The sequence below is a fragment of the Lactuca virosa genome, chromosome 8, assembly GCF_052849685.1.
Source record: "Lactuca virosa cultivar CGN04683 chromosome 8, Lactuca_virosa_CGN04683_v6, whole genome shotgun sequence".
In the NCBI taxonomy this organism is placed as follows: domain Eukaryota; kingdom Viridiplantae; phylum Streptophyta; class Magnoliopsida; order Asterales; family Asteraceae; genus Lactuca; species Lactuca virosa.
In genome coordinates, this window is record NC_136433.1 from 215,650,959 (window position 1) to 215,715,244 (window position 64,286).

General features: G+C 38.2%; 2 protein-coding genes, 1 long non-coding RNA gene and 1 pseudogene across 4 annotated transcripts; 2 read left to right on the forward strand and 2 right to left on the reverse strand.

Moving 5' to 3' along the window:
• Positions 1-41,071: 41,071 nt before the first annotated feature.
• LOC145134041 (protein RETICULATA-RELATED 3, chloroplastic pseudogene) lies at positions 41,072-43,176 on the reverse strand (annotated as a pseudogene). Its single transcript, XR_013718875.1, has 3 exons — positions 42,940-43,176; positions 41,537-42,674; positions 41,072-41,398 (listed from the first exon to the last, which is right to left on the reverse strand). The product of XR_013718875.1 is annotated as a protein RETICULATA-RELATED 3, chloroplastic pseudogene (transcript).
• Positions 43,177-45,278: 2,102 nt separating this feature from the next.
• LOC145134067 (thioredoxin H-type-like) lies at positions 45,279-47,854 on the forward strand. Its single transcript, XM_079068990.1, has 5 exons — positions 45,279-45,433; positions 45,890-45,946; positions 46,638-46,760; positions 47,146-47,268; positions 47,414-47,854. The coding sequence occupies exons 2-5, from the start codon at positions 45,926-45,928 to the stop codon at positions 47,567-47,569; spliced, it is 423 nt and encodes a 140-aa protein (XP_078925116.1). The 5' UTR covers positions 45,279-45,433; positions 45,890-45,925; the 3' UTR covers positions 47,570-47,854.
• Positions 47,855-48,563: 709 nt separating this feature from the next.
• On the reverse strand, positions 48,564-49,816 carry LOC145129003 (uncharacterized). The gene is made up of 2 exons (XR_013717237.1): positions 49,380-49,816; positions 48,564-49,244 (listed from the first exon to the last, which is right to left on the reverse strand). It is a non-coding gene; the product is annotated as an uncharacterized LOC145129003 (long non-coding RNA).
• Positions 49,817-50,585: 769 nt separating this feature from the next.
• On the forward strand, positions 50,586-56,737 carry LOC145131249 (uncharacterized). The gene is made up of 13 exons (XM_079065967.1): positions 50,586-50,721; positions 50,917-51,158; positions 51,411-51,561; positions 51,690-51,857; positions 51,940-52,089; positions 52,225-52,660; positions 52,755-53,497; positions 53,815-54,256; positions 54,377-54,515; positions 54,626-55,034; positions 55,159-55,467; positions 55,646-55,957; positions 56,016-56,737. Exons 1-13 carry the CDS (start codon positions 50,586-50,588, stop codon positions 56,735-56,737), a joined length of 4,359 nt encoding a protein of 1,452 aa, XP_078922093.1.
• The last annotated feature ends 7,549 nt before the right edge of the window (positions 56,738-64,286 follow it).

A 64,286-nucleotide genomic window follows, 5' to 3' on the forward strand; every position in this document is an offset into this window, starting at 1 on the left:
GGGGCTTTCTCTATATATACACTCTCGGTTTAACGACTACTACAACTTTCGTTTAGATTACTAAGGCTAATAATCAGCCTAAATCCGATTTGCTATTTACGATATTGTATCTGCGCTGGTTTGAACGAGAAACTTCAACGGGTTCAGATTGGGGCGTTCTCTATATATACGCTCTCGGTTTAACGACTACTGCAAATTCCGATTTGCTAATCTTTAATCTATTTAGACGCGAATTCTAGCTCTAATTTATTACGTAGCTACAAACACACAATTTATACAAATACCACATAATAATCAAATAACCCTCTTTTATTAACCTTAAAAGATTACAATTATTGACCCTAACCACTTCATCATCATTATTAATGTCTAGTGGGAAACGCGGGCGTTACATCGGCCTTGACTTTCCTGCAAGTCATGCACCTCTCCACATACCAGGCCGCATCCCGCTTTGTGGAGGGCCACCAAAAATCAAGTCGGAAGTCGTTGTACATCTTTGTCGCACCCTAATGAATAAAAAACTTCGACCTATGTGCCTCCTCTATCAAAATCTGTCGCGTACCGCCGAAATATGGAACCCAATGTAACAACCTGTTTCAAGTTGTTTCATAATTTGGGGCCATGACCCAAAGATCAGTTATCATAAGGCTTCGGCTTTGGGGAAAGAGAATTTTAGACCCTTTCGGATGAGGGTAATGTAGATTATGTGATCCAAGAGTTCGGTTTGTGCTTTGGAGCCCAATGGTATAATGGTAAAAGTGATAGTTCGGGCCTTTCATGAATTAAGGATTTTAGCTCGATGTTTTTTAATTCAAAAGTAAATATATAGGGTTGTAAAGATCCTCAATACATTTTCGTGGATATAAAGAACGCCAAAAACAAATTTGGGATGCGGTAGTCATGACCTTCGAAAGTTTGAGTGGTAAGGGGTTTGCCCAGTATGTTGGGCGCACAAGGAATGTACGTTGGTCGTACTTCGCCTTTTGATCCGGGGACCTAATCCCAGTATGTTGGGTGTACCTGGAGTACGATGGACATACTTCAGTCAGATGCAAACCCTAATTTGGGGTCGTGGACCCTATTTAAAGCCATTAACTCATTTCCAACCCTCCTTATCTTCAGCCTCCATCCCCTCTAACCCAAAATTCGAAACCCTAGCCCCATTTGGAATAATTTTAAGCCTTGGAGTGATTTTGGGTGGATTTTTGGTGCATTTGGAAGAAGAAGAACTCATTGGAGAAGTGTTAGTTGTCTTGGAGCTTGTAGATCCAGACCTTGTTCATCTTGATGTAGCTTCTGGAGGTATAAAGTTTTGATCTTGATGGATTTCTCATGTAGATCTAGTTTGGGTTATGATTTTTCATGTTTTGGTCCCATGGTTGTGGTTCTTATGAGTAGAAGTTACTCCAGAAACTTTGAGCCTCATATTTGGTATTTGTTGAGGTCATTAAGTTATAAAATTGGATCTTGATGATTATAATCCTACCATGCATGAGTTTGTGGTCTTTTGATGAAGTTTGAGACTTATGGATTTGGTTTGGGCACCATTAAGCCATGCAAAGTCATAAAGTTAGGAACTTTATGACTTAGGATGCCCCAAAAGTCTAGAAGATTAACATTTTTTTTCTTAAAGCATTAAGAACAAAAAGTGGAATTTGGGCTTGTGCACCATACGCCAGGCGTACTGAGGTGGTATGTGGGGCGTACGCACCAAGGTGCCTTATTGGGTCTTTTGGGCCTTGGGACTTTTGGGAAGTTGGGACATGAGTTGTTGGGTCAGTTATGGGAAGGGTAAAATGGTCTTTTACCCATTGGAATGACAGAATATGAATTAGACCTTGGATTTTGGGAATTTGCATTAATTATTAATTATGGATAATTTGGTTGTGTTCAATGTAAGGAGCCCGGTAGCAGCAATGTGTGTGTATTGGTTATCTCTAGATTGAGGTGAGTCTCCTCACTGTACTGTGGGTCGAAGGCACCAATGTCGGTGTTGGGTTATTAATGTGCTGTGTCAAATTGTTATGTACATATTTTGTCTTTTGTTAACGGATTGGGCATGTCCATCCATCATTATTTTGCTAGGGTTAGACTATTTAATGTGCATGCATGTATCGTCTTAGGGTTAATCGTTGTATTGCCCTAGTTAGCTTTTACAGAAAAGTTCACATTGAACTCTTCTAAATCTTTGATAATATTTAGCATTCGGCACATCTTTGATCATTATTCTTGTTATTTGATTCACTTTACTCTTTAGAATATTCTATCGATCTTAAGGTCTATTGTTCCTATAATTTGTATCAGAGCAGGAGATTGTGTAACTCATACGCTAATCTTCTGTCGAGTTCTGTTAGGGTTTGCATTTTTATAGGATCTGTTTGTTAGGTTTTTGTATACTACAACATCCTATGGTGCACATACAACCCTAATGATTTGCAATATTGTTTCCAAAGCATTAAGCCAACAACTAGCATACAATAGACATAAACAACATAAAATTCTAGTTAGGAGTTTACCTTTTTATGTAGCTTGTAGAAATTATTGTATTTGGCCTTTAAGAACATAGCACCCCAAGTGTGATGCCTCAAACAGTTCACAACACACCTAGGACAAAGGAGAACTTGAGAGAGATGTTGCTAGCTCCAAAATCGGCTCTAATGAACTCCAAGAACTCTAGTTAAAACTTGTGCAACCAATTTTAGGCTATAGGGTGTCATATATATAGTGTAGGAATCCAAGAGTCATGGGTAAACCCTAATCCATACACTTGGGCTTATTATCCATGATCCATGATTCAAGTGGGCTAACTCTTTATGGATTCATCTATAAACTTAGTCCATCATGTATCATAAGCCCAAACCATATATATATATATATATATATATATATATATATATATATATATATATATATATATATATATATAACTAGTTTACATAATTAGTCCCTATAAATTTAATTAGTCTCTTTTGATCACTAAATTAATTCCAAATTAATTCTTGATCAATACTAATTAAATCATATGATTTCATATTAATATATTAGAACTTATAATATATTAATAAATCATAAATAACCTCTTCTCAAAAGTCCATCCTATCAAATTGTTGTGGTGATATGCAACCCAAATGGACCATGCTACTCTCGGGTCAAGTACATACCAATTATAGTTATGGGCTTAGACACCTAATCCAACAGTCTCCCACTTGGATAAGTCTAATAACTATTATTGTAAGGACGACTCTACAATTTCGACTAGCAATCGTAGCTCTTAAAAGTCGTTGTCGAACTCTGACCTAGTCAATGACGCGTCCATTAGATAAGGGGTCATATATTCCTCCATTCTACAAGATATCATATGGACTGAGACATGGATTATAATCATTATCTCTGTCCATCTGTTGTTTCCTGATTTCCGATTTATGACGACCGACTAATTGAACAAATCAAATCAGTCCAGGCTTGGCCAAGCGCTTACGGTTGTCATCACTAAATCATCGAGGGGCCCACAAATATCGCTTTTATCCCTCCAAGGGTAAAAGGAATGGATAAACTTCGACTGAAATGCTTGCTTGTACTTACTCATCAAATCACACACAACAATATGTTTTATAACAACAAGTTACTGGTGCGTTTTCATATGACAATGTGTAACCGACTCGCAACTACAACTCACATGTCTCTGTTTCAAGAATATAAGATATTATCATCTCATGATCACTCGTGATAAAATCCATGAAGTGATACAAATGAGCGTGGGTTTAATCCAATACTCAAATCTTATTCCAGGAGTACTCATGAACACTGCAGCAAACTTCTGTTATGTCTAAAACACCTAGACAATCTACAGTCAGATTCATGACAGTCTTGCCTCAATACCTACTTCCAAAGTATGATCGACTATGGATAGTTTGAATAACCTAGTTATTCAGGAAGTCAATACATGCAAAGTGAAACACAAGAATAATCGAATCCAATATGGTCATAGAACTTATGAATATAAATAGAACACCTTTTATTTAATCACAATCTTGATTACACATTATTCATTGTATAATGTTTCGATTAATCAACTTAATACTTGAATTAAAACAATAGTTATCCCATGCTCCAAGCATGCACACTATGTTTGCCTACGGTCCTTTCTTTGTGAAATAGATTAATTGAACACATCTTCAATGAAACTCAATTCACAATTCCAAATCCTTACCGTAAATGTAAGAATACCAAATTCTTTCCATTTACTGTAATCTGTTAGATTCTAAACTTATATGCAATGATCCTCTTGTAATGACTATGCACAAAAGTCACAGAGACTTGGCAACAGACATTACAAAGTATTTCAATGGAGAGCAATTCCATGGAAACGAAGTCTCACATTCAAAGTACATTCCTTTGAACATCCTTCTTGCATTAAGTTTTCTAATCTTACACAGATTTAAAGAATAACTTCCACTTATGTAAACATTTCCATATTCCTATTTTGACTATCACTTCTGAACAAGAGTTACCTCTTCTCAGAGTATCCCAACATGGTCCTCCCAAAATTTACACTATACTTCCAACTGTCCATAAGCAACTAATCTTTGGTAAACCTCAGATTGTCCTCAACAATTGCTTAACTATTTTAGTCATATCCATTTCTGGTCCATTTTCCCTCTTAATCCCAAAGGCATTTGGACAATTCAGAACACATAAATATATAGCATATGCAATCGACCCTGTACCCGAAACATATGGGATACGATCCATAATGTCTCACATAAAGACGTGATACTTTACCAGGCTCTTGCTATAATATTTCAATATATAGAATTTCCTTATGTCGAATCTTTTCAACATAACATCCATATATATTTTTTTGACTAAACTTGATTAAAATCTCAATCTAAGCTTTTAGAATTGAAATGAAGTATGAATTCCTCTCCCTTAATTATAGCAAAACAACTTTTCAAACCGTACAACTTTTCGAGTTGAAATTTATCGTTTTCTATAATTAACATTGCTAACTTGCAACACTTACCATAATAATTATGCTCCCACTAGCATAATAATTACATTCTTATTAGCATAACACTTATGCTCACACTAGCTTTGACATGTACCCAGAAATCAGTTGAACTTCTAGAAATCAATAGTTATTGACTTCCTTACCAAAGTTCAGATTACTGACACGAGATGCTTCGATAAGACTTTATCTAGGCTTCTCAAACTCATACACCTTTCCTTATATAGCTCACATGTGTGTCTAAACAATTTTAGAACTTACAACAATAAGTCTCAACTGTTTAAACCTTTTGCCATTTCTTGCAATTCGAACTATGATGAGGGATGCCGTAATCATAATCGAATTTGACAATGAAAATATCACAATTGCTATATCTTTAAAATCTACTTAGTGAAAGCGTTTCCTCACAATCATTTTCATGAATTGGAGAGAAACCTTATGACACTTAGATTTTATGGTGTATGTGTTCCTATCCATGTGAATTTGTCATAACTATAAACACAATACAAGGTTAGTGACAAATCCAAACTCATATGGACTGAACTTGTTCAATCTTAATTTCTTGCCACCTAGCAGCACAAGGGCCTACCATTGCTTCCAAGTTGTTATGCAAACAATTGAGCACTCATAGAACTGACATGCATAGTCAACTTCAACTGGAATGGGCACAGAAACAAGAATATGTCAACACGATAGGTTACAAACCTCAAGTCGTGTTCTAGTGATTAACAATAGGTTTACTCTTGATTAGTTCTTGAAACTTTCCAAGATCTTTAAGACTCCCACTGTTCTCTTGACATATAAGATTACGTGTCAAGAAAAACACTCCTTGACAAACAAATATTCAAGAGTTAGTGTGGTTTCTTATCAAGACGAACACTTCACACAATTGGTCTTAATTAGTCTTTGTCTTATCCAAAACATCACAACTTACCAATTTCAAATGTACAAGAGTAGAAAACATTTTACTCTACATTTGATAAGTGTTATAAACCTTTCTTTAGATTATGTCACTCAAGGCTCAATCTTGGAGTGTGACTCTAAGATTTGATTTCGGAACGAAGTATTATTCACCTTTTGGTTTTACCATTTCAACAATTCACGATTCCTCTTCTTAGCCATACAAATGCACTAAGATGTCCTTAGAGAATCAATTGTGATATGGTTTCATAATCACTAATATAATCATAAAATACGATACTCAAGTACTCTCCCTTCTTCTCAGATTGGAGAAAATTTTATCTTTCTGCCTAATTTGATTCTTCTTATTCGCTCTGCCATACATTGAAACTTTTCCAACGATTCAGAATTATACTTAATCTTGTAAGCATAACCATATTTACTAAACTTTAGTAAATCATAACGAATAGGCTTCATGGTGGACCTGACCAGCACACAACCAAGTGTACCCGATCCCCTAGTCCTTCACTTGACTCACATATACATGTGAACAAGGAATTAGTCTTAATTTCCTAAAGATGAAGTTCTCATTCATCACACAATACAAGTTGCATGATTCCAAGTTTCTATCCAACTGAAACTTGGGTGATGAGAATCTTTCCTTATTTGGTAAATTTTGACTCTACCACAAACGAAAGAATCAAATCCATTTTCAAATATTGCTATCAATGGAAACATATAAACAATAATTTTCACAAATGCCATTGTAAGGAAACTTAAAATAAGACAAAAATCAAAATTTTTTCTTTATTTAAAAAATGTGGAAAACTAGTCCTTACAATGCAAATACAAATGAAAACTATATTGTTATCTATTCCTAAGCAATCTATCATAACTCTTAAGAAGCAGCTCAAAATTCTGATCATCGAACCATGCGATCGAAATCCATATCTTCACGATCAGAATCAACTTACTCTTCCTTTAAGCTTCCTTTCTTTAGTTGGGTTTATTTTCTTAAACAGAAATCAGATGCCACTTCAATGCTAAAGGATTTTATCAAGCAGATCGAGTTTCAATTGCGAAAGCCCGTTCAAAATGTTCGCAGTGATAACGGTTCTGAATTCAAAAACCATGTGTTTGAAGAATTCTTGACTGAAAAAGGGGTTTCTCACAACATCTCTGCTCCTTACACTCCTCAGTAGAATGGTGTTGTTGAAAGACGAAACTGTTCTCTCTGCGAAGCTGCAAGGTTAATGTTATCCTTTGCGAATCTTCCACTTTACTTCTGGGCTGATGCTATCGGAACTGCCTGTTTCACTCAGAATCGCTCTCTAATCAACAAAAGATTCTTAATCACACCTTATGAGATTCTGAATAAACGAAAACCTAACGTTAAGTTCTTTCATGTCTTTGGTTCCAGGTGTTTCACATTCAATTCCAAAGGGCAACGGAACAAATTCGATGTGAAAGCAGACGAAGGAATCTTTTTGGGGTACTCTCTTACTTCGAAGGCATATAGGGTTCTGAACAAAAAGTCCAAAAAGATAGAAGAAACCAATTATGCCACCTTTGACGATAATTATCTAAAGAAGTATCAAAAACCTGATTCTCCATCTGAGGAGATTTTTCCTTCGAAAAATCCAATGACCGTTCCTCTTGCAATTCTTTACGAGGAATTCATGAACTTGTTTGATGAGCCCGAAAAGGCTATTTCTTCAGAATCAAAAGCAGCAGATAATAAGGAGGATAAACTGAAGAAAATCATTGATGATGCTGCCAAAGATCTTGGAAATGAGCCACCCATTCCGAAGGTTCTGAAATTCCACCTCAGCCGCAAGCTTCTAATGCTCCTGTTTAGGGGGAGAATTTAAATCCCGAAGTCAACACTGATATTCCAATCCTGGGGGAGAATCCAATTCCGAACGTAGAGTCACATGCAAACTTCCAAGGGAGAACGAGAATGAAAATAATGATTCTGACGCTCAATCGGAATTCGAAGACGTGAATGCATAATTGGATCCAACTTATGATCCGCACTATCCTCCATTAGCGAAATGGACCAAAGATCATCCTAAATCTTAAGTTATCGGAGCAGCTTCGTCAGGAGTTCTCATAAGAGCACAACAAAAAGCGAATCAAACTGCAATATTTTCGAAAATGGAATTTTGCATGTTTAATTCGTTCATCTCCAAAATTGAGCCTAAAACTGTAAAGATTGCTTTTGATCATTTCGATTGGGTGAAAGCTATGCAGGAAGAGCTTAATGAGTTTGTGTGTAACAAAGTATGTAGATTGATCCCAACTCCGAAGGATGTATCTGTGGTCGGATTAAAATGGGTATTTCAGAATAAGCTTGACAAAGAAGGAAACGTAATTCAGAACAAGGCACGATTAGTTGTGAAGGAATATTGCCAGGAGGAAGGCATAGACTATGAATAAACATTCGCACCAGTTGTAAGGCTAGAATTTGTTCGGATTTTCCTTGCCTATGCAACTCATAAAAATTTTGAAGTCTATCAAATGGACGTCAAATGTGCCTTTCTGAATGGTGAATTAGAAGAGACAATTTATGTGGAAAATCTACTGAGGTTCGTAAACGAGAAATATCCAAATCATTGCTACATCTTGGATAAGGTTGTGTATGGTCTAAAACAAGTGCCTCGTGCATGGTATGAAACCCTGACTTGATTCTTAAAACAATCCAAATTTAAACAACGATCGGTCGACACAACCTTCTTTCGCAAGAAAGATGGTAACCTTTAATGATTGTCCAAATTTATGTTGGTGATATCATTTTCGGATCTACTAAACCTAGATTAACAGCTGAATTTCGAAAACTGATGGAAACTAAATTTGAGATGAGCTTAATGGGTCCTATTAACTTTTTCCTTGGTTTAAACATAGGACAGAGGTTAGAGGGCATTTTCATAAACCAGGAGGCCTACACGAAGACCTTACTTGCAAAATTCGGAATGGTGGGAGATTCAAAGGTCAAGGTTCCAATGGTGTTCGTAACGAAGCTCACTCCATCTTTGCACAAGCCTGCAGCTGATATAACTATTTATCGACAAATGATTGGTTCTTTAATGTATCTAACAACTAGTCGTCCAGATATTATGTTTTCTGTTTGCTATTGTGCCAGGTTTCGGGCGAATCCTCGTGAACCCCATATGACTGCTATGAAGAACATCTTCCGATACTAAAAAAGAACGACCTCTATCGTAATCTGGTACCCTTCCAACTTAGTGTTCTTTGGGAAAGCATTCTCCGATGCGGATCTTGGTGGATGTGGTCTCGATCATAAAAGCACTTTTGGGGGATTTCAGCTTCTAGATGTCAAACTTGTAAGTTGGCAATAAAAGAAGCAAACGTGTGTATCCCTATCTACTGCAGAAGCTGAATACATCACAGCTGCATCATCCACTTCTCAAATCATTTGGGTTCAAAATCAGCTAAGGGACTATGGGATAAACATGAAGAGGAGCCCTCTATACTGCGATTCATAAAGCGCAATTCAGATATACCATAATTTAGTGCAACATTCTAAGACAAAACACATTGCACTGAGATATCACTTCATAAAGGATCACGTTGAGAATGGAAATGTTGAAGTGCATTTTGTTCGATCCTCTGATCAATTGGTTGATATCTTCACGAAGGACTTACCTGAAGCAACATTCAATCATATTTTGCATGGTCTCGGAATGATAGAAGCTGAATCGGTTCCGAAATCACATTCATAACCATAAGTTATTGTTCACTGCCGAGCGTTCGCAATCATTCGGATTTTACTGTTCATATTCCGAGCTTCGAAACGATTCGGAGCACACTGTTCATCTGGGTTTCGGAACGCTTCTGTATACTTTGTATATTCACTGTCTTCCGATTGATTTCGTGCTTCTGAATGCTTCAGAAGGCACTGTTCATTTGTGCTTCTAAATTTATTTTTCTTAATAATTTTATTTTATTTCTGTTTCAAAAAATCAAAAATCACAAAAATTATTTTATTTTATTTATGTTTTATCTTTTTCAGAAAAATCAAAAATCACAAAAGTATTTTCTTTACTTCTGTTTTATCTTTTTCAGAAAACCCAAAATTACAAAAATATTTTTCTTTCTTTGTGTGTTATTTTCTGAAGACATCTTTGCTTTAGGTACAAATTCTTGTTACCTCAATTTATAACAATGGGGCAGGTATATAACTCAGAATCTTTATACTAGCTAAGTGACCCTAGAAGCATGTTGCTGCATGTTGTCCTAAGCCTATGCGACTCTATGTTTGAAGCCTTAATGAAACTTTCACTCCGATTGTTTCTTCCCAACCAGGCTGATATTCACATAAGTCATTGAGCTACTTTACTCTTTTCATAATGAGTTAAGAAGTGACTGCCTAGTCACTTTTTATAACAGAGGTACACTTTTCTCTTCGGAGCCATCTTTAACATTTATCCATCAACCTCACTTTCATACAATGTAACCCTTGTGACTCTTAGAAATTACCACTGAGGTTTATGGTTGCACAACTTTTGTGTTCATGATCTTTAAATCGTTATCACCACGATTTAAGTGAAACCCAAAATCCAAAACCTATCTCTGATTTGACGGTGAACAATTAAAATGTTCTAGATTTATCACAAAGGAATTAACGCAGATGCTCTTTTTGGTTGGTACCTTAAAAGTTTGAAATCTCATATTTTTTATTTTTGAGTGATCCTAATGAAAAGCTCTTGACCCAAGACTTTTCTTCCCAAAGGATCCAGTTGTTTTTTTTTTTGAGATTTTGAGAAATATCTTGCCACTTAAAATAGATTCCAAGCTTACTTGTTATTATGGCTATACTAGTCAGACAAGTACTTCTTCTAGACTCTCGGACTTATGTTGAGTCTCGGAATTTGGTTGAAGCTAAAACCACACTTGCAGCCTACTCAAAAGAAGCCTTTCACTATTTCTTGACAAATAGATGATCGTAATCTAATGGGAAGTCACACAAGCACTTCCGAGTCTCTCTTGACTGTGAAGGAAGAGATCGTTGCCCGGGATCCAATTGCTTTTGTGTTGATTTTTAATTAACATCACATAATCCCATTGATATGAAATTGCTTTATTTCTTTGTCTTTGGCACTCTCTTGCACAAAAATCTTTATGATTTTTCAAAGTCTTGTTATGATTCTGATTAGTTACTGATTATTCCGAGACATGTTATGGTGATTGGTGATTGATTCCGAAAGAGAACAATTGAAACGACTGTTTATTAGGGATAAGATTTCAATGAGGCGCGTCAAATTTTCAAATAACTGACATCACGCGTGTCAGTTCAAACGTCGCCTGACACACAACAGCTGTCACTGTAACATCCATAAAAGTCATGCCAATTTAAAACTTTTTAAAGCATTCAAAAACCAATAGTTATTACAAATTGTTTTCAAAATAGTTTCATATCAGATTATCCCAGAAATCAAAATCATAAAATATGAGGAGGTGCACGATCACGCCCTCGCCTTCGCGCGAGAATCTGAAGTACCTGAAACAAATTGAACAACTGTAAGCCCGATGCTTAGTGAGTTCCCCTAAAATACCAACGCCATACAAAACATAACAATATCATACAAATAGAATGCATATATAGAGTCTACAGTACGATTGGTCCGCTCTCACCGGGCCTTCAGTCTACCTGGTCCACTCTTAGAGCCTTCAGTATGACTGGACCGCCCTCACCTGGCCTTCAGTCTATCTGGCCCACTCTCAGAACCTTCAGCATGTCTGGTCCGCCCTTCCGGGCCTTCAGCCTGTCTGGACCGTTCTCCGGGCCTTCGGCCTGACTAGTACTCCCCACCGGGTCTGCAGTCTATCCGGTTCGCCCTGGGTATGCTCGGCTAGAGCACAAACCAGGACCGCCTCAACCCACCCCCAATCACATAATCAACACATAGATATCATACGCTAGCTAGCATGTACAAATAATCATACAGATCTAACATATCACTAACCATATCATCATGCTATATACCATGATACCGATCTAACAGATCACTAAACATAGCATCATCCTATAACCAGGATATAGATCTAACATATCACTAACATAGCATCATCCTATAACCATGATACAGATCTAACAGATCACTAACATAGCATCATCCTATAACCAGGATACAGATCTAATAGACCACTAACATAGCATCATCCTATAACCAGGATACATATCTAAAAGATCACTAACATAGCATCATTCTATTACCAGGATACAACCATAAAGGGTCGGCCTTGGTGCCTTAGACCATGTTGATATAGTGAGAAGAACTCACCTCACAAGTAGCACTAGATGATAATGTCAAACTTCCAAACACATCTCCAAACTCAAACACCTACAATCATCATAGGACCAATTCCATCAAGACCCAAATTACCAAAGTACCATCAGAAGTTAAACTTGGTTAACCATTGGTCAAAGTGAAAGTCAACTGTCAAGGTCAACAGTCCATGTTGACCCAACTCGTCGAGTTCATCTACTGACTCATCAAGTTCCTTTAGAACTCAAAGACCGAAAACACGAGTCAACTCGCCAAGTTACCGAACAACTCGTCGAGTCCATGCAGTGTCCAGAGGGTTTGGGAAAACCCTAACCAACTCGTCGAGTTGGCTATGCAACTCGTCGAGTTCCTTCAACCCTTTTCCCTTTCAGACTTTTTTAAGCCAAACCAAGGCTCCAAACTGTAGATCGAGCCTCCTAGGGTGAAGTTACCACGTAAAGTTGCAAAATTTAGGTGCATGCAAGGCTTCAAGAGGTTAAAACACCCAAAACTAGTCTTAGGAAGAGGTTTAGGGCATGGAGAAAATCCAATACTAGATAAAATCGATAAATTTATGACTATGGGGCCCTAGAGGAGTCCAGATCTATGTTACAACCTCAAATCATGCTCAACATCCAAAGCTGGATCCAAAGTGGGCTAAAAGATCCTAAACTCTTGAATGGAGAGATCTAACAAGAGAATGATCAAGGTAATGACTTTTTACCTTCAAATGAATGCCAAAACGAAGTAGATACGGGATCTACAAGCTCCTTCTCGTTCCAAGCTTCTCAATCTTCAAGTCTCTTCAAGAAAAGCACCAAACACACACTTTTTAGCCTCACACACATTAAAAATAGAAGGTTAGCTCGATTAGGGTTTGTTTCTGGACGTGAAGGCGGTAAGGGAGGCTAGAGGACGAACTTAAGGTCCTTTAAATAGGGTGCAAACCCTAAAATTAGGGTTTCCAAGCACAGCATCTACTCGTCGAGTTGGGTCCTCCAACTTGTCGAGTAGGTTCTAAAATTCACGCGGGCTGGCCATGTTCAACACGACGATTTGGGGCCACCAACTCGTCGAGTTGCCCTAATAATATGAATATAAAAGCTATAAAATTTATACATGGGAGTCGGGATGTTACAGTTCTCCCCCGCTTGAACTAGACTTCGTCCTCGAAGTCGGCTGCGGTGAACAACTCCGGATAATGCTCCCGCATCTCGGCCTCCGGCTCCCAATTCCACTTGGATCCCCTCTGATGCTCCCATTGTACCTTTACCAAAGGTACCTCCTTGTTCCGTAGAGCCTTCACTTTCCTCTCCAGAACTCCCACTAGTCTCTCCACGTAATTCAGACGCTCGTCCACCTGAATGTCATCCAACGAGACAACCGCATCCTCGTCTAATATGCACTTCCGTAACTGTGAAACGTGGAAGGTGCTGTGAATCTGACTGGGCTCCTCCGGGAGATCCAGTCTATACGCCACCTTACCAACCCTGGCAATAATACTAAGTAACCCGATGTATCGGGGACCCAACTTCCCCCTCTTCCTAAAGCGTATCACACCCTTCTAGGGTGAGACCTTCAGTAGTACCACGTCACCGAACTGAATCTCCAATTCAGATCGGCGCCGGTCGGCGTAGCTCTTCTGCCAACTATGAGGGGTCTGCAACCGCTGCCTGATCTGTTGAATCATCTCGGTAGTCTATAGAACTACCTCGGTCCGACCCATCACCCTGTGACCAACCTTGCCCCAATAGACTGGGGTACGACACTTCTGTCCATACAATAGCTCATAAGGCGGAGCACCTATGCTGGAGTGATAGATGTTGTTGTAGAAGAACTCTGCAAGGGGTAGGTAAGAGTCCCAGCTCCCACCAAAGTCAATAACGGAGGCCCGTAACATATCCTCGAGGGACTGAATGGTCCGCTCATTCTGGTCGTCTGTCTGTGGATGACAAGTTGTACTAAAATGCACCCGTGTGCCCAGTTCCTCGTGGAACTTCTGCCAGAAACGGGAAGTGAACCAAACATCACGGTCTAAAATGATAGAGACCGGAACCCCATGGCGAGCAACGATCTCGCGGATATACACATCGGCCAGCTTCTCAGTTGATCAGCTCTCCTGAATGGGCAGAAAATGGGCACTATTGGTCAATCAATCCACAATGACCCATATAGCATCGAAACCCTTTGCTGTTCTCGGCCATTTGGTGATGAAGTCCATCGTGATCTGATCTCATTTTCACATGGGAATTTCTAGAGGCTGCAGCTTACCATGCGGCCTCTGGTGCTCGACCTTGACCATCCTGAAGGTCAAGCACCTCTCAACGTACCAAGCGATCTCTCATTTCATGCACGACCACCAGTAATTCAAACTCAGATCCCAGTACATCTTGGTGCCCCTGGGTGAATAGAGAAGCGACACTTATGAGCCTCCTCCAGTACAATCTGTCTGACCCCACCAGACATCGGAACCCATACCCGACCACAACAGGTCAATAATCCTCGACTATCCTGCATGAATCTGGTGATCTCGCCTCTAATTCTCTCCAGTTTCCAGTTCTCCTGTCGCTCACCCTCGGCCTGAGCTTCCCTGATCAAGCTCACAAGTGGAGAATCCACTGATATCCTCATACATGTCGCTGGAATAGAAGATCCGACCGACTTGCAGCTCAGGGCATCCGCCACAACATTCGCTTTTACCTGATGGTAAAGGATCTCGCAGTCATAATCCTTGACTACGTTCAGCCACCAGCGCTGCCTCATGTTCAGGTTCGGCTGATCCATGATATGTCTCGAACTCTTATGGTCCGTGTATATGGTACTGCAGACCTCGTAGAGATAATGTCTCCAAATATTGAGAGCAAATACCACCGCTCCCAACTCTAAATCGTGTGTGGGATATCTCGTCTCATGCGGCTTTAACTGTCGTGACGCGTAGGCTATCACTTGTCCTCTATACATGAGGACCGCTACCAGTCCTGTGATGCATGCATCATAGAACACTAGAAAATACTCAACCCCCTCAGGGAGAGTCAAGACTGGAGCCTTGAAAAATCGCCGTCTGAGGGTCTCAAATGCCCTCTGTTGCTCAAGGCCCCACCGGAAATCCACCCTCTTATTCGTCAGACGAGTGAGAGGTATTGCAATCTTGGAGAAATCCTGTATGAATCTCCGGTAGTAATCTGCCAATTCCAAGAAGCTCCTGATGTACGAGGGAGATTTCGGAACCTCCCACAGCATAACCGCCTCGATCTTGGCCGGATCGACCAAAATCCCCTCCTGGTTAACGACGTGTCCAAGGAACTGAACCTCTCATAACCAGAACTCGCAATTTGAGAACTTAGCATAGAGCCGTTCTCGCCTCAATACCCTCAGCAGCTCACAGAGATCCTCATCATGCTGCTCTCTGGTCTTGGAATACACCAAGATGTCTTCTATGAATATGATAACCAAGCGATCGAGCATCGGTCTGCATACCCGATTCATCAGGTCCATAAATATAGTTGGCGCGTTGGTGAGCCCAAACGGCATCACCACGAACTCGTAATGTCCATAACGAGTTCGGAATGTGGTCTTCTCCACGTCCTCCTCCCGCACCCTGACCTTATGGTACCCGGACCTCAAATCTATCTTGGAGAACCAATATGCTCCCTGTAGTTGATCAAAGAGATCGTCAATCCGAGGAAGTGGGTAACGATTCTTCACCGTCAACTTGTTCAACTCCCGATAGTCAATGCACATCCGGTGTGAACCATCCTTCTTCTTCACGAAGAGAATCGGCGCTCCCCATGGAGAACTGCTCAGACGAATGAACTGGTTTCCAAGCAGCTCCTGTAGCTGAGATGACAGCTCCTGCATCTCAGGTGGTGCCAATCTGTGCGACGCCTTGGAGATAGGGGCCGCACCTGGCATAAGGTCGATCCTGAACTCGACCTGCCTCTCCGGAGGCACTTCGGGTAACTCCTCCGGAAACACATTGACGAATTCCCTGACGACTGGAACCTCTGAAACCGAGACTTGATCTCTGACCCGCGTATCCACTACATACGCCAGATAACCCGCACACCTGTGCTGAATATACTGTCGATCCCTGGCAGCTGAACAGAACCCTGAACCCAACCTGGTGCCCTCGTCGTAGATAACCAGTTCTCCCCCACTTGGGGTTCGAACTACCATACACTGACCCTCGCAGTCGATCATGTCACTGAATCGAATCAGCCAGTCCATACCTACTATCACACAGACTTCCCCCATGGGAATCGGAATCAAATCAATCGGGAAGGATACCCCGAAGATCTCCAGAACGCTACCCTGGTAGACTGAAGAAGCAAAAATCATGTGTTCGTTGGCGATGGAGACTCACAGCAGACACTCTAGCTCTCCTAAGGGAAAACCGAACTCCCTACTAAAAGATTGCGAGACAAAAGACCGACTCGCCCCGAGTCAAACAATAACAAAGCAGGTAAAGAGTTGACTAAGAATGTACCTAACATGGTACAACACAAATAAGCATAAAATAAATATAATCAACAAGATGAGGGATGAAAACATACCAACAACCACATCTGCTGCTGCCCTGGCCTCCTCGAATGTGAGCTAGAAGGCACGTCCCTGAGCCCTCGGGGGCCCTACTCCACCCGGATTCTCGTCAGTAATCCTCAGTGTAGCCAGTGCTGGAGCTTGCGTCGGCTTGGCACCGAGCACTGGACAGTTGGTCTTCACGTGACCAACCTAATTACAGTGGTAGCAAATCCTCATATCCTAAACTGGGGCTAACTGGCGGCAATCCCTCGCAAAATGCCCCTCCTTGCCGCACTTGCAACACCTAGTGCCTGATCGACAAACTCCTGAATGACCCTTCCCGCACTTTCCACAAGTGCGGCCACGCTGGCCTCCGGACCTAGAATCGGTGGTCTTAGACTGCTTCGTCACCGGTTGTGTAGCGTCGGGGCCTGCCTCTACTCTCGCAACTGTAACTCAATCTCAAGCTCATGCCGCCTACCCGCCTCCTATAACTCCAGTAGTGTATCACAACGCTGGGTAGCAACAAACTGTCGGATGTCAGTCTTGAGAAAGCTCAGATAATGTGTCATCTGAGCCTGCTCGGAAGCAAACTCCAGGAAAAACATCTCCGTCTCAGTGAACATACGGGTGATCTCCGTCACCGACTTTGCATCCTGTCTCAACTCCAAAAACTCCTGAGCCAGCCGCTCTCGCTCGACCCGTGGAATGTAGCGAGAGCGGAACATCTCGCTGAACTGATCCCATGTTACTACAGCTCTCTACTCATCTGTATACGACCCTGTCATCAATCTCTACCAGTCCTTTGCTTCGGACCTCAGCAGGTTCAGAGCACACCTGACCTTCTGGTCAGTAGGACATGAGCATCTAAAAAAGCATCCCTCAATATCAGATAGCCACCTCATGGCTATGATCGGGTCCATGATCCCATCAAAAGTCGGGGGCTTTGTGTTATCGAAGTCCCGGTACTAGAAAGCCCGACTGGCCCCACTGCCTGCAGCTGCTACGACTGCAGAAGCTGCAGCGACAGCCGTCTCAGCAATGGTTGTATATCGCTCATCAAAGTACGCCACCATAGTGGTCTTGATAGACCCAAACATCTTCAGCAACTGAGCCTGGAACAACGTAGAGACCTCATCATGCAGGATCTCCCAAATCCTGACGTCCAACTCATCTGGCCTCATCTGTCCAATAGTCTCGGGCTCTACTAGTGCACCCTGACTGCCATCCCCTGATCCCGATCCGGATCCGGTCAAAAATCGCCTCGTAACCACCATACTGAAAATATACCAGAAAGATATCAGATACTCCATATAACACGGGAACCAACTCCCAAAAAATCCCTAGGGTTTGTGACTTCCTTGCTACGCGTATGGGTCCTGTGCTTTCAGTAGTACGGGCCCATATTACCTTCCACACCTACCCATATTTGTCTCAAGTATCATCACAACGCCCTAACAATATACATAATCATAGGCGATCACTCAATCCTCACTCCTAGAGGAAAGCTAAATATCTCACAACTGGCCAACTGACCCCGCACAACTCATCCATGAAATTTCCACCAATCTTGCAGCAGTCATGTATGATATCCATACATAACGCTGGATCCTATAGACTTTCGAATACCTGATCCTACCCTACGCCCTACATCAAACAAGAACAGGAAATAAGGCCAAACCAAACATTCTCAGGTTATAAGATCTTAGTTATGTACGACCGTGATGCATACACTAAGCAACTACAGTAATGATGTCAATTTCATATAAGAAAAACCCTAGGCTATCAGGTATCATATAATCATGCAATTCTATCATGCAATTCCTGAACATCCCTAGCCTATCTCTAGCATGTTGTTCTAACATATCATAATATCAAATAATCGCAACGTATTTTGGGGTCTACTTACTGGCTCCGACTGATCGTACACTCTGTGTCCTCCTTTAATATTTTGAAAACCATTTGAAAATCATTTTGAAAATCTTTTCCTTAGTTTGAGACTGGATTCACACGAGTGTTCCTCCAATTCACTCAAACCAAGGCTCTGATACCAACTTATAACATCCATAAAAATCATGCCAATTTAAAACTTTTTAAAGAATTCAAAAACCAATAGTTATTACAAATTGTTTTCAAAATAGTTTCATATCGGAGTATCCAAGAAATCAAAATCATAAAATATGAGGAGGTGCACGATCACGCCTTCACCTTCCCGCGTTCATTTGAAGTACCTAAAACAAAATCAACAACTGTAAGCCCGAAGCATAGTGAGTTCCCCCAAAATACCAATGCCATACAAACCATAACAATATCATACAAACAACATGCATATATAAAGTTTACAGTACGACTGGTCCGCCCTCACCGGGCCTTCAGTCTACCTGGTCCACTCTCAGAGTCTTTAGTATGGCTGGACTGCCCTCACCGGACCTTCAGTCTATCTGGCCCACTCTCACAACCTTCAGCATGTCTGGTCCACCCTTCCGGGCCTTCAGCCTGTCTGGACCGTTCTCCGGGCCTTCGGCCTGACTAGTACGCCCTACCGAGTCAGCAGTCTATCTGGGCCGCCCTGGGTATGTTGGCCTAGAGCACAAAGCAGGATCGACTCAACCCCCCCCAGTCACACAATCAACACATAGATATCATAAGCTAGCGAGCATGTACAGATAATCATACAGATCTAACAGATCACTAACCATATCATAATCCTATATACCAGGATACTGATCTAACAGATCACTAAACATAGCATCATCCTATAACCAGGATACAGATCTAACATATCACTAACATAACATCATCCTATAAGCAAGATACAGATCTAACATATCACTAACATAGCATCATCTTATAACCAGGATACAGATCTAATAGATCATTAACATAGCATCATCCTATTACCATAATACAACCATAAAAGGGTCGGCCTTGGTGCCTTAGACCCTATTGATATAGTGAGAAGAACTCACCTCACAAGTAGCACTGGATGATAATGTCAAACTTCCAAACACAGCTCCAAACTCAAACACCTACAATCATCATACGACCAATTCCATCAAGACCTAAATTACCAAAGTACCCTCAGAAGTTAAACTTGGTCAACCATTGGTCAAAGTCAAAGTCAACGGTCAAGGTCAACAGTCCACGTTGACCCAACTCGTCGAGTTCATCTACTGACTCGTCGAGTTCCTTTAGAACTCAGAGACCGAAAACGCGAGTCAACTTTTCAAGTTACCGAACAACTCGTCGAGTCCATGTAGTGTCCATAGGGTTTGGGAAAACCCTAACCAACTCGTCGAGTTGGCTATACAACTCGTCGAGTTCCTTCAACCCTTTTCCCATTCAGACGTTTTTAAGCGAAACCAAGGCTCCAAACTGTAGATCTAGCCTCCTAGGGTGTAGTTACCACGTAAAGTTGCTAAATTTAGGTGCATGCAAGGCTTCAATAGGTTAAAACACCCAAAACTAGTCTTAGGAAGAGGTTTAGGGCATGGAGAAAGTCCAAGACTAGATAAAGCCGAAAAATTTATGACTATGGGGCCCTATCAGATCATGCTCAACATCCAAAAATGGATCCAAAGTGGGATAAAAGAACCTAAACTCTTGAATGGAGAGAACTAACAAGAGAATGATCAAGGTAATGACTTTTTACCTTCAAATGAATGCCAAAACGAAGTAGATACAGGATCTACAAGATCCTTCTCGTTCCAAGCTTCTCAATCTTCAAGTCTCTTCAAGAAAAGCACCAAACACACACTCTTTAGCCTCACACACACTCAAAATAGAAGGTTAGCTCGATTAGGGCTTGCTTCTGGACGTGAAGGTGGTAAGGGAGGCTGGAGGGAGGACTTAGGTCCTTTAAATAGGGTGCAAACCCTAAAATTTAGGGTTTCCAAGCATAGCATCTACTCGTCGAGTTAGATCCTCCAACTCGTCGAGTAGGTTTTAAAATTCACGCGGGTTGGCCATTTTCTACACGACGAGTTAGGGCCTCCAACTCGTTGAGTTGCCCTAATAATATGAATATAAAAGCTTTAAAATTTATACCTGGGAGTCGGGATGTTACAGTCACGCTATCCCAGGCTACTTTTATGGGATTTGGGAACGTCAAACGGCGAGATTTTCTCTCTCCACTTATCACAGACGTATAAGAGGGCTTTGACGATTTATTTCTCTCATCGCTCACAAAATACTCTCGAAGAAAAACCCTTTTCTCTCTCTACTTACTGTTCATCATCTTCCTCGCTGATTCCATGGCTGGTTCATCTAAGACTGCATTGTTTGCTGACTAATCGACCTCAGTGGTCATGCTTAATGTGAAACCTGGTTAGAACTTGATCATCTATCTCACTGCCTCATGCTACAGTGATGTTTTAGGGCCGATGATTGAGTGTTTGCATTTCTCACCATTAGCTTAAGCCTTGACCATGGCAGCATCCATTCCTCTTGTCCATCTTTTAAAGGAATTCTCTACTACATCTTATGTTCTTGCTGATGACGCGATTAGTTTTGAGGTGGACTCTCGAAAAACCTCCATTACCAAGGCTCCATTCTGCAGAATGCTAGGGTTTGTACGTCTGAGGGCTTGGTTGATCCTGATTCGATTTCTTCGGTTGATATCATTCACATGTTTTATCAAATGGGCTATAATGGTGAGCTTACTATCCTATCCAAGTTTAAGAAGTCTAACCTTCCTCCTGTGTGGAATGGTTTTTTCATCTTGTTGTTCAAAAGCTTCTCTGAATGTGTTGTCGGCTCCGACAGTGCAAGTAAGATCTTTACCACCATCCTTTACGGTTTGTATCACAGCATCAACTTGGATTACCGCTCTGTTCTCTGGGCACAACTTATTCAAAGCACATCTTCTACCACTCGAAATTCTGAAATTTCCTGCGCACGGTTCTGGTCCATTATCTTCAAAAGAGCTCTGGTTCACTTTAACGTTTCTTTTGCTGAAGATGTTGTTGTCATTGCGATTCCGATCCTACAGACGTCAACGTTTATGTTGACTGATCCAACTAAGTTCGGTTTCATTGGATCGATTCCAGAGGTCATGCTCGCAAAGGTGCCTTAGGACAATGCAATAGTCAATGCCTATCGGAAGTTGCCTTCATCAGGTCCTCGTCCGATGACTGATGAAATGCGAACGGGAATTGAAGAGGCCAACAAACCGAAGAGCGAATCTAAGCGAAAGGGCAACGTTGGTCCTTCGGAAATAGTTAAGGCTCCGAAGAAGAAAGTCAAAAAGCAAGCTCGCAAACCAAAGTCTCATTTTCCAGTCGCCGATGAGCATTCGGATTCCCGGACTATTTCAGATTTATGAAGGGATAATACCGTCCAGCATGAAACTGATGACACTGCTAGGACCTCGACTCCTCAAACTTCCACTCCAATTCCTACGGTATCTTCTCCACCCACTTCCACTATGCCATTTTCTGATTCTTTTCAGATGCACACTCCTCCATCTTCTCCGACCACCACCTCATCTCCTGTCACGACAACTATTCCTATCTCTACTATTCCTCCATAACCACCGAAGACATATGCTGGAGTCTCTATGCCACAAATTTATATTCCATTGACCACTCCATTCTTTACCAACTCGACTGTCACAACAACAACAACAGTAATAAGTACACCTGAAGTGATTGGCAACGTATCTGATACGGGGGCAAGTGCTTTCGGTGGTACTGTTGGTCCAAGCACCTCCACATCTTCTCCTCTACGTGAAGCTGATCCTGATATCTTGTATGGGGATGATCAGAATGACTTTTAGAAATTTGTCTTTAGCCCCTTTATAGTTCATCAAACCAGTGATGACAACGATGCCCTTATGACGAAAGGGCAGTTCAAAGCACTTAATGAAAAATTGGATTCTCTACTAGAGTCTTCAAAATCCTCGTCAAACTATGAGTATTTGCTTCAGTCTCATAAGGAGCATGCCATAAGTCTGGCTGAATCTACAAAAGCAGTTGAGAATTCTGAGAAAACTGTTAAGGAAACGACCGAAAAAGTAAAAAAAACTACTTGCTGAAGTCAAACACTTTATGGTTGATTTCTGAGGCTCATCTTATAAGAACACTGTAGCGGCTAACAAAGTCATTACGAGTCTCGGAATGACTTTACAAACTGAAAGAGAAGCCTTTTCTTGTGTTCGGGGTCAACTACAAACTGACTCCTCTGAGATGATTGCTTCTATTGTTTCGAAGATCGAGCAGCTTCAAAAAGATCTTGCTGCTGACAATACTATCAAGGAAAAACTGACTCAGAAGACTGAAAAGGCTACAGTTCTATCTGTCAAGCTGAATTATGCAACCACGTGTTTGGATCATCTGGAATCCGAAAAGGCTGTATACTGAAGCTGTATTTATGAGATTAATCAGTTCTTGCAAAGCCTTATTAAGTCTTGCGATTCAATGGTCAATATCTTAGTCCGACAGTACCTCTCTGACAAACTCAAGCTTGTCTTCGCACTGCTCAATCAAATTTAAGGTGTTTCGGGAAGCAGCGCTATTCCGCAACAAGGGGAGATAATGTTACCAAATAAACTCGCAAAGAAGGACCCAAACCCCAACCTAATCCAAAATCTGATGAGCATCATGAAGAGAAACCGAAAGTTGACTAGAAAGGTAATGAAGCTTCTGGGTCAAAAGGAAAAGAAAAGATTGTTGATGATGATGATGAAGAAGAGGTGTTATCTGAAGGAGAGAAGCTTGTCAGGAAAGAGAGGAATAAAGAGCTTGATGAAATTTTACGTTTTCGTAAAGAATTAGAAGCTCAAGAAAGGGAAGCTATGGCTGCAAAAGTTACTTTGAAAACACAATAATCCCTTTTTCCTCCTTGGACCATTGAAAGGATTATGTTGCATTGGTTGGAGCCTATGGTATCCTTCGAACTGGTGAATTCGGCTGATTCTCAGTTTGATTTTCCAGTTCCTCCGAGGGCATTCTTATTTAGATGCTTTGAACATATTGAGAGAGTTCCACTCTCGGAATACGATGTCAATAATAAGCTCTTCTCATTTTATCTCAAGTATGGCCAACCTCAGTACAAAGTATGGAGCTTACAAAAGATGGTCGCTATGAAAGTCTATGCTTTGTTTCCTACTGAATATTTCACTAATGTCAAACTTAAGGGATTCTGAGGTGCTAGTTGCATTGAAGAAGATTTCACTCTTGCTGATCTTCCTTGTATGAATCCAAATGATTGGATTTCATTTTTTTGATTCTGTCCAAAGATGAACTTAAGTATGAGCTGATTGTTTCTCATTTGAAACGAATGTTGATTTGCTATATTCATGAAGTAGCAAAGATGGATATAGAAATCGTTGTCATTTTAAAGAAAAAACCTGTTGTGAATCCTGAACCAGAACCGAAGGACTTCCAAAAGCTGAAGTTGGGTAAAATCAATAAGGAAAACTGGAGTGTTGTGTACCGGCGAAGGGATAACGAAAAGGTTGTAAAAAGCTTGGTCTTCCTTCTCGACAAACATTTATACTCCACGTCTGCTCTGAACCAAATTTAGGTATGGTTGAAGCTACGAAGTCGAACAACGCTGATGATTTGAAGTTCTTTACTGACATGATCAGTTGGTATCTCACAATCCAACATACCCTTCTGAGTATGATGACTTGACTGTTCAAGGTTGAAAAGAGACACACATGAAGATTCTCCTTTCCTTATTTGACACAAAGGGGGAGATTGTTGCGTTATTAATGTGTTGTGTCAAATTGTTATGTACATATTTAGTCTTTTATTAACATATTGGGCCTATCCATCCGTCATTATGTTGCTAGGGTTAGACTATTTAATGTGCTAGCATGTATCGTCTTAGGGTTAATCGTTGTATTGCCCTACTTAGCTTTTACATAAAAGTTCATGTTGAACTCTTCTAAAGCTTTGATAATATTAAGCATTCAGAACATCTTTGATCATTGTTCTTGTTATTTGATTCACTTTACTATTTAGAATCTATCGATCTTAAGGTTTATTGTTCCTACAGCCGACCCACGAGGATATGTTATATGCTAGTTGTCTTTGTGACTCTTGCATGGTATGTTGGGCTAGTCCCGTTATATGATTAGGCTAGGCCCATTGTGTGTTGGGTTAGGCCCATGGTATGACGGTCTAGGCCCATTTTCATGTTGGGTTGGGCCCATTGATTAGGAAGGGCTAGGCCTATTATTATGGGTTGGGCTCAATGTGAGGGCTGGGCCTAAGGATATGTATGGTATATGGTATTTTAGGAAACTCACTAAGCTTTGTGCTTACAATTTTATGTTTATGGCTTTAGGTACTTCTAGTTCGAATGGGAAGGGTTTGGCTTAATCGCATCGCATCCACCCATGCTTCCGCAACTTTATAATTTTGGGATTGTGCTATGATAACTATTTTTAATCTAGTATACTTATCAATGGTTGAAAAGGATAAATGGTGTTTATGGTTGAATTAAAAATGAAATTTTTGCCTTATAACTTTTGGGATGTTTCACCCAAACTCTCTGATGAAGGGTTAGAAATCCTCGGCTATCATAATCAAAAGAGGACACTTGGCCCACTATACACTCACTCTTTCAGTGCTCCTCTTTCATAGCCTCAACCTGAGCCTCACGAATCTACTCCAAGAGTGGGGTAATCATCGTCATCCTCAGACATACATCCCTGATCGGAGTACCAGCAGCCTTGCGGCTAAGAGCATCGGCCACCACGTTGGCCTTCCCATGGTGATAAAGGATCTCACAATCATAATCCTTCACCACATCGAGCCACCTGCGCTGCCTCATGTTCGGATTTTTCTGATCCATCAAATACCTCAAACTCTTGTGGTCAGTTTAAATGATACAACGAACCCCATAAAAGTAATGACACCAAATCTTAAGGGCAAAAACCACGGCTCCTAGCTCCAAATCTTGAGTGGGATAGTTCGCCTCATGAGGCTTCAACTGCCTCGAAGCATAAGCAATCACATGACCCCTCTGCATCAACACTGCACCCAATCTCGTAATCGACGCATCACAGTACACCATGAAATCATCCACACCCCTCTGGCAAGGTCAAAATCGGAGCCTCACATAACTTTTGTCTCAAAGTCTCGAACGCCGCCTGCTTCTCAGGCCCCCAATAGAAGGTAACAGACTTCTTCGTCACCCAAGTCAACGGAACTGCGATCCTGTAGAAATTATCAATAAACCTCCGATAATACCCGACTAAACCAAGGAAACTCTGAATCTCAAATGGAGACCTTCGAACCTCCCATTACATCATGGCCTCGATCTTGGCCGGATCAACCAATATACCCTTGTGATTGAAAAGCTACCCTAGAAGCTGCACTCGTGCAACCAGAGCTCGCAATTAGAGAATTTGGCATACAACCTCTCCCTCCTCGGAGTCTACAGAACCTCTCGTAGATGATCCTCATGCTGCTCATTGGTCTTTTACTAGACCAAGATATCATCAATAAACACAACGACTGACCGATCCATCATCGGTCTTCAAACCCTATTCATGAGATCCATGAACATCGTTGGTGCATTGGTGAGCCTAAAAGACATAACCACGAACTCGTAATGACCATAACAAGTCCTAAAGGTCGTCTTGTGGACATCCTCATCCCTAACCCTCGTCTAATGATAGCCTGAATGCAGATCAATCTTAGAGAACCAATACGCACCCTATAATTGGTCGAACAAATCATCAATCCTCGGAAGCGGATAACGGTTCTTCACCTTTAACTTGTTGAGCTCCCGATAATCGATGCACATCTTGTGGGAGCCATCTTTCTTGTTCACAAACAGAATTGGCACTCCCCAGGGTGAACTACTCGGTCTGATATACCCATTGTCTAACAGCTCCTATAACTATGTAGGCGACCTCTGCATCTCCGGCGGTGCTAACCGATAAGGTGCCTTGGATATCAGAGCCGCACCTGGAACCAAATCAATACAAAACTCCACCTGCCTCTTGATGGGTTTTGAGCATAACAAACAAAAATCTATGTGTGTATGCAACCCTTAATCTTGATCTATGTTTTCTCTAATTGAACATACAACTTTTGAACATCAAATAGAAAACCTTAATATAGCTAGTATAATTTCAAAATCTATAAAATAGGGTTAAGAAAACATACCTTGATTGTTATATAGCAGTAACAATTGAAATCCTAGTCTTCTTCAAACTTTGAGAGCAAGCATCATAAGTGTCACGCCTCTAGTGGTTCACACCCACACAAGAAAGAGGATGAGAGAGGAAAGAGAAGAGGGAAAGCTAGGAATTTCGGCTATTCCTCCAAGGATTCAGATGGCCGAAATTGAGAAGGGGTAAGGCCCTTTAAATAGGTGAGGTAGCTTAGAGCCAAAGCTAGGGTTTTAGGAGGAAACCCTAATTCCCTTAGCTTAGGGACCAAGCAGCCCAAAAATCACCATCAAAGAGCCCTTGGAATAAAATTCTAGGGCCTTCCTAGAAGTTTTCGTCCAACCTCTTCTACGGAGGTTCTAGATCCCATTTCCTCAGCTATCAATAAATTGCCAAACAGCCCCTACACTTTTAATTAATTCAATTAATCTCCAAATTAATTCCAATTAGTTTCTGATTAACTATTAATTAAATAATATGATTTCTCAATAATATATTATTTTCATAATACATTAATAAATCAATTATCTCAATTTATTATTCAAGTAATAAATTCAACCTCTCTCCAAAAGTCATCCTGTCTAGTTGCTAATTATGAGGGCAACCCAAAAGAACTGTGCTACTATCAATTCAAATATATACCAGTTATAGTTATGGGCTTAGACACCTAATCCAATAGTCTCCCACTTGGATAAGTCTAATAACTATAGTTTCCAGTATAACTTCGAAAATTGATTAGCAAATTGTAGCTCTCAAAGCCGCTGACGAACTCTGACCCAGTCAGTTATGTGTCCTAAGATAAGTGATCATGTCGGCGCCTTCCCGCGATCCTCACTGGTACCTGAAACACATAACACACAACATGGTAAGCATAAATGCTTAGTGAGTTCCCCAAAATACCACATACGCACATACGCCACTCAAGGCTATAAGACCTTCCGGTCTCTGTGTCTCAGGGGACTTCCGTCCCATAACCCTGGTAGACCTTCCGACCCTACCTGTAATGACCTTCCGACCCATATCATTCTGACCTTCCGGTCCATATCCTCTTGACCTTCCGGCCCACATCATATCACATACATATCACATATCAGCATACAGTACATACACATCATAGCATACAACACCTTCCGGTCACACATAGGTACCTTTCCAGGTACAGTATAGTGAGAAGACTCACCTCGGGTAATCTCGGATAATCTCGCACACGGAAACACTGATCTAGTCCCCGCCTAAACACATAAACAATATTCTCGAATAAATAATGGCTCTCAAGGACTAGATTACAACCCTTCCTACAATCCCACAGAAGGGTAAAAGACCATTTTACCCCTCCCTGACCCAAAAGTCCGATTATTGACCAAAACCCTAAAAGTCAACGAAAGTCAACAGGGGCAGTACGCGGCGCGTACCAACTCTTATACGCGGGGCGTACTCCGGTGATCCAGAATCGGGGTCTCAGACCCTTACGCTACGCGTACTGAGATTTACGCCCAACGTAAGTCTCAGTTTCATGCATTCATGGATTTTGGTCTTAAACGGTTAAGACATAAACTCAAACTCCAGATCTGACTTCTCTAAAACCACTTAATCCATAAAGTCGAGACCTTTAAGCCTTTGCATGGCTGTAAAGGTTCCTAATCACTTTAACACCTTTCCTTCTTCCTCATAAAGTCTAGATCTCATGCATGGCTCAATATTCACGTCCAAGATTGGATTTTTATGAACCTACAACTCATTTTACTCTGAAATATGACAGATCTAAGCTGATGGAGACCATTTGCTCATAAAGTCTCCACCTTGGGACCAAAAACCCTAAAAATTGGTCCATGAAGCACAAATCACAAATGACAAGGAAAGCTTTGATCTTTTTACCTCAGAAGGAAGCTCCAACCTCTGAAGAACTCAGATCCACTCTTATCCACCAACTTCTAGCTCCCACAATGGCCTCCCCTTCTCCTTCACCACCTTGAAATGGCACTTTGAAACTTAGAACACACACACACAAGCTAGGAACGAAGGGTATCTCTCTATTAGGGTTTCACTCTCTGAAATGGTGGCTGAGAATGAGGCCTTAACATTCCTTTTATAGTGCACAAGCCACAATTTAGGGTTTGCATCTGGGCCGGTTACGCCTTGGGTACGCCCAGCGTACCTAGGCGAGTCCGCATCCAACTTAGGCGCATGAGTATGCGCAGCGTACTCATTTGCCTAATATTTCCTTTAAGGGGGCAAACTTGACAACTTGGAAAAGAAGAAGGGTATAAGAGATATACCTGAATTTCGGGATGTTACAATTCTTGACCGCTCCTACTTGGATTTCCCTGGTATCAACTAACCGTGCTCAAGGCAAAAGAGACATCAAGGCGAGTACATGTCATAGCATACATGACCGATCCAACGGCGGAAGCATATGGAACTCGACTCATTTCTGCTATATCTGCATAAGTTCTCGGACTCTGAGTCTTACTTAATTTGGTATTACTCTGGATAGGCAACTCACCTTTCTTGGACTTCTCCGTTCCAAAAAACTTTAACACTTTATCCAAATATGTGCTTTGACTAAGTCCAATTAGTCTTTTGCTCCTATTTCTTAAAATCCTTATCGCTAAAATATGGGTATCCTCTCCCAGATCCTTCATAGCGGAACACTTTCCAAGCTAGGATTTGACTTCCTGCAATGTTGGAATGCCGTTTCCTATAAGGACTATGTCATCAACATACAACACCAGGAATGTTACTATACTCCCACTAGCTTTGACATATACACGAGATTCATCTTCACTTCTAGAGAACCAAACTCTTTAACTTTCTCGTCAAAACAAAGATTCCATTTGTGAGAAGCTTGTTTCAATCCATAGATTGATTTATCAAGCTTACACACTCTATTAGTATACTTTGCATCCACAAAACCTCCTTGTTGACTCATGTAAACATCCTAAGCCAGCTTCCCATTAAGGAAAGCATTTTTGACATCCATCTGCCTAATTTCATAGTCATGAAACGCAACTATGGCTAGCATTACCCTTATAAATCTAAACTTAGCTACTGGTGAGAAGGTATCATCATAGTTAACCCCTGGGGTTTGAGTAAAGCCCTTCGCAACCAGTCGAGCTTTGAAAGTGTGTATCTTTCCATCCATGTCAGTCTTCTTCTTGAAGATCCATTTGCACCCAACTGTCTTACGACCTGGTACATTGTCAACCAAATTCCAAACTTGGTTTCCATACATGGACATGATCTCGCTATCCATCGCCTCTTTCTATTTAGTAGACTCAGGGCCCGCCATTTCTTCCTTGTAGTTAGCAAGTTCATCCAAATTTACCAGTGTACTATCACTGATAAACGTATTGCCTTCTGTTGTTATATGGAAACCATATAACACGGGCGGAATTCTAACTATACTAGAATGCCTAAGAGGTAATGACTCGTCAGTTGGTTCAACTGGAATTTCTTCCTCAGGTTGAGCCCTAGCATTTTCAGAGGTTCATTCATTGTTTGACTCTTGAATTTCTTCAAGATCAATTGTACTCCCACTATCCTCTTTGCATATGAGTTTTCTCTCGCGAAAGACTCCCCTTCGTGCTATGAAGACCACGTTGTCACTAGGTCTGTAGAACAAGTATCCAAAGGACTTTTGTGGGTAGCCGATGAAAATAAATCTCTCACTTCGAGGTTCAATCTTGTCATGAGTCTCTCTTCTAACGAAAGCTTCAGAGCCCCAAACCTTGATATGTGCCAACGAGGGAACCTTCCATGTCCACATCTCGTGAGGTGTTTTGGCAACCTTCTTAGTGATGAGTTTTGAGCATAACTACAATCCTATGTGATCATGCAACCCTAATTTCTTTATATCTAAGTTTTTCTCTATTGAACATACAAATAAGAACACCAAAGCAATAACCCTAGATCTAGCATACAATTTTCGAAATTGTCATATAAAATAGGGTTAGATGATTACCTCACTTGTTATATTGTAATAACAAGAACAATCCTTTGACCTTTGAAAGCTTAGTGCCACAAGTGTTGCACCTCTAATGGAGTCACAAACACACAATGCAACAAGGATGAAGGAGAGAGATGAAAATCGGCTAGGGAAACTCTTAGAAGCTTACATACCCCGAAATCCTTAGGTTAAGGAGGTTTATATAGTTGGGGCTATTAGGGTTTTCAGGTGGAAACCCTAATTTCCTTGCTTAGGCCTTAAGCAGTCCACGGACCTCCACAATAGAAGCCTTGGACGGATTCTATAGGCCCTCCTATTGATTTCATCCAGTCCTCCCAAAGGAGTCCATCACCCCAACTTTGCAACTATCAGTGATTTTCAAAACCAATCCCTTAATTATTAATCAGTTCCTTTAATCCCAAAGTTAATATCAAATTAATTTCTGATTAATTACTAATTAATAATATGATTTCCAAATAATATATTAATCTTGTAATATATTAATAAAATCATTCTGAGTACCAAATTATTATTCATATAATAAATCCTACTCTTTCTCTCCACTAGTCATCCTATCAAGTTACATGAGTGAAGGCAGCCCAAAAGGACCATGCTCATAATCAAATCGAGTACATACCAATTATAGTTATGGGCTTAGACACCTAATCCAAGACTTAGTTGGGACAAGATTAAGAATGTGGGCGACAATCTCTAAGTCATACCCCCAGAATGAGATTGGAAGTGAAGCTCGACTCATCATGGAACGAACCATGTCTAACAAGGTTCGATTATGCCTCTCAACCACACCATTAAGTTGTGGTGTCCTAGGAGGTGTCAATTGTGAAACTATTCCACATTCCTTGAGGTAGCCGTGGAATTCAATACTAAGATACTCACCACCTCTGTCGGATCTGAGCATCTTGATCTTCCTGCCTAATTGATTCTCGACTTCTTGTTTAAACTCTTTAAACTTTTCAAAGGTTTCTGACTTATGATTAATTAAGTAGATATAGCCATATCTACTATAATGATCAGTAAAAGTCACATAGAATCGATTTGCATCCCTTGTGGTGGATCTGAAGGGCCCACACACATCTGTGTGTATGAGATCCAACAATCCTTCACCTCTTTCACAAGTCATCTTTCCAAGTAAACAAGACTCGCACATATCATCTAACCTTAAGTCAAATGATTCCAACACTCCATCCTTTTGGAGTTGGGCGATGCGTTTCTTGTTGACATGTCCAAGACGACAATTCCACAAGCATGATTTGTCTAAACCATTAGACGAATAAATTTGTAAAAGACTATTACCTAAATTGTCTACAACCATCACAGTTTCATACACACTATCACAAGGTAAAGCTTCAAAATAAAATACACCATTTTTTAAAGCAAAAATAGATCCATTCTCATCATTGAAAGAATATCTAAAACCTTGTTTATATAAAGAATGAAATGAAATGATGTTCCGTGTCATCTCTGACGAGTAGCAACAATTTAACAAATCCAATCCTAACTTACTACTAAGAACTAAGCTATAAACTCCAATCTTGGTAATAGGTGAAGATCACCTATTTCCCATGATCAAGTTCATTCTCCCATGCTCCACATCCTCACTTCTTCTTAGCCCCTGCAAATCAGAACAAATGTAGAAACCACATCCTGTATCAAGGACCCAAGAATGAGAATATGATGAGTTATTAGATAGGATAGTGTAAATACCTATCGAGGTTGGCTTCACCTTGCCATCCTTTATATCTTGCAAGTATTTCGGACAACTTTGTTTTTAATGCCCTTTCTCGTGGCAGTAGAAGCAAGTAGCCTCTTTGGGATCAGAGGCAAGGAGCGTCAGAACTGGCTTTTCCTTTGGGTCCATTACTTGAGGACCCAGCTTAAGACTTTCTCTTCCAATTCTGCATTGGAGGACCTTTCCTCTTCTTCCCCTTTCCTTGCCCAATAGCCAAGACAAGAGCGGAAACATGAGTGGAGGTAACACTTTTTCCCTTCATTCCGGCTTCAACAGTTCACAAGAGGTTCTGAAGTTGAGCCAATGTGGTCTCTTGGTCGTTCAGATGATAAGTTAGGATAAACTGATCATAACAACTGGTCAATGAGTTCAAGACTATATCAATAGCCAATTCCTCATAAAAGTTCACATTTAGCTTTAGCAAGCGCTCCACGTGATAAGGGACTACTTCATACTTTTCTCGACGAGCTCATTGGTGGTACTTTTCCACCAAGTCCTTGTTCATCTCGTATGGCCAGTAATCCTCGTAGAACCTTTGAAGCTCAGGATTCATAGTAGCCATCATGATGCATGCCACTTTGGTTGCATCATTGTAGTGCTTCCTATACTCAGCTAGTTCTGCGGCAATAGCTTTGGTTTCATCAATCTCGAGAAGTTCCTTTTCGAGCACATACTCCATGTCCTTGAAACGTAGAGCCATTTTGATGTTTCGCATCTAATCATTGTAATTGGTGCCATCAAAAGTAACCCTCGCGCAGATGTTCAAAAGCGAGAAGTTGTTATTGGAAGAGTTGTGGTTGTAGGAGGAACCAGAAGCATCGTTAGGAGTAGACATCTGAAAGAGAAGAAAGACAAGTTTTAGTTTAGATAGGAGTAATCCTTAATATAACACCCAAATGAAATATTAAGGCTATGATCCAACTAGATATTTCACAACTTAGAAAAGGGATGTCGTAATCTAATTGTGAAATAAATAAAGGTAGGTATATGACGATTTACCAATTTCACAATGAAAATGAAATTTTAACGAATTAGGTTTTTAATGAAATTCCTAGATCTTTTGAGATTCATGACACTATTCAATGGCATGCTTAATCTCGATTATGCTCTTCCATTTGTGACAGAGATACCGAGGATCACAAAAAATATGTGAATAACCATGCAAATTAGCTTGGTACTCTCGATGTCATTTATCATCTCATTTTAATGTGTCGGTTATCCACACAGGCTCCATTAATCAATGATAATTTACGAGACACCCATTTCCAACTTTATTAGTCCATATTAGTGTGCCGGTTAACCACACACGCTGCACTAACGACTTATAAAGTGCAATGTGCAATTTCATGGGTTACCATCAAATTCACATTTTTCCTAAAGTAACTAAGATTGGGAATTTTATAAAAGAAATTTAGTTACTTTATAATTCATTATACTTATTAATGAGAATTGTTTGTCCTATCAAACCCGTTCGGCTAACGATCCTCCACCAATCAAGGGAGCGGTGGGTAAGAGTGGATACCCAATGGCGGTCATTTTATAGGCCGCTTCCTTAAACTCCCCTTATAGATCGGCTTTGTGAATGAGGTGTACTAGCGGTTTGACTGACTTATTCTTATACATATAGTAAATATTAAACATTTAATTTTACATATAGTATAAGGTGAATTTTAAACATTTCAAAATACTAAGTTTAATTACTAAATTTCGAAAGTTAAAACAATTTAATTTAAATTTAAATTTAAACCAAATGATTTAATAATTATCCATTAGTTAAACATTTAATTAATTTATTAAATCAATTTTAGGATTATCCATTAAATTAATCAAAATAATTTAACCTAATACACTCCCCTAAATTTCGAAAATATGGGAGGGATAAATCAAAATTTATAATTATCTAGTTAATCAAATAAGGAGATAATTACCAAAGCTAAGAAACCCTACCAAAAACCATAATTTTCGAAAATGGCAAATCTTGGGAAGGAAGGCAAGGATTTCAATCCTTTCCATATTTCGAAAATCTAGAGGGTTAAGGAACCCTAATTTCGAAGCTTGTAGGACAAGGGAAAGGGTTATAACTCTTTTCCAAATTTTTGAAATCTAGGGTTAAGAAACCCTAATTGTGAAAAACCCTAAGTCCAAAAGGGTTTAATTGCCATAAACCCTAATTGATCAAATCCAAACAATTGTAATCAATTCAATAGAAAACAAACCAAGGCTCTGATACCACTGATGGGTTTTGAGCATAACAAACAAAAACATATGTGTGCATGCAACCCTAAATCTTAATCTATGTTTTCTCTTATTAAACATACAACTTTTGAACATCAAATAGAAAACTCTAATATAGCTAGTATATTTTCGAAATCTATAAAATGGGGTTAAGAAAACATACCTTGATTGTTATATAACAATAACAAGTGAAATCCTAGTCTTCTTCAAAGTTTGAGAGCAAGCGTCACAAGTGTCACGCCTCTAGTGGTTCACACCCAAACAAGCAAGAGGATGAGAAAGGAGAGGGAGAGCTAGGAATTTCGGCTATTCCTCCAAGGATTCAGATGGCCGAAATTGAGAAAAGGTAAGGCCCTTTAAATAGGTGAGGTAGCTTAGAGCCAAAGGTAGGGTTTTAGGAGGAAACCCTAATTCCCTTAGCGTAAGGACCAAGCAGCCCAAGAATCCCCATCCAAGAGCCCTTGGACGAAAATTCTAGGGCCTTCGTAGAAGTTTTCGTCCAACCTCTTCTAGGGAGGTTCTAGAGCCCATTTCCTCAACTATCAATACATTGCCGAACAATCCCTACACTTTTAATTAATTCAATTAATTCCAAAATTAATTCCAATTAATTTCTGATTAACTATTAATTAAATAATATGATTTCTAAATAATATATTATTTTCATAATACATTAATAAATCAATTATCTCAATTTATTATTCAAATAATAAATTCAACCTCTCTCCAAAAGTCATCATGTCTGGTTGCTAGTTATGAGGGTAACCCAAAAGGACTGTGCTACTATCCATTCAACTATACACCAATTATAGTTATGAGCTTAGACACCTCTCCCGAGGCACACCAGGCAGGTCCTCCGGGAACACATCTAAATACTCTCGAACGACCGTCACATCCTCAATCGTCCTCTTTCTCTCCATCCTGGTGTCCAATACATAAGCCACAAAACCAGAACAACCCTGATGTAGGTTTCTCCTAACTCTCTCAGCTGAACAAAGAGGCGGTCCACGCTAAGTACCCTCGCCATGTATAACTAGTTCTCCCCAATTGGGGTTCAAACCCGAACTAACTGGTGCCCGCAATCAATCATCTCCCCATTAGGGCGCAACCAATCCATCCCCACGATCACTTTTCTCTCGCACAAAGGAATAGGAACCAAATCAATTGGATACCGTTCGCTATATAACTCCAGAACATAACCCCAATGAACCCTCGATACCCACACTGGACGATCGTGAACGATCTCTACCTATAATGGATAATCAAGCTCCCCTGGAGCGTCATCGAATATATTGTTGAGCGCAAGAGATAAAATGATCGGGTGGCGCCCAAATCAAACAGAACTAAAGCTGGAACACCGTTCACTAGGAAGGTCCCTAACTAACATCATAAATATAATAAACATAAGCATCAAAGCAATAAATGAAATAGCAAAAAAAACACATACCCATAAACACATATGGCACTGTGGGAGCCTCCTCGGCTGACAGCTGGAAAACTCGGCTCCTCACAACTGGCGCATCCACCTTGCCTTGGCGGCCGTCAGATCCTCATGTCGTTGGAGTGGGTGCTGCAACCACTCCTCCTGCCAAGCTCGGAAAATTGGCCTTCTTGTTTCTCCTTTGGTTGAAATGGAAGCAAATCAGATCACTTGGATGGTGGGGTAATCCTTGCTAAAGTGGTTGGTCTTGTCGCACTTGTAGCAGTCGGACCTACCCATCCAACAAACTCCATCGTACGCCTTGTCGCACTTGCCACAACGGCACCGACCCTACTGGCCTCTCGAATGCGAATCAACAAACTTGGGCTTCTTACCCGAGCCCTCTGATACATTCGCTTGAATTGACTTCCTCTCCCTCACTTTCTCCAGATCAATCTCCCGCTCGCGAGCCCGAGCTATCATGTCCTCCAATGTTACAGGTAGAGATGCTCACAAACTCCCGTATCTCATTCTTCAACATATCATGGTATCTGGCCTTCTTCATCTCCTCGTCTTCCACATACTGTGGAACCAATAAAGCCCTCTCTTGGAACATGGCGGTAATCTTCGCCACTGACTTAGTAGTCTGGCGAAGGTCCTGGAACTCCCTCGCCAGTTGCTGAACCTCGATCACCGGTGCAAACTCAGACCTGAATCTCGTAACGAAATCATCCCAAGTCATCGCCTCAACAGCCTCGCCTCCTAAGAAATGGCCTACCTCCTGCCACCAGTCATGGACTCTGTTTTTCAGAAGACAGGATGCAAGTCTGAACTTCTCCTCATCAGGACAGAGCCTGGACCAGAAGGCGTTCCCGATGTTTACCAACCACCGTCTGCTAGCAATGGGGTCCTTCTTCCCAAAGAACTTTGGAGCCCTACATGCAAGAAACTCTCAAAAAGTAAAAGAGCGTGCACCTACCATGGCCACCATCTCAGTACGGAATGCGCCCAGACGCTCATCTATCAACTCCATAATGTCATCATTGATCGAACCAAAGATCACAGGAGTCTGCTCCAAAATGCTACAAGTAATCTCATATGAAATAAACTCTCGTATCTGATCATCCATGTGTCCGACTCCAGAACCCGAACTCGATCCCTCACCAGGACCTGAACCACCTCGAGTGACCACCATACTAAAAATAAACATTACAATCATCAGAAAACACTCCTTAGTGTCTTCGTAACTTCTCTTGCCTCGAGTACGGATCATGTGCTTTTAGTAGTACGGGCCCAATACTACCTTCCACATTTATATGTACTTTCATCAAGAGTTGTCCCGATTCTCTAAGTGACTCTCTTGCTACCAAACATTCTACATTTCCGCTAAACAATGCATTTGCTAAGCTAGCATGTTTCCTAGGTTCTCCTAGGATCCCCTTCCCGCCACTCCCCGCCACCAGCTGCAGAAGAAACTCCCACTAACACCCGCTAGCTACCTTACGAATATAAGTACATGCAACAAACATTAGATAATTCTTTGACTGCAAGGTCGAACACTACAACAGTTTGACTCAAACAAGAGTTGCACAATAGAGTTAAACCTAACCTTCTAAAATTATCTAATTTATGTTACATGTAACCTAGCATATTCGCTTGATAGTTAATTAGTGTTAATAGTGGTTCCTAAAAGCACAAAGCAAGCAACATTCGAGCACCGAGTCCTAACCAAATCACTGCCTAACAGGACATCCTAACATATTATCTGTAATACATACTAACATGCAGTTTTAGGGACTCATACAGTAAGCATACAAAGGCATCTCTCCTAACATACAATTTTGAGTAGATCCTTAGCCCTAATCTTGCATGCTACTCACTATTCACATACTGAATTAAATAAACATGTATGGGTATTCTAGGAATACTTACTTGAGCTCAGCCGATTGCATGCATCACACTCCATTTTTATAAAAACCCTTTTTGAAAAAAATTTGTTTCTTTTTACCAATTCCTCAGTTTGAGTTCAGACACACCTGAGAGTGTGTCCGAATGCATCGAACCAAGGCTCTTATACCAACTTGTAACATTCTAAAATTACTAAGTAAAATATTTTGTTTTTAAGTCAACCAAAACATCATTCATTCATCTCAAACCATCAAAAGTATAACAATGTGGAAAATAGTTATCAGAGTATAATCCCAAATTATAAAAAGCTAAATACTGGTGGATGTAATGTGATCATGTTGATCCCTTCCCTTTTGAACCGAAAGTAACTGAAACATTTAAACATAAATCGTAAGCATAAAGCTTAGTGATTTCCCCAAAATACCACATACCATGCATACACATCATACATACATATCAACCTAAAGCTGTAACGGGTCTATTTCACCCCTGAGTCCCTTCCAACTCCATGAGTCCCTTCTAACTCTCTGAGTCCCTTCCGACTCCTTCAGTATCTTTCAACTAGTACGGGTCTATTTCACCCCTACATCTAAGCATACAGTCATACTAGCAAGAGTCACAAAGACAACAAGCACATACATGCATATATGTAAGTGTCATGAAGACAACTATTATCCTACAACATAATCCAGTGGGTCGGCATTGGTGCCTTCGACCCATAAGTACTGTGAGGAGACTCATCTCAATCTGATGATAAACAAATCACACTCTCGGGCTGCTGCTACCATGGCTCCTCACACTGAACATATCAAAAATTAACCTTAATTTATAATAAGGGTAATAACCTCTAATCAGTTATCCAAATCATATTCTGTCTTATTAAGCATAAAAGACCATTTTACCCTTCCCATATTTGACTCAACTAATCTTGGCCCAAAACCCATAATGACCCATGTCCCAAAAATGGACCAAATGGGCTTCTGGTAGTACGTCATGCGTACTCGATAATTACGCCCTGTGCGTACTGGGCTTCAACAGAAAGGGAAACGGGGCAAAGCGCGTTACGTCATGCGTACTCTAGGGTTACGCCCAACGTACTACCCTGAAGTCCAAAATCCATATTAAGCACTTAATATGTATAGTCTAAGCGTCAAATTCATAGATCTAGCCCTTGGGAAGGTCTTAACTGATAAAGTTGACAACTTTAAGCTTTTGCATGGCTTAATAGAGCCCAAAACCAAACCATAACTTCTTAACTCCATAAAATGGTCAACAACTCATGCATGGTTGAACTATTCCCAAAAGGTTTGATTTTTATGCAATAAGGACCTCTGAAACATCAAGAAATGCCAACCTAAGCTCTGGAGTAGCTCCTACTCACAAGAGCCAACCTTTAGGACAAAAACATGCCAAAACCCTAAACTATTCTAGATCTATGCAAGAGAATCATAAAGGTTGAGACTTTATACCTTCTGGAAGATGATGAAGATAAGTAGAGTCTGAATCTACAAGCTATGGACTCGAAGCACACCTTCCAAGTTCTCCTTCTTCACTATAACACACCAAAAATCACACAAAAACTTGAGATTCTCACAAATGGAGCTACGGTTTTGTGGGGGCTGAAAGAGAGGGTAGTGATTGATTGATAAGAAGGGTTTCCAAGGGTTTAAGGTCCTTAAATAGGGTCCAAGACCCTAAAATTAGGGTTTGCATTCACTATGAGTACGCTCTGCGTACTCTAGGTATGCCATACGTACTCAAGGGAAACCCCGCTTCCAAGTTAATGAGTTACGCCCCGCGTAACGGCCATCCATGCAAAAATCTAGATATATAAACTTTAAAGAATTTACATGGGAACCGGGTGTTACATATTATCTCTTAGTATAATTAGTAGTAAATATTTTATTTGAATCATACATGTTCCCCAAGTGTTTGACAACACGTTCTTTCCATCACTATACTGTCAAACGAATAGATACACCTGCCTAGTTGTGTACTAGTTCCTAGTTGTGATTAAGTCCATTTTTATAAGTATTAAAACTAGTATTAAAAATACACTTTAGTATAATATATTTTTGTATATAAAACACAAATTGGTTTTGATTTGTGTGACTTCTCATGGAGTTTGTTTGTCATTTGCCATGCTTTCCCCTAATATCAATCTTAAACTCCCCTAATATCAATCTTAAACTCTTAGGTGGTGTTGTGAGAGAATGAAGCATGTAATCTTGAAAGATTAAAGGCAAAGCTTTCGTAGTTGTATACCAACAATATTCTCATTGTCACCTCTATTTCATTTTTTTTCCCTATCATTCAAAGTCTTAAATCCCATGAATTAATCCCTCAAAATCATGTTTTGTTCTTCTTGATCAGTTTTTATAACTAACAATCGAATCCAAATTGGAACAAATAAGGAAAAGATCAATAATGGATGATGGGAATGATGATAAGATGGTCTTATCTCTACTACCCGAAATTAAAGAAAACCAAAACGACCATGTTTTATACTTGCCAGTTGTCAACTCTCAACACAAGCAAGGGTATTTTTGGAAGAGGAGCATAAAGAGTGCTGCAAAAATAGAAAGAAATGAAGAACAAAATAAAGACTATGGAGTATAGATGAGAATGATACTGGCAAAAAGATGGAAAGATTGAGAATAAATGAGAATGGAGAACGAAGAGTTTGAAGCAGAAATAGAAACAAATGAAGAAATTAAGTTTTATAAATGAAAGTTGGATGCTATATTATAACATTTAACTTTCATTTCTAATTATTAAATGTTTTAAGTTTTATTTTATACTATTTTTTCTTTTCTTATTTTAGCATCGTACTTTGGAAACAAAATACAAGTACGATGCTATTATATGTCACAAAGATCTTTAGTTTGCCATTTAGCGGTTTTGGTCTCAAATATTTTTTTCCTTGCAATTTGTTACCCTCCATCTAATTGATTTTTTCAATAATGGTCCCCAAGTGTAACTGATTTTTTTAAATATCGGTACCAAAAAGTTCTTTTTGCAATGTTTTGAAATGGTAAATATAACCTCATATGCAAAAGAACAATCCACTGATAAAATTCTAAAGAACATTTGAAGATACATACAAAACCCTAAATCGCTCTTTTTTTTCTCTCTACTTCATTAGATAACTTCTGATATTTCAGCTACAGTCCTCCAGTTTCCTTTTAACTCTGCTACCCTCATAGTTCAGCAAAATGACACAACTAGTCCTTCCTATCTCTTCCTTCTTCAACTCTTACACTTATCTTCTTATCAGCTACAAATTTATTCCTACATGATAATTAAGTAATTAACCCAACATTAACAAACCATCAAAAAGTAAGCTGATTGATTTCAAACATCATTCAGCTTTCATTAAAACCCTAATTTTGTATCATTTTTAAACATAGATAAGAAAAAGATACATACCAGATAGTAGTCTTTTGAAGAAACTTCATTGCTAAAACAACTGAATCCTCACAAACCAATTTCACTTAATCTGAATGTGGAACCTCTTCATCAAGATTGCTACTTATCTTCTTTTCAGTACCAGAGCTCTGTGACCCTGTTGCCCTTGCCAACATCACAAATGTCATCCCTCCAAGAACATTGTTCACCAATCTCAATCCAACCACAGAGGTCTTGAAGAAAACAGTTGGGAGCCCTTTTTGCAACAAGAACTCAATCCCATTCAAAGTTTGGTACCTCAGATTACTGCTTACACCCATATGCATTGCCCAAGTTATGGAATTTAAAAACATGGGTGGAGGTTTGTTTGGTGATTCAAAGTTTGGATCCATCTTCTTCCTCATCTTGATCAAGCCATTGGATAGAGCAGTTCCTGCTAACCCTGCAGCTAATCCAACGGCTGCAAATAGAGTTCCTTTGTAAACTAGGGTTCCTAAACGGTTCATGAGAGTATATGAACCAGGCTCAAACATGTGGCTTGTAGGGGAATTGGCGAATATGAAAGGAAGGGAAATTGATGAAGAAGACATAGTGGGTGCTAATAGATACATAAGGGTGAAATTAAGAATTGAACCTACTACAAGTGTGGAAAACACAAAATCGAGTTCATTGAGCCCAAAATTTGGACGGGTTGCCATGTCACCAAGAACAGCTGCACTCACGCCCACCAGTTCTTCCATTAAGATCTTGAATGGAAACTGGGGATCAGCAGCAACTCTTGATCTCCATCCGCTAAGAAAAGCCCCAATTGGTCCAAAACTATCAGATTGAGGTGAATCATCGGATTTTCCATCTCCACCTCCACCTCCACCATGACTGCCATCATTTCCTCCCCCATCGCTGCCATGGTTGCCGCCACCAGCACCACAGAGAAGTGGTTGGAATTCAGGTAGTAAGTTGGGGCTAAAGGGCTTTGATTTTAGGGAGGGAAACGTAAAGTTTAGGGAGGATTTGAAAAGGAGTTTTCTATCTGGTAATTGGAAGGTAGAAATGTGATGAAGACGATGGTAGTTTTCAGTGATATGAGGAGAATGGACCTGAGCTACAGAAGCCATATTTTAAACCAAAGGTTGAAAAGTGATGGAAAAGCAATTTGAACCTGAAAAAAAAGGTATCAATACGTAAGTTACAGTTTGTAGTTTGTGGCTAAAGAAAGTATCATATTACAGCATATACAATTGGGAACCTCAATTAAACCCTAACTTCAATAAAGCCAAAATGATATATCCAACAAATCAATTATTTCTCCACCACAACTGAAAATACAAGCGATAAGTATATACTCCTATGAACATTATGAGAATGAGATAAATAAGGATTCAAATCAATGTAAAGCGGAATTGAAAACGTTAAATTGGGATTACCTTTATAAAGTGGATTGGTAAATTGAATTGATGATGAAAAACCTTGAACGGTGTTGCCGGTGGCCGGAAAGAGATGATTTAGACGATTGCGAATAAAACAACGGCAGTGAATCGAAGGAGCAAGTGAGTGTGGCTGAAAATTCCGAAAATAGAACTTAAAATCTATATAAAATCCTAATGAGAGAATGCGACGAGGCGATGCAACGAACAGCGATTGCTGAAAGAGACGCAGAGAAATTGAACGATTGAGCACCCAACCACGTTTGGTTCAGAAAATCAGAAGATGTGTGGTTTGTCCGACACGTGGCCGTGGATATGGCCCACCGTATCTTACCCTCTTTAAAGATATTCTTTCACTCCAAAAAAAAAATATATTATTATTTCCTTTTAAGAAAAAAGAAACACAAAAAGTAACATGTATAGCCAATGACATTGTAATTTTATTTTAACTCCTTTAATTATGATATATCGAAGAAGTGGTGTGATTGTGAATGAAGAAAATTTTTATTGGTTTTTTGTCATTATGTTCATATTAATATTGTTTTCATCAAAATTTAGTTTTTTTAATCACTTTGATAAACTATTTGTTAATAATAGATTCTTCGTGGATTCGACCTTTATTTGCCATACCTATTTAGAGGTGTTTAACATTATTTTTGTTTCACTGTCAATGAATGTGATAAAAAACTTTAAGTAATAGTTGTTCTATAAAACCAATTTCTTTTAATCAATTATTTAGACTCACTTACATATCTTAACGATTTTAAGCCACCGACATTCTTTTCTGTATAATTTTTTTTTCGCCTTGTTGTCCATTGTTTGAGTTAAACATGGTCTCACAAAAGTCTTTTCTCCCACTTGCAACCGACACCATGGTAACCAACATTTCCTCCCATACAACCAATTGATTTTATTTTTCAATATATGACGGCAAATATGCCATGGTTGCCAAAGAATAGAGGTTGAGTGAAAGATTTTGTTATTTTCTTTTCGTTGAATAATGTCATGATGTTTAATAGTTTTTGATGTTCCATGTTTGTGTAATTTTCTTAATTATTGATATGTGTTGATGTGTTTGCCTGGAATCATGGTTTGGGTCAAGAAGGCTCACAAAACACGATGGAGTTATACTTGATTGTGTTTTGCTATTCACTCACACAAATATGTAAAGCATGGTAGGGGGTGTCAAAAAGCCTAAACCCAATTACTCTGACTAAATCCGAACCCGAATAAAACAAATAAGGTCGGGTTTAATAGATTCTACAATTGAAATCGGGTTTTATCAGGACGGCCCAAATAACCTAAAACATAAATAGGGTCGAGTTTCCAGTTTATATCATCACATTTAATCGGGTTCGGGTTAACCCGATTAAGCCTGTAATCTAACAAGTATTTACATATTGTTTATGTTAGTCCTATACAAGTTACAACACCCTTTACCATACATGTTGTTTATCTAATAAGAAAATCCTATTCATTTCTTGTTCCATGTTAAATAGTAAATTATAATTAGAAACGACCATATATTGTGAAAAACTTTCGGTGTACACAAAGTTGAATCGCCAAACAAAAGAAAAAAATGATCAAATTGCTTTTGCCTAATTCATAGCACGTGTATATGGTTTAAAACACCATAAATTGAGTTTTACTTTATACCTTAAGTCTCCATGCATGAGGGTTGTGTACTAAAATGGGAAAACTTAAATTCATCTTATATTTTATTAACCCGACTAATCTGAAACCCGATGAATCCGAACCTTAATAGGGTTGGTTTTCAGGTAATTCTTAAAAAAAAAAAAAAAAACCCCCCGACTAACCCGACTCGTTTAACCAAAAATCCCGATCGAATTGACTCGATTAACTACCCTAAGCAAGGAGTACTTGATTAACATGGAGCACTGAGACAATAACAAGGGTTAACATTAGCAAGAGCTTCTTGCTAAAAATAATAAGTGAAACGTGTGTAAGGGAGAGATGAATAGTAACACAAAGGAGGGGCTTTATTAAATAATAAAAGTCCGACAAAAAATAAACAAAATCTAAAAGAAGTTGATAATTAAGTTAAATTGTATAATGTATAAAAGAAGAGAAGTACAAAAATGGGTGTAAATTGTTCATTTTACAAATATTTAACATTATATTTCTAACATATTAGTGATAAGGACCAAGTAACAAAATAAAATCGCTAGGACTGAAAACATAACGACATGCTCATTTGACCTAAAATTGCAAATTTGCATAAAATATATGGACCATTTGTGTAATTTACCCTACCCTACCCCACAATATACTGAAATATAGTATTAAAGGATAAATTTCGGTTGGTACGAGTAAACCGAGGAAGGGAATTGCAAATTAGCATCTTTCTCCTGCCAAATTTCTAGTCTCCTCTATTTTAAACAAGTTGCTACTATTAGAATACGCGCTTCGTCTGAATTCTGATTAGGGTTTTATCAACTTACTCCGATCATCGCCGGACAACCTCAATTCTCAGGTTATCTATTTCCATCCATCCGATTACATCTATTTGGGCTTCACGTTTTCTTTTTTTTGTAATCGAATCGTTTTCTTAACTTGTGTATCATTTTATTATCTTAGCTAGGAAACTCTATGCCATAATTTTAACTAGGAAATGCAGATTTACTAGCTACTACCAGTTCAAGTTCATGCTATTCTAGGGTTTTGGTTGGTGAGAAGCTGTATTCCATTAGGATCTAGTCTTTGATTTACACCTTTCTTTGAAGCTCTATCTCTTTGAGATTTTCAATTTAGAGTTACGATCTCAATGAATTCCCCCTCTTGCCATCCTCCATTTTTGTCAGTATATGTAATTCCAGTTTTCCTGCCTATGAGTTACTTTATTCCGATGAATTTTGTTTATATTGATATACTATTACTGCTCTATGCAAGAATTATTTACCTGTCAAGCTAAATTTTGATTTTTTTTCAGAGTACATCGACTATATCTACAATTCTAAACATCAGTATGGGGATATGCTTCTCTTCGGTGAGTTTCCTTTGGTCATTTCCAACTAACTTAATAAAGAATCAAAGCACTTCACGTGTTTTTCAACAAAAAGGATATATTCATGTGTCATGAATTATGATGCCCTGCTTTTACCCTAACTCTATGATATCCCTGGATCACAATAGATGAGATGGTATGTTATATATTGTTAACCTGAATCTGCTGCTTTGAGTTGTGATAGAAAAGGTTAGATGTGGGGTATGTTCATGAATAAAGATAAAGTGACATCTGAAAGATAGAAATCCAAATCCAGACTGTTTGCTAATGAAAAGGAATAAAGTGTAATATGATAATCCCACCAACCAACATAATTCTCTATATTTGAATGATAGCCAACCTGTCGATGATGCTCACTCACTCATTCATTCAATTGCATGTGCCCCCACTTTATATGTAGCATTCCCTAACAATTTGAAATTACTGACACTACCCTCCACTATAGGCCTAATTTCCTAAATCCTGCTACATGATTTGGTTTAAATGTGATGTTTAAGGTTTGTTTGTAATAAAAAGAAAAGCAATGAACAAATCGTTATAAAATGACACAAAGAAAAAGAAACATGGAATGTGCAATTGAGGAATAAAAGACGCAAATGAGTGCATGTCTAAAATACCCGAGAATGTGCTATTTATTACATTTTAACCCTTTTAATTCAATTTATATTTTCAGACACATAATGATGGAGATGAGTCCGATCATAATGCCGAATTTGCTGGAGGTAACGTGACCCTTGTCTCTTCCAAGGATGCTTGGGATCAAAAGCTCTCAGAAGCAAAGAAGGATCACAAAATAGTAATTGATTCTTCTTCATATATATATTGGCATTATCAACTACATTTCATCGACTAGACTGGACAAGCTTTATAGGATTATTTTCAATGATAATGATTAGAAGGGCATTCACGTCTTTTTCTTAGATAAGTGATCAAGAGCGAGTCCCAGTCCCACCTTTTCTTGTGTAGGACCAAAATTTAAACTTTTTGCCCCATTGACATCAACCGCAGTCCCAAAAAGTTGCAATTCTTGTCTCATTGACATCAGACAAAAAGTTTCATTTTGTCTCATTGACATTAGTCCTAGTCCCACCTTTTTGGGTGAGACAAAAAGTTGCAGGTTTTGTCCCATTGATGTCAGTCTGTCTGAGACACAGTATAACTTGTTCTGTTTTGTCTTGTAGGTGATTGCCAACTTTAGTGCATCTTGGTGTGGGCCATGTAGAATGATTGCACCATACTACATTGAGTTATCTGAGAAACACCCGTCTCTTATGTTTTTATCCGTAGATGTTGATGAATTAACCGTAAGTTATACCCCCCCTTCACTATTTTATTCATTTTTCGATCTTAAAATTGGATAATAATCTTGAAAAAAAAATAATTACGTCTCATTTTGTATAAAAATAATTATGATCTGAAAATATTTGTGATTTTTGTGTGTTGATGCAGGATTTTAGCACACAATGGGACATAAAAGCTACTCCAACATTTTTCTTCCTTAGAAATGGAGAGCAATTCGATAAGCTTGTGGGAGCCAACAAACCCGAACTCTTGAAGAAGATAAACGCCATTGTGGATTCAGAGCCTCCTAGTCGTCCTGTGTAACTACTTGATGGTTTTATGTTGTCAATTCTTTTAAAAGTCAGTGACTTCGTACATAATTTCCCCAAACTTTTTTTTTTCCTTTTTTCGTGCAAGCGTTTTATCTTTTTTTTTTCTGTGAAATCCAACATTTTTAGTTTTGTAATATTGTGGATGGTTTATGTTTTGCAATTTATGATTTCTTTCTATGGTTTAGGGGTGTTTAGATGCCGGATAGGTGGGTAGTTATAATCAAATAATTAGTTGTAATAAAATGTTTTGTAGTAAAAGATAAGAGTTTGGATGTTTTTTTTTGGTGTTGTTTGAAGATGTTATATATAAGAAGATTTCAGTTTAAGATTTGACAATTTATAATTTTATACATACCCAACAATTTATTCAGACGAAAATTGAAGCATTAAATCTCCCTTTCTAATTAATAAGTATGATGAATCTCCTACGCAACCTCTAAAACCTCCTAATCAATTATACATGCCATGTGTCACCTTTTTTCTATACATTTAATTTCAATTTTTAAAATTTTAAATTTAAATTTAATTCATTTCAAAATTTCAATTCAATTTTCAGTTTCCTTTTATTCATCTTACCACATTTACTGATATTGAATTTTAGATTCTACTTATAATAATATTTTTACTTTAATGCTTAAAGCCCGTTATTCTTCATCTTTTTGTTATGCTTACCAATGTTAATATTTAATAAGTAAAGTAGCCAATCATTTCAGTAATATGTGTTCTTCTGCATTTACTATTATTCTACAAGAACATATTAGCAAATTATCCTATAACATACATGATATATTGCTGAAAACACAAAAACTTCAACCATGGAAAATCATGTTAGGTTGCTGACAAAACTGATGAACATTACGAACGTATGTCATTTCTATCTCAACATAATCCCTGTCATTAATAATTTTTTAATGAAAATTAATAACTGACATTTTTTCATAAACCTAAAACTCATGCCTTTGTTATTTTGAATGATAATACAAATATAATAACAAGAAATATTATATGATTAGCGTTAAAATTATATCTCATTAACATTAAAATTAAAGTGAACATGAATTTGTCAAGATACATTTTCTCGCCTGTTTCTTCTTCCCATTTCTTCTTCCCACTGATAAAAGAGGAAACATTGATCCATTAGTGGTATAAAAACAAATCAGTGATTTGGTTAACAAAAGCTATAGGAAATCAGTTACAAGATAAAGTAGAGATTGAAGAAGGAACGAATGACAAATAAAAGGTAAAAGGTTTCCTAATTTCTTGCTGATTTTGTTAACTAATAATGTTGATTTCTTGCCTGATACTAATCAACATACTTTTAGGAATATGTATATTAAATTAAATGAAAAATTGAATATCTTCCATATTAACACAGAAATCGATTTTAATACAGTTGTTTTTTATAAATTATCTTATTAGATTTTTTATTTTATTTGAAGCTTCGTTTCAAATCAATTTGTTTCAATCAAATCTCATTTTCAGGCTTCAATTTAGCTAACCATATATACAGAAATCAGTTACTTATCTTTTTTACTTTAAAATTAATCACGTCTGACTTTTCCATCCGCTATTTGCCTTCAAGTTTACGAAAAATCCATCCTGTGAGGAGCGTCTTTATTTCATTGCTAAGTTCCTGGTTTGGGTATAAACTAGAAGAGTATAACACCCTGCAATTTAATCATGTAAGTTTTTGTTTAATTTTTCTGTCATATTAATGAAAACTGCACCATTACTCATATTTTGTTGTTGTTTATAACTATAGAATAGAATGACAGAAAATGTAAATTTGAACGGTGTCCTACCTCGAACTGATACACTCCCATACTGGTAAGAGCAGCAGCTGGGTCTTCAACAGATAAACCCTAACTTCTTCATCCGTCTTGATGACCATCGGAAGTTAAAGTAATATCCTCCTTCTGTCTGCAAATTGTAATTCATTTCGAACTTTCTCCCCCAAATCATCACCGTCAGACGGTTAAGATGAATCCGATGATGGATATCAACATGCACGTCAGTTTAATGGAGTTGATGGATTATTCGTAGTTTTCTTCGTGATTTATTGGGGATTAGGTCGATGATTAAAGCTGTTGATCAGATGCATATATCGATTGAAGAATTTTGGTGGAGGTGGATGAGTTACGGTATGCGAGAGTTAGGGTTTAGACGGAGATATTTTGATTTAGGGATGGATAATGTAAAGACTTTTCCTTTGCAATTTTGACTGATATTTTGATCTATCGCCGGCCAACATTATACCCAATAAATAAATAAAATATTGGGACAATATTTGTAAATAAAAAAAAGATATTAATATATTTTAATATCGTGGAAAAACCCTCCATATGACCCACAAAACTCAAATTCTTACCGCCGACGTACCATTTTTGTCATCTATAATTTAAAATTACATATAAAACTGTTAAATTTTCATATATTGAACAATAAAACACAATATAAATTTTGTAGCATAATGACTTATTAAATTTGGTTATATATTATTGTTGTGATTGATAGATAAAACCGTTTCAAATAATATGTGACTCTTACATAATAGTTATTAACATGTACGACTGCAGATTGTAATTCATTTCAAATTTTCTGTCGGCAAATATATGAGGTTTAATTTTTATACTGATTTCTTAATTTCTTAATACATGTTAAGAAAGAGATGTTTTAAAATTGTTTTCATTTTATAAAAAGTGGAATATGTAAGATAACCTAAAAGGTTATAAAAATATTAGTTTATTATATATAAAAACAACAACTAATTTTAGGATAAAAATACAAAATATATTTGTCTTCATAATAATTTTTTTTAACCTAAGTATAACTAACGTAATTAACTTTTATGTATTTATAAATGGATTTATTTTTAAATTATTCATCATATTTTATATTTGTTTTATAACATTTAAATTAATTGTAACAAATTATTTCGCATACAATTTGTATTTTAAATACAAATTATAATTATATTTATTTTCTTTTTACAGATGATAGACTATAATATGGATTTTACTTCTACTAAAGAACGACGAAAATTAAAGAAATTATATTTGGATAATAGAAGGTTAAGAATATTATTTAACATATCAGCCGATCGTACTTCATCTACCTCACAACCTTTTAACATTATCCAGAACGGTAATTATTTTCTACGTTAACTTTTTATTTTTTTTGTAGAATTAATATGTTATGTATTAAATAATTATAATTAACTTTAATATTAATCTTTTTTCCGTTATTAAATGTATTTCAAATTATATGTAGTTGTTATACATAAAGTATTCTGTTACATTGCAATAACTACATGAATAACAAGTTATCTTTTTTTTTCAGCTTTTTCTACCAATCATCATAAAAGTCGAACACTCTCATCAAGTAACAGACCATATTATACATTTTATAATGCCATCAAATCAACCAATTCATCAACAATCACTCACAGTTATTCATCCAAACAGTTTTCTCCAGCAGTACACAACTTAAAAGAAAAGTCTGCAAATGTATCTCCTATACGTATATTCGACCTAACAACAGATGATGATATTAATGCTTCCAATATTATTCAATCCACGCATGTAGGTATATCAAAACCCAATCATCATAAATACAAAGATAAGTTAGATACTTAAGTTATATGTCTTTATTGTTTAATATGTTTTATTTTATGCATCGTCTTTTATATATGTTTATCAACATATAAATCAATATTTAACATGTTGGCTTATTTTTTAACTTAGGGTTATAGATAAAATTTTAATTAAACTTTGTTTCTATTTTTTAACTTCTAAATGTAATAAAATTTTAATTAAACTTTGTTTTTGTTATAGATTCCTAAGAGAAAAATTGATTCCGTTTTAGCTAAAGAGCAACGAAAACTAAGGAAGTTATATTTGGATAATAGAAAATTCAAAAATAAATCTACCTTATCAAACGGTCAAACTTCGTCTGCAACGCCATCTGTTAACACGAGCCAGAAAGGTAATTATTTTGTGTGCTTTAATTATTTTTATTATCCTAATATATGTTTATTGAAATTACCCAATTGTGTTTAAGTTTCATTATTATTAGTTAATTTTATTAGTAAACAAATTTGTAATTATATGTAGTTGATGTCTTCAATCGTCGTCAACATTTAAACTCTTCAAAAAAGTTCACACATATTTCGTCTCAAAAGGAAAATGTCAGCTATGACAAGACTCCTCAACGTCATTCTACAAACTTGCAATCTCCTTCAAATCTAAATTCTAGGACTCCACTTTCCAATATTTCAAATGGTATGCATATTAACTACATTATACATTCTCAATTATTTATCATTAAATTAACTACATGATTAACAACTTATTTTTCTTTTAGCTTTTTGTAACAGTCAACAAAATGGTCCAACACCCTTATTAAATAATCGACGATATCCTACATCTTCTAATTCCAAGAACTCAAAAAGAAAGTTTGCACATATATCTCCTATACCTATATTTCACTTAACGACAGATGATGATATTAATGGTTGAGATATTATCCAACCAACACATATTGGTATATCAAAAGGTAATAATCACAAACAACATTTTATATATTTTAAGTTGTTAATTATAATTTTTATTTATATTTACATTTTTTTTATAATGTTCTATTTAACAGGTTGTTTAGATCATGGTGATCAGAATGTTGTTTGTGAACTATGTCATGCTAAATTATGGAAAAACGAAGCTTCAAGAGGCAATAAAACAGGGAATAACATCTTTTCTCTCTGTTGTGGTTATGGGAAGGTAGAACTACCTCCTTTAAAAGAACCACCGCAAAGTTACAAACAACTTTATCATGCAGTAGATTCTAAAAGCAAATACTTCATGAAAAACATCCGTCGTTACAATTCAGTGTTTTCATTTACGTCGATGGGTGGGAAAGTTGATTCATCCATTAATAGAGGAAACGCATCATATATATTCAGGCTTAGCGGTCAAAATTATCATAGCATCGGAAGCCTTCTCCCTTCAAATGGATGTCAACCAAGGTTTTCTCAGTTGTACATATATGATACCGAAAATGAAACCTCAAATAGACAGAAATGTTTATGGTATATATTCAATTTTACTATTACTTTCTATTATCACTTTAACAATATTAATTTTATATTACTGATGTATATATTAAAATATTTTTATTTACAGGGGAAGCAATCATCCTTCTACATCAACTGATGATTCAACTAATATTCAAATTATAGAAGATTTGAAGCTTATGTTGGATTCAAATAACGAGTTGGTCAAGTGTTATAGGATGGTTAGAGACGTTTTTAATTCAAATCCTCATGCTGATCTAAAGTTACGAATTATTGGAAAAAGACAGCATGATGGAAGGACATACAACCTACCAACTGCTTCTGAGGTCGTTGCTTTAATTGTAGGAGACATTGGTGATTTTATTGAAAACAGAGACATCGTTGTTCAAACTTCGTCTGGAGCTTTACGTCGTATCAGTGAATTACATCCTTCTTACCTTGCTCTACAGTATCCTCTATTATTTCCATATGGTGACGATGGTTATAGAGTTGACATCCCTCATAGAGGTGTTACGTCTTCGAGCAATAGCAAGCGTCCAAACACTACAATGAGGGAATTTTTCGCTTACAGAATTCAAGACAGGGATAATTCTTTCTCATTAATTTTGAATTCAAGAAGGCTTTTTCAACAGTTTTTGGTAGATGGTTATACAATGATTGAAAGCGAGAGGTTATATTACGTACGAAAGAAACAGAAAGTTCTTCGATGTGAATCTTATGAGAATTTAAGTAACTTTCAACATCAGGGGAATAAGAACATTTCGGAAATTGGCCAACGTGTTATATTACCTTCTTCTTTTACTGGTGGTGCACTTTACATGATGCAAAACTACTTAGACGCCATGTCTCTTTGTAAGTGGTTTGGGTATCCTGATTTTTTCATAACCTTTACGTGCAATCCAAAATGGCCCGAAGTTCGAAGATTTTTTAAGGACACTACGCTTAATCCAGACCTGATATCCTATGTAGGTTATTTAAGATCAAACTTGATGCGTTGATTAAAGACCTACGCGAGAATTCAGTATTTGGCATGGTTCAAGTAGGTATTTAAAACTATTTATTCATACTATCCATATTATATTTTAATGTCGTTTTTTATTTAAAATATAGTTATAGTACATACATTATTTAATTTTTTTTTACAAATTTGTTTATTTCGATATATGTAGTTGTGTATACAATTGAGTTTCAAAAGCGCGGTTTGCCTCACAGCCATATTTGTCTATTCATGCAACCTGATTACAAGCTTCCTACCGTGGAACACATTCATCAATTTATTTCAGCTGAGATTACCAGTATTCAACAAGATCCTGCTTTGTATTCACTTGTGAAGGAGTTCACGATTCATGGTCCATGTGGTGCTCAAAATGTCAATTGCCCTTGCAAGGTGGATAACAAATGCTCTAAAAACTTCCCAAAGAATTTCTCTGAACATACTTCAATTGACGAGAATGATTTTCCTATATATAGGAGAAAAAACGATGGATCGTTTGTAGAAAAATCTGGTGTCCAGTTAGATAACCGAAATGTTGTTCCATACAACAAATATCTGTTGAAAAGATACCAAGCACACATAAATGTTGAATGGTGCAATCAGGGATCTTCTATCAAGTATTTATTCAAATATATTAATAAAGGTCCGGATAGAGCTACTGTTACTTTTGTACAAAACAACAATGGTTCTGATAAAGATGATACAGTCGATGAGATAAAATAATACTATGATTGTAGATATCTTTCTGCATGTGAAGCATCTTGGCGAATTTATGGATACGATGTTCATTACAGGCATCCTTCAGTGATGAGACTCCCTTTTCATCTACCTAATCAACAACAAGTTGTCTACGGTGCAGATGATGATATCGATAATGTTCTTAACCAGACTTCAGTTGCTTCTTCGATGTTCACATCTTGGATGGAGTGCAACAAAGTTTACAAACAAGCAAAAAAAAACTAACTTATGTTGAATTTCCAACAAAGTTTGTTTGGAAGCTTGGTTCAAAAACTTGGAAGCCAAGGGAGGTTGGATATTCGATTGGCAGAATTCATTCAGTGTCACCTAATCTTGGCGAAGCATATTTCTTAAGAATTCTTTTAAACAAAGTGAAAGGACCAACGTCATTTGAAGAAATCCGCATGGTTAATGGTGAAATATGTCCTTCATTTAGAGATGCATGTTATGCTCTCGGCCTCTTAGATGATGATAAAGAATACATCGAAGCTATTAAGGAGGCAAGTCAGTCTGGATCCGGTTATTACTTACGTTTCTTATTCGCTACCATGTTATTATCTCACAACTTGTCTAGCCCGGATGTTGTGTGGGAAAATACATGGGTATACTTGTCGGATGGAATTCTTTACAATCAACAACAAAGATTAAAATCTCCAGGTACTATAATATTCTTTACTTATTTATTAAAATACATTTATAAATCAATATACAATATTAATTTATTTCAAGAACAAATTTGTTTATATATTTTTTGGTTATTATTATACCAATTTTCTTTCAGATTTATCACTTAATGAAGATCAAATTAAGAACCTGGCTTTGTTTGAGATTGAACAAATTTTACTTCGTAACAATTCAAGTCTCAAAAAATTTACAAGGATGCCTTTGCCCGATGCTGATTCTGTATCCTCTTCAAACAATCGTCTTATTAGTGAGGAGCTAGATTATAACATACCAAATTTAAAGAATGAGTTTGATCAGCTTTCTATTGCATTAACATCTGAGCAACAAAACATTTTTGATGATATCATGACTGCAATAAACAATAATGAAGGAGGTGTTTTCTTTGTCTACGGTTATGGTGGAACGGGTAAAACCTATCTTTGGAAGACATTATCGACCGCAGTTAGATGTAATGCTCAAATTGTTTTAAATGTTGCTTCAAGTGGGATCGCTTCTTTATTATTAACCGGTGGCAGGACAGCACATTCACGGTTTTATAATTCCTTTGGTTCTTACTGAGGTTTCTATTTGTTCAATATCACCAGATAGTGAACTTGCCAGTTTATTACGAAAAACCTCATTAATCATTTGGGATGAAGCACCCATGATTCACAAGCATGCATTTGAAGCTTTAGATCGAACTTTGAAAGATATATTCAAGTGTCATAATCCTAGAAACTCAACTTTGCCATTTGGAGGGAAAGTAATTGTTTTTGGAGGAGATTTTAGACAAATTTTGCCTGTTATCCCAAGTGGTAGTAGACAAGACATTGTTAATGCTTCATTAAGTTCATCATATTTATGGCAACAATGCAAAGTCTATCAACTAACCAAGAATATGAGGCTAACCGTTGGAAGTGATACATCTGCTTTTCAACAGACAATGGATTTTGCAAAATGGCTTTTGGAATATAGGAGAAGGGAAACTTGGTGGTTTTAATGATGGCGAAGCGATTATTGATATTTCGGATGATCTTCTAATTAATGATCCTTATGATCCTATAGGTTCGTTAATCAAGTTTGTATATCCTTCAATTCTCGAAGCTTCTAGCAATCCAGAATATTTTCAAGAAAGAGCAATACTTGCTCCAAAAAATGAAGTTGTCGGAAAAATAAATGATCGTTTGCTAGCATTATTTCCAGGAGATGAAGTTGAATATCTAAGTTCAGATAAACTATGTGAATCTGAGTTTGTCCATGATCACTTTGATGCCAATTTATACTTACCTGATGTTTTAAATGATCTTAAAGTCTCAGGTCTGCCTAATCATAAGTTAGTTTTGAAAGTCAGGGTTCCAGTTATGTTACTGAGAAACATTGATAAAAAAAATGGCTTATGTAATGGCACTAGACTACAGGTGATATCTTTGGGCAAACGTGTTATTGAGGCAGTTATCATAACTGAAAGTAATATTGGAAATCGGACCTTTATTCCAAGAATGACCTTAACACCATCTGAAAAAAAAATCTCATTCAAATTCCAAAGAAGACAATTTCCATTAGTTGTTCGTTTTGCAATGATAATTAATAAGAGCCAAGGACAGTCCTTATCTAAGGTTGGTTTGTTTTTGAAAGATCCGGTTTTTACACATGGTCAATTGTATGTTGCCCTATCTAGAGTTCAAAGTAGAGAATGATTAAAATTGTTAATTTTAGATAAAGATGGTAGACTTACAAATAAAACTTCTAATGTTGTTTATAAAGAAGTTTTTAGAAATTTGTAAGTTGTTTGTAAAATTTTATTCCTCATAACATGTTTTCTTATTATTATTGATAAGACTTTGTTAATTTTATTTATATTATTTGATTAATAATTACAACATTTTAGTATGAAAGTGTAATTAATTTCACAACCGTGATTCTCAGGGGTTATAAACTAGTAAAATATATATTATAAATAATAATACAACATAATTTTAAAATACCTAAATTTTTGCTATGTATTTTTCTGTTTTTCTAAAACACTTATGTATTTGCTCGTAAGTATACGACAATAAACAACTGTCCCAAATGAACCATTCACATGTTATAGGGATTTTCTTTTCTTGCCGAGAAATCTGTCGCATAGCATATGAATCAAACAAGTTCTCACATCTTTGTTTGATATAATGGAGAGCCCCATTAAATATAAGGTTATACAACTATTCTAATTGCAACGAGGCATCGATCTATTCGGGAACAAAGAGTACCCTCCTATAGAGAATTTTAATAGCTTGTAGGTGATTAAACCTTCATCCGGAAACACGTCCCCCCAACAAAGGTGGTAAAATTAGTTTGAATTGTTTTCATAGAATTGTTTGTTTATTTTATTTGTTTGGTTATATTTGCATAAAAAGTAAAATAAAAATAAAATGAGATCGGAAATAAATCACTTATAATATTGTTTTTCACTCTAAAAAAGAAAGAAAAATATAATAGCCGTGGAGACGATCTAAACTTCTGTTGTTACAATCAGTATGTATATACGTGACTAAATGTCATATAATTACTATGTCACTTTTGAATTATCAAACTGTTGTAGTATATTAGGCTATGAGAAGTGGGGCTCGATATTGGTATTGTTTCGGCAGAGCTGAGTCGGCATACACCATGCCCTCAGCTCGACATGCCGAGCTCTATGCATGCTCTAATTCCTTTTGTTTGGCATCCTGTTCGGCAAAATGAGATAGAGGTGGAGAAGGCTCAGATGGAGCTCGGTTGGGCCGGCACACCACGCCGCGAACTCGAGAGGTGTTGCTCGGCAACCCTACTCGGTAGTGCCTTACAAAGCTACTCCCTCTTCCACCTACCAATCAATCTTCTCTTTGGTGTGGCAAACACTTATATCTTCTAATTTTTCATCTTTATTTTCATAAGATGTTGAGGGTTGATGTAACACCTAGATTTCAAGTATCCGTTTTAACCCTTGAGTTATGTTTATTTTGCAAGTTTAGTCCCTGATGGCAATTCTGTAATTTTGAAGACCTTTGGAGTACTCGGGGCGCGTACACCCTCATACGCAAGGCATACTCCGGAGCTCATGAGAACGTTGGGCGTTCGTAGGTACGCATGGCGTACGTAGTCAGAGTGCAAACCCTAAGTTTTAGGGTTTGGACCCTATTTAAGTTCACTTATGGCCTCAAGCACCTTTTTACCTTCAGCCTCTCTCCTTATCTCGAAAACCCTAAGTGTGTTTGTGCTTGTGAAGCTTGTTGGGGCCATTTTGGTGCATTTTTGGAGCTCTTGGTGTAGAAGGAAGAACATTGAAGTGGTGGTGTTGCACTCAAGGCTTTGGATCCAACATTTAGTCCCCCTTGTCTACCTTGTGGAGGTAAAAGGTTTCAAACTTGATGATTGAATCTCTTGGATCTAGTTTTGCTCAAGTTGTTTCCTTTTCGGTCCCAAACTTAGCCTTTGTGAGTAGAAGGTACTCCAAGGTATTTGAGTTGTACTTTCAGAGGTTTTTAGGATTACTAAGTCATAAAGTTAGGTTCTTGGTCACTAGTTTTCCCCCATTCAAGTGTTAGGTGGTCTTAATGGGTTAAGAGGATAAGGGTTTTTGGTTTTAAGGACTTTATAGCCATGCTAGGCCATAAATTTGGAAACTTTATGGCTTAAGACATCTTATGTGACCTAGATCTGAAGTTTGGACGTGGTTGCTTAAGGGATCAAGCACTTGGTTAAGAAGTTGGCAAGCAGCCTCGTACGCAGGGCGTACCGAAGGGTACGCTGAGCATACGAGGTCAGCGCCCCGTCCTTCGGTCAACTGCAAGGTACGCCCCACGTACACGAGGATACACCCCGCGTACTAACTGAGTCAACCTGGTTGACTTTGACATGGTTTTGACTAGGGTTTGATCGGGCATTTTAGGTATTTTGAATGGTAGTCTGAGTTTTGGTGGTTTTTTATTGTAAAGGTGATTGGTAGTGTGAGTTTCGGAGCAGTGAGTCAGTTCAGCTTTATGTCTGCTTGTGAGGTGAGTTTCCTCACTAATGGGTTGAAGGCACTGTGATATAGGTTGTTAGCTATATTTGAGATATATGTATGGAAGACCAGGATTTGGCCCCTGACAACTGTATGAAAGACCAGGATCTGGCCCCTGGCAACAGTTTGTAAGACCGGGATATGGCCCTCGGCAGGAAATTTCTTGTAAGACTACGGTTTGGCCCATAGCACTATCTTATTTATGTTTGGTATGTGGTACTTTGGGGAAATTCACTAAGCTTTTGCTTACAGATTGTATTTATGTTTTCAAGTACTTCCGGTACTAAGGGGAAGGGCCTGACGTGATGGCACAACATTTTCCCCTCACCATTTTCCGCACTTATTAATATTATTACTCTGATGATTTGACATTGTTGTTATGTAATGGGTTTTGGAACTATATAATGATTGTATTTCTTATTTAAAAATGAAAAGTTTTATCCTGATTTTTGGGCTGTTATAGTTGAGTTTCCCAGATAAAGATCTACCTATTATGGTTGAAATTAGGGGTTCTATACATGGAATACTATGGTGAGAATTTGTTAATGCACAATTTATTTGATATTTGATAGTGAAAGTGTAACATCCCAAAAATCACAACAAATTTAAACTTTTAAAAACAACCTATAGTCATAAAATGTTTACAAAATCATTGTTTCCAAATTGTTTATCCAAATCAAAGTATCCCAAAATCATAAAGCCATATATATAGGATGTGTATGGTTAGGCCTTCGCCTTCCCGCGATCATCAGAAGTACCTGAAACAACAACTAAAAACTGTAAGCCAAAGCTTAGTGAGTTCCCCCAAAGTACCAACACACAAACACATAACATATACAACAACATGTCGGGTCCAATCAACCATCGGGTTGGAATACCCCAGGCCCAGTCAACCTTCGGGTCCACTCATCCTCGGGATGGAATACCCCAGGTTGGAATGCCAATATACAATGGGTTCACTCAGTCATCAGAATGGAATACCCTCAAGCCCTCAGTACGAGTCTGGCATGCCCAACCGGTCCTCAGCTCGTATCTGGAATGCCCACGAGCCCTCAGTGTGAGTCTGGCATGCCAACCGGCCCTAAGCTCATATATGGAATGCTCCCAGGTTTGTTGGCTACAACATAAAGCAGTACAACCTCACCACAACACAATATGTTGACATGCTATAGATAACACACATAAGCAACAGATAGACAATCATGCAGACAGGAATCACAAGTAGTCCTACAGATCTACCAGTTTAAGCATATCAGCAACTAGCATATAATCATGCAGATCTATTCCATACTCAACATATCAATGTATAGAAGGATCCCAATCTAATGGGTCGGCCTTGCTGCCTTCGACCCGTAAGTACAACGAGGAAAAACTGACCTCACAGTCTGAACAATAACCGATGAGGTCTCGACTCCGAATCTCAGCTCTAACCATCACATATTCACCCAAATGAAAATTTCTCAAACACCATTCAAATTACCCAAAATACCCCTTGGTCAAAGTCAAAGTCAAACTGTTCAAATCAAAAGGTCAACTGAGTTGTGACATCCCCATTTTCACGGCAAGAAAAGACCGATTTTTTTTATGCTTTATAAAAATCAGAGTACCTCTTTTAATAAAAATGTTGCGGAATTTGTTCCCAGAAAAACATGATAAATACATTATCAAAGCATTTTCGAATAAATGTATTTTTATTCATTTTCAAAACCTTGAGATGTCATCGTCAATACAGAAACATAAGCATAAACACAACTTACATTCATTTACACTAGTGATCTACATCTCTTTTAAATCTCTCAGTGTAAAGTAGCTTCATATCGACACCTGTGATACAAATAAGCTTGAGTGGGTCAGGTTGGGAAACCTGGTGAGTACATAGGGTTTTCAACCCACAATAATATAATCATTATGTTTAATCATCAAACAATCAATCAACTCAATTACCCATCCCCATTATCTTATTTACTCTTAAGGATCTACCCTAAGAATTAGCTATTCATCGTTCATTCATTCCTAAGGATTATCCTAAGGAATCGGCACTACGTCCATCGATGTCATGGTTTACTCAATAGGCACTAAGTCTCATAGTCGCCAGGTTTATTCTCTTTTATCGACAGTATCGATTCCGAGACTCCTCTCACAACACATGTCAAGGGGTTTAGGCACTACGTTTCATAGTTTCCAGGGTTAATCTCGTCTGTCGACAGTGTCGTTTTCGATACTCCTCTCACAACACATGTCAAGGGGTTTTTAGAGTACAGCTGGTGAGCACACAGTTCAAAACACCTACAGGTTGCGAGCCTGCTAGTGTCCACTGGACTGTCTAGAATAGTCTGTGGTTGTCATCCATACTCTGCTGAATGTCGGGGCCAACACATGGGTAAAAGGCTTCTCTCATGGTTTACCTCTCACCCTTATCTCATGGTCTATATCACCTCTCATCATTTTGTTTTTGTCACACAGCAACTATTTAATCTACCCATGTTTTACCCAATATATTTTGTAGATATAAAATACATATATTAAATCATTTAAAACATGTATAAAAATCTTTCACCCAACACAAACGGCAAGTATACAGACAATATGCACACATAACACGTAATTTATAATAAATACTTCATATCTATGTGTAAGATGAAAGGGACTATGCACTCACTTGGTAAGGTGGTGACTCGGTACTCGGACAACGCTTCGTTTACTTTAAAGTAATTTCCTTCGACGAAACCTAGTATTATTACCACTAGATTTTAGTCTAATATTTACCGTGACTAATTATTAGTCTTATTATTATTATTATTATTATATAAGCGTTTAAACAATATTTTCCAACCACTATGTACAGACAGGGGCCAGACATAAAACACCGGAGGGCAGGATCATTTTGGCATATAGCACTTTTGAAATCCAACAACCCAGGCGGCCCTTCAAACCGGATTCCCCGTACCACGAGTGGTTAAAAAGATATTATAACGACACTTATACAACCCATAATAATAGCTCAAATAATTATTATAAGGTCCTAATAACGTTACTATATTTAAATAAAAGCTATATTAAAAATTAGGTAGGCGTATCTTACCTACGAGGGGGTTTGGCTAGAAGCCGCGCTCTGCAGGGGCAGAACTTCCGAGCCGAAAGCTCTTCTTCTCGGATCCGTCGAGCGCTCCGGGGCTTTCTTCTAGCACTAGGGGAGTTTTGGGAGGTTTAGAGAGAGAGAGAGAGTAGAGAGAGAAGGGTGGAGGTGTGAAGAAATGATGGTGGAAGGGGTTGTATTTATAGAGTGAAATATGGCTAAAATTAGTGCCACATGTCACCATCTAGTGGCAAGCCTTGGGGAGAAAGCAATTGCCAAGATTGTGCCACGTCACTCCTTTTGCAGCAGCACCCTGCCGACTTATAAACCTCGTAACTTTCACATGCGAGCTCCGTTTTCGACGTTCTTTATATCCACGCGTAGGTAAAAGTATGATCTACAATTTTCATTTTGACTCTATCGGCTAATTCTCGACTGATCTTAAATTTAACAATACGAGAAGATTATACTGTTAAATGTCCGCGTAAAATTCATAACTTCTACATACGGACTCCGTTTTCGTCTGTCTTTTTACCGTTGAGTTCCTATTAATGATATCTTCAACTCTCATTTAGGTCGCGTAGGCCAAAAATCGCTCGATCTAAAATTCAAGTTTCGGGTCGTGCATTGTTATGTCAAATCTTAGAAAATTCATAACTTCCTCATACGAAGTCAAATTTGGGTGTTCTTTTTTTGTACGTTCTCGGTTTAACGTATACTATAACTTTTGTTTAGATTTATAAGGCTAAAAAGTCCTCCATCGTAAATTCACTATTTACGTCTCCCGGTGCCGTGTCGGGTTTGCCGAAAAACTTCGACGAGCCATAACTTCTTCGTTATAACTCGGATTCCGGCGTTCTTTATATGTACGGAACCCTTGTAACATATACTATGACTTGGTTAAGATTATTCATTCTAAATAATCTTCTATTAAAAAGTCATTTTTGACGCTTATCGTCTCTAAATAGATTAGCCCGAATCTACGGGCGTTACAATTATCTCCCCCTTAGGATGATTACGTCCCAGAATCATCAACGAAACAGGGTTGTATAATGACTTCGTACGTTATCTCTTTATCCTAGGTAATAATCGTAACTTCTATGTTCCTTCGAATGAGTATCTAATTCTTGGACTTCTCGACTGCAGGCGGTGCTCGATCTTGCACTTGCTCCTTATCTCACGTTAGACTCCAAATTATGACCTTCAAGTCACAATCTCGCTCCTCACTGGATACGAACTAAAGATAAGTTTGTAACATCCCAAAATTCAAGGCCAAAAATTTCATTTTTAAATAAGTTATTACATAAAACCATCAGTATAAAAACATTCATAATAATATCTCGTCTCAAGCCTACGCGTCAGTAATCAAAACATATTATCATAAAACCATATCAGAGTGTAATCCCAAAGATCTCATGTGCGAAAAAACATAGTGTGATGCGCTGCGATCAAGCCAGCTCCCTTCCTTTGAAAACGAGTACCTGAAACCAAAACTGTAAACCGTAAGCACGAAGCTTAGTGAGTTCCCCCATCATACCACATACCATACAATCACATAGCATACATACTGCCGGGCAATTCTGGGGTGCCCGACCAACCCGATACGGCCATTCTGGGGTGCCGACCTACCCGGTACGGCCATTCTGGGGTGCCGACCTACCCGTGTCAAGCCATTCTGGGGTGCTGACCTACCCATGTCAAGCCATTATGGGGTGCTGACCTACCCGTCGGTCCTAACAACCGACCCTCGGGGACTATTCCATCCCCTACTACTACTATCACATATATCATAACATAAACATACTATCAGACATATCTGGGGTGTCCGAACTACCCTTCGGTCCTAACAACCGAACTTGGGGACTATTCCTCCTACTACCACTATCACATATAACATATCATGCCAACATATAAACATATCATCACATACTGTCAGACATATCTGGGGTGTCTGACCTACCCTTCGGTCCTAACAACCGAACTCTACTACTATCACATATAACATATCCTGCCAGCATATAACATATCAGGTAGTAGCAAAACTAGATGATATCACAAAGACAGTCATCTAACATACAACTCCTACTGGTGGGCCGACATTGTGGCCGTAGACCCACCGCTACTGGAAGGTAACTCACCTCACACT

Excerpts from the sequence above, each read along its gene's own strand:
- LOC145134067 (XM_079068990.1), top strand. The coding sequence starts at position 45,926 with ATGGGGATATGCTTCTCTTCG. Across the intron at positions 46,761-47,145 it reads CAAAGAAGGATCACAAAATA|GTGATTGCCAACTTTAGTGC; the intron begins GTAATTGATTCT and ends TTTGTCTTGTAG. Across the intron at positions 47,269-47,413 it reads TAGATGTTGATGAATTAACC|GATTTTAGCACACAATGGGA; the intron begins GTAAGTTATACC and ends GTGTTGATGCAG.
- LOC145131249 (XM_079065967.1), top strand. The coding sequence starts at position 50,586 with ATGGATTTTACTTCTACTAAAGAACGACGAAAATTAAAGAAATTATAT. Across the intron at positions 51,159-51,410 it reads ATATTATTCAATCCACGCAT|ATTCCTAAGAGAAAAATTGA; the intron begins GTAGGTATATCA and ends TTTTTGTTATAG. Across the intron at positions 55,468-55,645 it reads CTACGGTTATGGTGGAACGG|ATAGTGAACTTGCCAGTTTA; the intron begins GTAAAACCTATC and ends CAATATCACCAG.